The sequence below is a fragment of the Arvicola amphibius genome, chromosome X, assembly GCF_903992535.2.
Source record: "Arvicola amphibius chromosome X, mArvAmp1.2, whole genome shotgun sequence".
In the NCBI taxonomy this organism is placed as follows: Eukaryota; Metazoa; Chordata; class Mammalia; order Rodentia; family Cricetidae; genus Arvicola; species Arvicola amphibius.
The window spans coordinates 1,785,411-1,857,499 of NC_052065.1; the positions used below are offsets into that span (position 1 = coordinate 1,785,411).

The following is a 72,089-nucleotide window of genomic DNA, read 5'->3' on the forward strand; positions in this document are numbered from 1 at the left end:
CTCATACTTTCTTTGTACTTTGCCAAGAAACCTCTGTTCTCTACCAAGTAATTTTTTCTGAAGCCTTGTGGTGCTAATTTGATTCTAACCCAAAACCTTATGTGGTGACTACAGCTCTCTGGCATCTCGTTTTCTTTTCCTTGCATGGCACTCTCGTGGACATCAAAGAAGACTTCACATAGATCACCTGGGAAAATGGAGGGGACAGATGAGAAGCAGACTGGGGAGAGCAGGTTAACACTAACTGTTCAGGTGAACTGACTTTAGTTCATTCGCTTCCCTCTTTGTTTTCTCCTGAACTAACATAAAACAAAACAAGCAGTTGAAGCCACCACAGGAAGGGACTCTGCCATGTATTGGCTCTAGCAATCTTGGTTTTTTTTGCCAGTGTAGTACCAATATAATATTTCTCCTTTCATGATCCATGCTTATATAAAATAGCCTTATTTTCTAATATGTTTAGCTCAAAGCGAATCACCCCAAAGCAATGTTCAAATGTCACCAGACAAGCCAGACATAGAGAGTAAGATGTGTTACTCTCTCTATCCCCACCAATTATATCCCATTTTAAGGTTTATAGTCCAACCCCAATATCTCGGTTTGTACCTTCTTCACAGTTTCCCATCACATGGTAATCCAGCTTAGTTTTAGTGTGACCTCAAAACCTAATAATTTCTTTCTGTGGTAACCCACTACATTTTTATATAGCTCTAATCTTGGACAGAGATATGCTTTGGAGGTTTATATCCAGAGCCATAGTGCTACAGTGTGAAGTTGGCCAATCAAATATAATAATGCCTTGAGTTCTTTCTTTTTGTCCCAAGTGCTTCCCAAACACCATCCCAATTCTTACAGTCAGCTCACAAGATCACTCAAACTTAGGATATCCAAGTCAAGATCATGCTTTATCTGATTTGCTTGCTTATGTGCACCCAGTCTTTAGATCAATGTATGGGTAATATTGGGCACTCAAAATTTACTGAATTTAAATGTATTTACTGTTGTTATCCCCCATTGTACGGATGAAGAAATAAACATTCACAGAAGTCAAACACTGCTACAAGCTGCAGGGATACTTTAATAGGATCCAAAGGAATAAAGCCATTATGAAGAGGGTACCATTTGTGTTCAAGAGGCTTTGCCTCACACCATACCACACCCGAAGGTGACTCTCCATTAGACCTGTTCTTATGAGGGACACAGCCAAGGTCTGTTGCAGGGGCTGAAGGAAGGTAGTGTCATAGTCTTAGAATGCCACAGACAATTGGGCAGTGGTTATTCAAAATAAACAGTTTCTCAAGGGTCTTTTTAGAGCACTAGATTGCGTGAATAACTGTGGCCATGGAAGAGGCCTCTAATTATCTCACTTCTAACTGAAAATGGCGAAAGTGGTAGGAGAAGCAGAAGCCACATGAACAAAAACCACAAACTAAACAAAAGCAAAATGAAGATAACCCCTTCCCCAATCAAAATAAAATCCAGCCAATCCATTAATCAAACAAGCAAAAACCAACCCAGCCCAAAACAAACAAACAGAAAAGAGTTAATAGCAGAAACAACAGCCAGGAATTTTCATGAGGGTTTGTTTTCCATTTTCTCTGGAACAAACTGTACTTTTAGCGTGTGGTACTTGTTGGAACATTACTGCATGTCTGAATAATAATGTTCAATTTCAATTATCATTTTCTTTCCTGTAAAGCCCAGTTTCCTTGTAAATTCACATCTTCTGCTGAACTCCACTGAATGAGAGAATATCATTCCTCTTACTTTGGCTTTTCTTATTTTTCTTCTGAAGGCCCAAGTATCACAGTATATTAGTTGACCAGGAGAAACATTTCTGATGAATGGAACATTTTCTTTGGTAAATGGACACCAAAAACCAACTTAAAACCAACCAAATAAGTTTCTTTGGTAAGGTGGACATTAATGTCTTGGTTGGAATTAATTAAAAAAATGAAAAAAGTTGCTGAGATCATTTCTTCCCTTTTTAGCAATTTAAAAAGCAAAATTTTGCGGACTTAAATATTTTGAGCTATTTCTACAGTGTTTTCTCCATGGCAGGATTAGAACAATGTTGTCAGAGCATAATTGATAATAAATATCAACAAATACGTAATCATTGCCTAACAATAAATAAATCTTGGCATGCAGTCCTCCAATAGAAAAATTCAGTTCACAGTCAAAATTTCAGAAACCTTGATTTCAAGTGCTGAAAACAGAAGTTGACAAGTTTGAAAATGCCCTTCATTTAAAAATACAACATCTCAAGATACACAGAGACTCATGTTGGAAAACTAATATCTGTCATAAAACAAAGTTCCACAGTAAGTCATTCTGAATGACCAAGTTGATGATTAAATTCTCAACAAAATCCATGTAATTGGTGCATGTGTTGTGTCCATTTTGTGAATTCACTAAGCTGAGGTGTTTCACATGGTTGACACGAAATCAATAGCAGATTTAGAACACACTATTCAGAAAACGGTTTAGCAGCATATGATTTAAGAATAAAACCAATCCCTTCTTCAGTTGTGTTTTATAACTAAGGGCCTAGTTGCAGGCCCATAAGAGAAAATTGATTGAGAGAACATCTAAGATGTAAACCTTCCATTTTATGAAGACTATGCTTGTCTTTAGATGTAAAGCTCCTCATCTTCTTGTTCAGTGAACAACACATTAGTATGACTGATTAGTGTGTCTGCAGGGGAGACTGGGAGTGTGTGTGATGCACTAGCTACAGTCCCCAGCATATTTGTTAGAACTTTATAGACAAAAGCACATGAGAGCAAAAGCACAGATTTTCACTTAGTGTGATTACATCACAATCATTTGGGCGTTTTTGCTATTTAGGAGAGTAGCCAACCTAAATCCAGTTCCAGACATAAAAAAAAAAAAAACATGTTTGTTCCATAACCAATGAAGCCTTATGTTCCTACCTTACATATGTATTTGGAAGGGGTAGTAGCTGCCTCATGAGAAAATCTGCAGTTGCCCTCCCCTGTCTTAGCCATGCTGAAATGATGGAACTCTACTAGTAGTGCAACCCTAGTAAGTTACTTCATTCTTCAAGGCCTGCTTCCCCTTTGTGGAGGATGGGGAAGTGGTACAATATATTTGCAAAGGTCCTGAAAGGTAATATGCCTTTTGGAAATGCTCACCATTATAGATGGCAAGGAAGCTACAACTCTAAAAAGGACAGACATTGTAGCTGTTTGCCTCAAATGTAACCCAGGATTTGGCTTCAGTTTATGGATTTGAAGAAATAGAGGGGTCCAAGGCCAGCATACACACCCCTTCAGATCCAACTGTTTTTGTTTCGATCAATGAATCATTGCCCTTGTAGTTACAACTGTTGCACTGTATAAATAATCTGGGTATGTTAATGTACAGAAGGCCTTATGATGAAGTAGAAAGATAGCAAAAAGGCATTTTAGGGGACCGGGAAGGTGTTATCCAGCCAGTTTAGCAGGGGAGTTTGGCTGCCATTGTGGATAGGTTTGTACTGGTGTTTGCTGTTATCCAGGGATTTCCACCTATTTTCCTTTGAGCCCTTGATCTCCCAGCACTTTTATTAAGTGACTTGTTGCCCAGGCTTAGACTTGCCAAAGATCTTCCTCTTCTCCACTAAGTCAAGTGGAAGTCATCTCATAGCAAAGACATTCTGGCACTTTTTGGCCAATGATGATTTTAGTGTTTATTTTCCTTTCCTTAGATACATGGGCAGATGTTGTTTATGGGCACCCATGCAAAAGTGCATATAGGGACAAACCACAAACATCTGTACTAGCCAGCTCTTCTTTTCTGTTGATATAGAGATACTCTGTAGGTTCAAATAGGTACCTGCTTTTTCTCCAACATGCAAGCCATTTGGACTTGGCTCTGTGACTTTGCACCCTCAGAGGTTCCTGCCAAAAGTTGTAACTTATAACGTAGATCCATCTGATGACAAAGAACAAGATACTCTAAAATCGATTTGCCCCAATTCTGTAGTGCTGGAGCTGTCATTGCTTTCTGGGTGCATTAACTAAACCATACAGGTGGTAAAAGTGTTGTCAGTGGAGGAACATGACAAGTTCATTCATGAAAACAAAAAACTGGCCTCACCTAAGTGAATTTCAGGTGACTCCATATTCATTTGTGGATGATGTTCAGTCTATCACATCTGCTTCAGAGGTCCTGGCTTTCTTTTGCTGATGGAAATTTTTACAGACTCTCCTTGAGTGTTGAGGTGCTAGATGAGACAATGAAGACCTCAAACCACAGAATCTAAGTAGAATTACAGCTCTGCCGAAGTTTAGGAAGCCTTGTTCTTTTGAACAATGCTTAAGGATATTTTTGTCATGGCAGCTGACCTTGCAATCAGTTGCATTTTCTTACAACACCAGTAACTTGTGCAGTGGGGTAATATGGGATCCTGCTTATTAACAAGTGCTCCTCTGTTTGATCTTATTTAAAACACTCTGAGTCCTGTGTGTGTGTGTGCACACACATGTGCATATAAGTAACTTCTTTTTCATAGCAACCCCTTTACTTTAATGATTTTAAAGATGCCAGACCTGTTATCCTCATCCTTTACTTGTTTTTTTCAGTGCCTGTTTCTTATCCTTTTGGAAACAGAGCAACTTTGACTATGTTTCATCAACATCAGGTTTTTGTTCTTGGTAAGACCTAGGGTGAAAAATATATGAAGCAGATACCATCACACTGTGGTAATCTGGTCAACCACTCGGGTACTATCAATATCCACCATTTCGACACACTCAATTTCTTCCCGGTTTTCAGGATTTTTCTTCTCTTTCCTTTTTTTCTTAGAGGGCGGCAGGAAAGTCAGTAACACAGGTAAAATGGCAAAGCAGTGAAAGAAGGTGACGAATGCTATTAAAAACAAGCACCTGAACAGTGTACAGGTCAGATTTGAAGGCACAGCTGCGAGAGGAAATAGACCAACAATATAACAGAGGTAACTCTGTAAAATAGCTACCCCATGCACTTCCAGGGCATTTTTTACCCATTTAGTTCTTGTAAAATCCTTGCCCAGGACAAATGTGGATAACAGTGGAGCACAATTGTCAATTGTGTAGTTAATTCCATAGATTAAGCAGAGCACAGAAATGCAGTCCAGTTCTACTTTCCACAATGTCATGAAGCCTATCACTCCAAACTCCACAGACACAACTGTTAGAGTGATCCAGACATTGATCAGTGAATCTGCCACCAGGAATGCCGAGAAGAAGAGCAGGAACAAAGCACTGATGCAGGAGTTGTGCAGGGGGGCTCCCAGAGAGGAGGAATATCGATCCATGTACACAAAAGACGGATTAAAGACAATAAACTTCACTTTGGAGGTGACTGAAAGTCTCCTCAAGGTCTCCAAGAGATCATAGAGTTCTTCTCTGTTTGTTTCCATGGTCTTGGCCACCAAATACATTCTAGTGGCCACTATATCAACCTCATCATTGTACTTTTTTGAGAAGATGATGTCCTCTTGAAAATGTGAATACTGAGGAGATTTCAGGAAGGGATTCCTCAACATGTCTGTGAAATTTTTCTTAGGCAAGTCAGTGGATATATTGAGTTTCCGAAGATAATTTAAGTAGCTTTCAAACCAGGATAGTCGCACAAACCCCTTAGTGTACTCTAGAACATCTTCCTGGACAGTAGAGTTCCAATATTCTATGGACTCATATATGTAAAACCCAATAACAGGACTGTAGTTGCTAAAGTACTTTTGCTGGGCAGTAGTGTAGTCAATGGTTTGTGTTGCAGTTGCGACGATGTTACTAAGGTCTGACCCTTCACTGACCTGCAGGTAGCCCATTAAGGCAAAGGAAATATAAATAAGGTAAAAGAGGACTACAAAAGGCTTGACATAGGTGTTGGTTATCCAGTCACAGTAATAGCGCTTGAGGAAACATACCAATAAGTGACTCTCATAATTGTTTGCTTCCTCGCCTTCAGCTGTGTCCTCACTGAATCTAGCTGTCAGAAGAAACCTATACCATGCTGGCTTCTCCTGCAACACCTCAGGCTTTGGAACTTTTCTACAGAATATACTATGCTGGTAATTGTTTTCTATGTAGCCAGTGAACACAAGGCTGGAACCATAAAATGAGAGTACATAGAGGTAGTTGAAGAGGATTGCAATACAGGAATTGCAGCAGAAAATCCTGGCTGCCTCGATGTTCGTGAAAGGGCTGGCCCCTATGCCAAAGGTGACCAAGTACATGGCAGTGGTGAGAGAGAAGGAGAGCATGGAGTCTGCATAGACTTCTGCAGTTCGCTCTTTAACATGTTGGTCCTCTCTAGTTTTCCTCCACGAGGATAACATTTCAAAGGTCCCATATAATCCATGACCTGAAAAGGCAGAAAGAAAGATCAGAGTAAAAGTTTTAAGGAACAAATCTTTGTAAAGAGGGGTATCACCATCAGTGTCAATACCTTCTATTAAAATTGGTCAAGCAGGGGGCTTTAGTGATAAAGAAACACTGTGTTTAGTTTGAGTAGTAATGGGAAACTAAATCACAGTCTCTTTTTTCTTCACTAAATATCAGAGCAGAAAGTAATAAATCTGAGAAACAGAGGAAAGCAAAATAAGTATAAACAAGTATGAGTAGAAAACACAGAAAAAAGAAAAATAAAGAAAAAAGAACAAGATTCATGTGAACCCTCACTACTACTACTACTAAAAATGACGATCGGATTAAAGGTTTATGACCTCCATTTGTCTTTAGGATTTTTTTTCACCAATTCTAGTTGTTCACAGATAACCTATCAAATACAGTGACTCTACCAACTTCTTGATACCATTTGGCAGTTGTCTTTTGGTAATAACTTCCCTGAACTGCTTAGGGCCCTTGGCTCCCTGTTTAGAATTCCAGCAACATCAGGGTGGCATAGATACAGTGACTGCCCATGTTGTAATTGCATCCTGTTTCTTGGAAGTTTGAGTATGCCTTCTGTACCTCTCCTGGTTGGAACTGGACACTTCCTCACTGCACCTCCCTGAATTTCTGAGTCACATTAAAAAAAACCCTGCCAAAATCACCCATCATGGCTTTTGATAACCTCTGTCTTGGTACTAGGATAGAAGATCTAATTGTCTGTTTCTACACCTTGACAAATTCAGTCTCATTATTGAAGATAATACTTCACTTTGGTGTGATGGACTTATTTTGAAAAAAGAAGGAATTTCAAATCTGCAGCCGTGTGTAACTGAGTGAAGCCAGTCACCATTATCTTGTAGTCAACATAACTGAGCATGTCTCACCTTGAACCCAGGCTGGTATTTATATCCTTACTGTACTGTCGTGACCTCAAACATGAGTACCGATTACATAGTAATAATACAGGCCTGTTTCCTCCGAAGGATGTGGCATTCATCTTAATTTATTAGACATCATTTTGCAGCTGCTTTTAGAGGTCAGGCCAAGACTTTTGATTTGATTATGAGTACCATGGCCCCTATTAAATTGGAACACCTAAATTCCCCAGATAAGAAGTGAAAGTGTATTTGTTGACTGGCATTCTGCTGTTAATTAGGTTTTAGGCAGTTAACAATGTCTAGTCTCGAGAGGGAAAACTAGCTATTGAACCTTGTTTCCAGTTTTCTCGGGGTGGACTGACCAAGCTTTTATTAAAAGCAAACTAATCTTTGTGAGTAATAAGAAGACTAATACCTAAGAGACATCAGTGCCCTGGGGAAATAAGACTGACCAGTGTATCTGAGGCCATGAAGAACAAGTAGGCATTGGAAGGTAAACAATACTTCAGGAGTTGCTGAAAAGTGCAAAGAGTTTTCTAGAGTATTTACTTCCTGCAAGCAGAAATACTTCAAAATAAGACTTTAGTAGCCAGCATTTAAGTATGGCAAGAATATAAAGATCATATAGCAGAATTACAGTTAATCATATAGTTGAATTTTAGGGAAAATTAAATGCAAAACTGAATAAGAAATTAAATATAAAATAAAAATAAAATTAGTGGGATATTTTATAATGTCATTATATGACACGGACACTTGTTGGACAACACAATAGGAATCCATTTCGTAGTGTACTGTTGAATAACCATAGTAACTGAATGAGAAAAGAGCTTTGAATTAACAGAGCAAAAAGGTGATAATAAGGTTCCAGAATGAAAATAATCACTCTCAAGGAAAGAGGAAAATACACGAGTTCTTTTGCTGTCTTTTAAATGCCCATTGTATATAGTTTACTATTTTTCATTGAGTTCTGAGTCTTTTTGCATATGTTTTTGGCTCAAGGGGCACTTCCAAAGAGAAATTTCATTCTCAGGGGCTCTTAGGAGACCCCTCCCCTTTCTTAACTCCCCATCTTTCCTTCCCCTCTTTTCTTGTGTGTGAAGGTCCTCACAAAGGTCCGAGAAGGCAGTGAGAACTAATCTGTTCCACCTGATCACGCATTTGTTGCTAGCTATCAATGGCCTTTCTGTCGCTACTCCGGGTAGGCTAGAACCTTGTTTCTCAATCCACACCTGCCAATCAGATTCCTGTACCCTCAACTCCAAATTTTAATTGTATAATATCTTCAAAGAGTTCTTGAATTTCTGGGATAATTGCTGATGTCATAACACTTTTCTACACGCCAGTCAGTCAAGGGAGAGATGGGTGCCAAGAGAGTTCCAGGCCCTCTTAGGGATTTGTTAGCAGCCTGGAGTGCCTGATTGGCACTAGACTCAGGTTACGGCTTCATGTTTATGCTTAAGAGGTTGGCCTATTATCTTAAAGGAAAGATAAATTGTAGGAACCCTGTTCCCTGGCTTGGACTCAAGGAGAAACACACACTAAGAGCCCATAAAACATCCCTGAAATTCCTTTTATGTTCAGAACTACAGTTGAATTTCCTTTAGTTTTGACATTTAAAGGTATAGTTTCAATTACAAACTGTTTTGGGACAATGGTCTATGAGAACATCTTCTCTTAGTTTGGGGAAACTGGGACAGAAAATGAGGCTACCTGAAGAGTAATTAGGAACATTTTGCCACACAGTAACATCTTTTCATTCCCCTGCCAGCCAGCCCTGGCTTTCTCTTTTGCTGTTACTCTAACAGTAAAATGGGCAAGTTAGGGATAGAGAAATGTGGAGGGGTAGGGAAGGGGGAAGCGTTCACTCCACTTTCATCTCACACAGGGTGGGCTCCTTCTTTGACTTGCTTAGAACCTTGGAGGGCAAATCTTGTGCTGTCTAAGGACTGAAGACATTTTTCTGAAATTTAAGTATTATTTTCTTCATTTAAAAAAAGGGTTTTTTTTTGAAATAGAAAACATGTTGTTTGCTTTGTGTTTAATTTAAAGTATAGTTTGGAGCTGGCAATGTAGCTAGTTAGTAACGGTGTCTCCCAGCAAGCCTGATGACCCTCTTTAGGCTCCAGAACTCAGGTGGTAGAAAGAGAGAACTGAGTGACACAGGTCATCTTCAAACTTCCACATGCTTGTTCTAGCTACCTTCGGAGATTATAAACAACCCTGAAAGCTTTGGCTAGATCGTAGAAAAGATCTTGAGTGAAGGCGGGATTTAGTTTTTGAGTATGCCTGGAAGTTACCTTAAATGACTGAAAGATATGTGTGTGTGTGTGTGTGTGTGTGTGTGTGTGTGTGTGTGTGTGTGTGTGTGTGTGTGTGTGAACTTCCAGGGTTTGGAACTAATGAAGAAAAACAGCAGGACAGATGATAAATAACAGTAATGGTAGAAGAAACTCAGCTAGCTAATCCTCTAGTCACTTAGAATGACTTTCGGGCATACTCACAGATTAAATCTCACTTTCACCTAAACTCTTTTCTGGGGTACAGCCAAAGCCTTCAGGGTTGTTTATAATCTACCAAGGAAGGAATTCACTAGCAAATAGTTGAATTAACTCCACCCAGTAGATATGTTTCTAGAAACTTGTTCTTAAAGTGAATCATATTTTAAGTTTATTTAATGTTATTCTATGAGAGACCTTTGGGGAGATTTGGTTTTGCTTATTTGTTTTGCCAAAGTCTAATCATAAGGACTGATCTACTTTGTACTGCTGCATTTTGTAAGTTTATTTTTCCATAGTCCCAGATTTCCCTATTTTCTTCAATCCTCACAGACACAGCAGAAGCCTCCTCCCGTTTTAATCCCTTCCCTACAGGCAGCATTTCCTCAGCTTGAGTTCCTTGAGGAATAGCTGACAGGAGTTACACTGAGATGGCTTACTGGTATCATCCTTCAGGATAAAATGAAGTCACTTTAACGCACCTGTGTAGTGCCAAATTTCACATATGTAAACAAAACTAGTACAGTCCTCTAAAAAGTCCACAGATTACAATGGGTGGACAAACTCTACTAAAAGCATATTTTATTCTTAGATGACTCTCACTAAGTAGTTTGTGTTTATAAAATGCTTTTCTCACATGGCACCTGCAAAAATTCATGATTTTTGTTGTATCAAAAAGAAATCTCAAGCATATGTATTTCTAGACTGAGTAATACCTATTTTCAGGGAGAAGTTCATTAATGGGGTTACATTTAAACTTGGTCAGTTATAAACATTTACTTTACAATATGAATTGTTTGGCTTATTCCAGCCTGTTCTGTGTCACAGTTAAGAGTAAGAGGTAAAAGTGTACTCTACTTAAGTAAAGACAGATGCTTATATCAGGGAGGGATATATGCATCTTAGTCTTTCACTAGAGACTTGACACATACTGGTTATTCTAATCACAACTTAGGGTTTGAATCTGAGAAACAGTTTTCCTTTGCTAGATAACTGCATATGAAAGTTCAAGAAATTATTTTGCTAATAGATCTTCTTTATTTAAAGATTGATTATTATATGTAAATATACTAGGGTACTTTGATATTATGTGCACATATACTATATAAAACCAGTATATATAAGTAACGTCTATAATATATACTATGGGCATTATTTTATGTCTTTTTATGAAGACATGTAATATATAAACTCAAGTATTTATGTTATATCCTATTCAAGCATATTTTATATATTCATATATAAAATATTTGAATATATGCAGAGATATATCTGTGTTTAAATATTCAAAAATAAGCACTATTCAACAATATTAATGTTAATTAATTATAATATATAACATGAAGTAATTCTGCACTACATATGATTTCTGCTATAGCTAATGCTATTTATAATATATTATGCACACAGATTATACCTCCATATAAATATAAGGTAAAAAGTTGACTAAAAGGAATTTATTTACTGATGAAGCAGATAAATGTTAGTGCTGCTATATTGATCAATGCAGAGAACATGCTAGAAAGCTATCCACATTTTGTTCTTAGTGAATAATGTAGTAAAGTTTAAGTAGACAACAAGAGTTCTTTCACAATGAAGTTGAGTCAGTTTTCACAGTGAGCTCCTGTAGACCCATCTGGGCCATTTTGCAATTTTCTGATATTCTAGTCCAAATAGATACTAGGTGTTTTTCCTAATGGTCTGCTTTTCCAAGGCTCAGTATTGGCTGCTCTCCCATTCTTTGGATGAGACTAAGTCAGCAGACTACCCAAAGGTTACCTAGGAGACCTGTATCAAAGGCACAATTCCCTTACTCAGTGAGTTCTGCCTTCTCCAATCTGTGCCCCTAGTCATGCCATGTCTTAGTTTAAGGCAAGGTGCATATCAATAAATTGGTTTTGTTCTACTTCCACCTTAAGCTATTTTTTCACTTTCCATTTACAATAATATGACTGGCAAGAACTAATCACAAAATTAGATTCCATATGTCTTTAAAAATTATACAACTATAGACCATTATTTAAAAGATTAAAAAAGAACCTTGAAAATATTGTATGGAATTACTCTTATTTTGAAATTTTTCATTATTATTATTATTATTATTATTATTATTATTACTTGTGTGTGTGTGCATATGCATGTGTGTGTCTGAAAAGGGCAGAAAAGGTATCAATGGTTATAGTTGCCCAATTTGTGTGTTGGGAACCGAAATCCAGTACTCTGCAAGAACATTGAATGCTCTTAACTATTGAGTCATTTCTTCAGGCCTGGAATTATTATCTTATTTTAAATCAGATGGACAAAATAAATATGAGAAACAAATCTATTTTTTGAGACAAGGTTTGTCTGTAGCTTTGGAATCTATCCTGAAACTCTGTAAAACAGGCTGGCCTCAAATTCAGAGAGATCTGCCTGCCTCTGCCTCATGAGTGCTGGGATTAAAGACATGCACCATCACCACCCAAAGAGAAACAAAATCTTAATAAGCAGTTTGTTTTAGGAACTCTTAAAACTATTAACTATTGCCGGGTGGTGGTGGCACATGCCTTTAATTCCAGCACTCGGGAGGCAGAGGCAGGCGGATCTCTGTGAGTTCGAGGCCAGCCTGGTCTACAAGAGCTAGTTCCAGGACAGGCTCTAGAAACTACAGGGAAACCCTGTCTCACCTCCCCCAAAACAACCCAAAAAACAACAAAAAAAACCTATTAACTATTTTATATCTCAACTAAGTATTTCCATATTACTCTATATTTCTATTCTATCATATAGATTGTCATATTGCTGCAAATAGCATATTTCTATCATAATGTTTTATGTTAAACTATATGAAATTACCATTTTTATCATTCAGATATCATTGGGTATTGTTATCCATTGTCTAGGTAAAAGATGGTTGGATATTGGTAACTTCAGCTAAACCTTTGATACTATCTGGAAGATTTTTTTCTTTTCCCTCATGTTTCTGATGATTTATGGACCTATTACAATATAAAAATCTTTCAAGTTTGTTTAATCTGAGAGTGAGAATAATTAAGGAAGAAATCACTACAGTTATAACTAACCTTCTTGCACAATTTAGTGTAACCCTTTTTTTTGAGTCACATACACTGTTATCACACTTCAAGTGGTATCAGTGAGAAGAAACCCTTAAAGAAGTAAAGTTAATCTTTGGTTCCTGCTAAAAATTCAGATAATCTTAGAATATACTACTATAAGATGGCAACTTTTCTGATATTATTTTCCTCCTTGCACTTAATATACATTCTATTTCCCATTCACATCCCTGAAACTGTGAAGTCTGGTTCGGTAAGTCATAAAAGTGCTGTGTGCTTCACTGGTTAGATAATTCAGAAGAGAGCACCCTGGACTTGGCACTTGACCTTTTCAAAATTGAAGAGTGTTTTGCATCTCATCCAATATCCAGGGCTCTTGAATTTCAACAAAGGCAAAGTGACCCTTGGAAGTTAAAATGTCACATAAAAACTGATATCCAAACTATCTTTCACAACTTCAATTCTCTCTTTTATGTGCATGGAATGTATATGAGAAACAATCCTTTCATATGCATAAGGAATAAAACCTTCCTCTGTTCCTTCTACATTCTCCAACCCCTTTCCTGACTTGTTTATGATAAACCGAGCTGCATAAATAAATATCACACCTGTAAGGAGAATCTGCACATACAAAAATATACAAAAAATGATGCCAATTTCTTAAATCATACTCAACTGGACAACCATGATGTAAATCTTAATTCTTTAGAGGACATTTTACAATAGCTATAAATGATGCTTACAAATATTAATACTGCACTACCTGACACAAATATAAACAACTAAGTTCTTCTCTAAATTCTAGCAACAAAAATGACAATAAACATTTATGATACTGTGGACCTTTGAGGATTTCAGCTCTAGATAAACTACCCTGACTCATCTAGAGTGAGGTTACACAGAATTGGAAGTGTCTAATATACAGACACTGATGAAAAACATTCCAAATCACGAGGTATTTATGCTTGTATCATTGTCAAGTTGATTCATCTGTGTAGGATAGATTCTTTTTGCCAGAGATATCATGTATCATCTTAGCTAGAAACATACAATCACATCCCATTATGATGAACTCTCAGTGTTTATTCAAATTCCTTCCTCTTGTGGAATCTTGTCAAGTTAATACTTCTTAACACTTGTGATCTTAAAATTTTCCATTGTAAATCAACTGCCATTTTGGCATTTGGCTGGGATCTGGCCTTATATGACTGTAGTCACACTAAGAATTTTGAGTTTGTTGAATTTGAAATTTATAATACTTACCACATTATAGAGTTTTTAATAACCAAGGATACTTTTGTATTCAATATTTTATGAAAATTTTTCTTCTAAATGAAGACATATATATATATATGCTTTGATAAGTTTTACATTACAAACAAAATCAAGAAGATTTTTAAAATAACCTGATTTAGTTAAGTACAAATAAGCATTTTTATAGACAACAAATTATTAGGCAGTTAATTTATGTGTAGAACAAAGTGCTTAGCACTGCATTTCTTCTTGGTCTTCTGAAGTGTTTACTGTTAATTTAGGGCCAGTCATCAATAAACAGAACTAACACAAATCTGCTCTTGCTTATATTTCATTTTGCAATCGTACTCTAAGGATGAAGAGTTTATCTGAGAAATCCAGAAGGGCAAGCATCCTAAATCCAGGCATTGTTAGCTTTATGAGCCTATTAAACACTCAGTCTTTATTGCAAATGGGCCTTAGCCATTAAAATGTGTAGTTTCCTCTCATGTCATGACTAAGTAATTTGAAAACCCAATGGGCTGAAAATGGACAGAAAGGTTGCAGGCAGATTGTCATCAGGAAAAATGGTCATCAGATCAATGCAGGGAACCTACCCCAAATATCCCAAAGAAGGAAGGACCTGGCACCTGTCCTGCTTGTCCTCTTTTACTGCAAATACCTGTTTTGTTTACCTTTGCGGTGGTTGTTTTGTTTTCTGAAATAAATTCTGAGGTAAAGTTCAGTGACAGTCTCTGGGGAGCTGTGGAACTTCTGGACTAGCTTTCTAAGACACTCCTCTCTAAGGGCATCATCTCATCCTGCCCTCACTCACCTCCCCTACTGTGCCAACATTGTCTGATGGGTTATTTTGTGGTGGTTATATGTACATATATATTATATTTACTTATAATGAATACCCAAATTATCTTTAAAATGCAATGTAAATTTGGGGAAAATATTAAAGATTCTCATGCATTTTATTTTGTACAGCTTCAAGAAGTTTTGAACATTTTCAGTTCATTGTACTTAGTAAAATCAGGTTTGAATGTTATTACTGTAAGATTAGTTCTAAGAAGCTTTAAATACTGTAGTTTATTTTCCTTAATTTTAAGAAGCTTTAAATATTATAATGTTCTTTTTTGATCATTGGTAATAGGTTGGCGTGCCATAAAGCCAAACTCTCAGTCCTTTCCCAAGCTTTCACATGCTTTTTTGCCACCTTAAGATCCTTTGTATCTCCCTTCAGGTCCCAACTATTTTCTTATTCTTGTTTATCTTCGTCTTGCAAAAGAAACAATAGAACCACTATTTTTAAAATGAAAAGTTAAAAAAGAACCCAAGGACTCGAGCATGTGACTAATCATGAGCAACACATCTTAATTTCAACCTTGACTCAACTCTCCCAGGAAGTTACTAAGACTCAATCCTCCACACTCTTTGAGGAACTGCCTCATATTCCACAATTGACCTAAAGATTCTTGGCGTCAGTTTAAAGGGGGAGCTTGTGCTGCCTTCTTATCTGACTGGATGCAGAAGGTAGTAAGGCAGCTTCCTTCTCTGTTGTTTTCAAGAGTGACAACTAAATTGATTTAGCAGATTCTCCGACTGCTTGGCTTCTCCACAGAGCCTTGCTTTCCACAGAATCTCCTAGTATGTTTATTGACCTGGTCTCAATTTGCATAGGTCGCGAAGCATTGAGAGCAGAATGTAGCTCCATCAAGCCTGCTTATCATTTAACTGTAATTCAGTAGCGATTTGGTAGGAAAATTCTGATTTTTACTGCTGCTCTAAAACACAGCATAAGACTTACCAATGAAATAAATCGTGGTGAGTTCTCAGTCAACAACAATAGACAACCACAACTGTCTTGTATCGTTGGTATCTGATCCCAAGTGACATTTTAATTTTGCTAGAGGAATTGATGAGTAGTTCCCACAGGAAACGGGGGAGGAGTGGGGAAACTAACCTAACCTCATTCAATCTTTGTCTGACAGGAACTTTACCTCCCAGTGTACTAGACATGTCATCTTCAATAGCAGGCCGGCAGAAGCGCTAATGCTGTGAACACTGTGACTTTGTTTTGAGCATTAGCTTTATTAAGGAATTCTTGATGTTCTTCCCCAGTGACAAACTCCGGAAGAGCCCTATGGCCACCACTGTAAGATGTTCATACCAAGACTAATAAAGAAGATACCCTTGTTGCTGTTATTTCACAGGAGGCTTTCCAAGTTCTTGTTTACTTATCACATCCTTTTGTGTGATGCTCACATCTACTCTATTCATTAACAGATAAAGAAAGGAAGCAGGGCAGCAGAGCCTGCTTGCCCTTCCCTTTGCAATTCTAAAATTCCTTGAGGGCTTCTCACTTGAGTCACCTGGGGAGTTTCTACCACTGCTGGGAGAAGGTGCAGAGGGGTTAACTATGCAGGGGAACGGCCCCAGCTCAGGGCTTCTGTGTAAATAGGCCAGCTTTCTCAGCCTTCAGGGAGGATCTTTCTGAGGAGTCTTCTACCTGATCTTCTAAAGGTCTCCAGCAAGGGGCGGGGGGTGGGGGCTGATCTAACAGTACCTACAGCAGTACCCCAACCTACTCAGGCTTGTCTGTCTTTCTGGCTCACCTCTTCCATTTTCATAGTGGTGCTACTAGAGCTTTTCTCCTAAATAAACTACTTCTATCTGCATCCCCTACTTGGGTCTGATTTGAGGAAACACACCCCAACACACTAGAACACAGACAAGACTGGTATTTGCCAAATACTACAGAGTTATTTAATGTAGGAACATGGTTAGAGCCAAAGTCTTTGTTTGACTTTCTGGCATTTGTATCAGATTAGGATGTTCCTCAGTTGATGGAACTTGGTCCAGGCTTTCTCAGGAAAGTGAAAACTCTATAACTGAAAACAATTGTTAGATGGCTCTTTGAGAAAACTAGTTACCACTATAAACAGGAAACAAGCAGCAAAACCAAGGGAAATGAAAGGCAATAATTACCTAGCATGATGAAAGGGACTCCCAGGAAGGTGGAATTGTATTTTCCACCAGTAAGATTGATGATTCCAGCTGCAGTGAGAGTGGCTAGGCTTATGCTCACCAACCCAAGTAGGCCTAACCAGGGTTTGCTGCGGACACAGTCCTGCATCGAGCAGCAGAGGATGGCCATGGTGACTACCAGGATCAGGCTGGTGACCAGGTAACGTTCTGATACACGGCTGGTCTTCTGGAAATCTTCCCTCAATGATGTGGATGTGTATGGGTATATTTTGATTTTGTTGTTGGATTTCTGGAATAGTTTGACAGTGTCGCAGAAGCTGGATTCCCATCTCTCAGCTACCATGTCATTGAGACTGTTCATTGACTGCAGATAGTAAGTGAGCTGAATGGCCTCCGCAGATTTCACCCGATCCTTGCTGTGGACAGTGACACCTCCAAGTTGGTGCCCATTATAGACAGCCCTTCCATCCTTTAAGTGAGTGATAGGATATGTGATAGCAAAATTGGTCCGATTGGTGGCCCGAGCATTCTTTAACTCTTCCAGGACGTGTATTATGTCATCCACAATGCAAGTCTTATCATTATTCAGGACACATATGTGGGCGAATGTATAGTTAAAGCCAGGCCTTGGAACCTGAATCTTGGTTACAGCAGTATGCAACTATGGGGGAGAAAAACAACAGTTAGATTTTTTAATGAACAAGTAGACATTAATAAGTAACATTAGCTCCAGAGATTAAAATATTTCCTTTTTTCTTTTTGGAAAGAGAAAGTCATTAGTTTGATCTCTAAGGAAGAGAGTTAAAAAATGTTTTGCCCATAGACCACAAATAGGTAGTAGATATTCAAGACATACACTGAATCAGTAGTTTTCAGTGTGTGGCTCCCAGTATAGCAGTGTCAACCAAACAGCTTGTCAGAAATACAAATTTTTACGCCCTATTCCAGACCTGAGAAATCCGATTCTCTGGATTGCAACCTAGGTAGATCTTCTGGCAGATTCTGATGGTGCTAACATTTGCGAAATATTACCTTCAATTACCAATATTACTTTTATGGTCCTTTTATTTGTCACCAAAATAGTCAATAATTTTTGCAAATCTTGCATAGGTCTCTTGTTTATTATTTTTCTTGGAAACACGATGTAACAAGTGAAAGAAGGTACAGTTCTGAATGCAGAGGTCTTCTGAAGGCTAGTCCCTTACTACCAATTTCCAGGGCACCTTAATAAGCTTATCCAATTACTCTCTACTATAAAAGTCAGGAAGTTTACCTCCATAGATGTGCTGGCTAGTTTTATGGTAACTTGACAGAAGAGAGAGTTAACAGAGAGGAGGCTCCTGAAGTGAGAAGATGCCTCTATAAAATCAGTCTGTAGGCAAGCCTGTAGGACATTATCTTAATTAGTGATTGATGGGGAGAGCAGCCTTTTGTAGGTGATGCCATCTCTACGTTGGTGATCCTGGGTGCAATAAGAAGGCAGGCTGAGCAAACCATGGGGGTACCCCAGTAAGCAGCACACTTCCATGGCCTATGCATCAGCTCCTGCCTTCAGGTTCATGAACTGCTTGAGTTCATTCCCTAATTTCCTTTGATAACGAAGAGTGAGTGGAAGCGTAGACCAAATAAACCCTTTCTTTCCTCCCCAACTTGCTTTAGTCATGGTGTCTCATTGCAGCAGTGGTAACCCTAACTAAGACACTAACCCTTACTTCTCAGCTGTTCCTTGTCTGCACAGATGGGAAAGGCACTAAATGTTAAAAGTCTAGCTGAGACAAATTGAAATCCTACTAAAGGAGTAAAATGTGACTTCTATACACTTTAAGCCCTGGAGTGTGCTTGTACAGTATATGCCTATTATGTGCAGTATATGCCCTGGTTTGTATCTCCAGTACTCTAAGTATTCTACACACCCTGACTAGTGTCAGATTGTGGTTGTGTCAAGTGACTTTATACTTGCCATCAAATAGCATACAAGAAGCTAAATAACATCTACTACTCCATGCCAAGCACTGTTCTAGGCATGAGCACAGATTAGCTGACCTAGAATTTATACCAGAACACAAAGTAGATATGAACACTGGCCCTATCTCCCAGGTGAGGCAACTGAGACATGGAGAACTTAGATCATTTGTCCGAGATCATGTGCATCATAATAGGTCGCACCGGGTTAAGGCTAGCAGTCTGAACAGGGCCGGTGCTCTTAGGCTTTTACCATCCGTACCTCTAGGTGCCAGAACTGCAGTGAGGATTCCTGCCAGCAGCTGATTCCTGAATTCGTGCTTTTTTAACTCTGCTGCTAAAATTCGCATGGAAGTGTGTATAGAATCTAATATCTGAAGTAAGAAAACAGTATGTTTGTGAGGGGATTATGGGATGGAAATGAACTACTACCATGTGCCAGGGCATCACACTTTACCTCCTCTTGGCGATTCATTTTATAATGAGAATTAAAAAGGTGCATGGAAGCCTTGCAGTTAGGGGCTAATTAGCATCTTAAAATGGCATTATCTTCTGTTTCAACTATAGATACATAGGCCCTCGGTTAACTGCTTCAACTCCACAGTCAGTTATTGTCATGATGGCTTTGTTGTACCTGTGTAAATGTAGATGGTCTGCAAAAATGAGGCCAGTGAGAGACATGTGTTGGAGTGTTAAATAAACAAGTGTATCTATGGCTGTGCCTAACATGCAGTGGACTCTCCCACAAGAGTCCGCATGACCCTGCTATATCTTCTCTCAATCTGTTCTAAATGGATTATTGGTTAAGATGTTTTACTGTGCGTGTGTCTGAGTGCGGGGGAAAATAAGCTTTTTTCAAAATGTCTCAGAAGCACCAGCTGTTAAAGTACTTTACTTAGCCCAGAGATGGAGTGGTTCATCCTAACTCCCAGTGTCCCCTTCCCCCACATCTCTTCATGAACACCACCCTTTCAGCTCAGAGGAGATCTGTTGTATTTTCGTTGGCTGAAATATTTTCATTGCTTTCACATACACATATAGTCTTCTAAATATACCTAGCAGGCTATTTTTATCATTTGAACCATATGCTGAAGTTTTCTATTGATATTTTGGGATTAATGGCCAAAAAATACCTTTCAAAGGTTTTCAGCTCTGAAACGATCTTTCCAGCCACTTTTGTCTGAGCACAGGCCAGGAAGGCTTGGTTAGGATTACTCCTAATCACTGAAAATTTCCAAATGCAAAAGGTTATTTTGGAGGAGGAAAAAGTAAAGTAGAATGTAAAGATGAGTGAATTTTGATAAGAATCAAGGACTTTGTGTGAAAGAGTCGGAACAGAGAAGTGATATTGAAAGCATGTATATGTGTAATCTTTAGTGCATTGTTTCTTTCCATGAGCAGCGTAATAAATCTCCCTTAGAGTGATTACCAAATATGTCAAGAGGAAAAGATTGCCAAATAAGATGGTGTTAAGCCACAGGGCTGAACCCAATTATAACGGGATATTTTTCCATCCATTTCCTGCAATGACCATGCCCTGTTAGTTGGGGAGGTATAAACTATTTAGCGATCTGCCAACTTTGCAAATCTACTGCTGTGACCTCTGGGAATACACATGGAAGGAAGGAGACACCATATTAACCCCTGTGCTAGCCAACGATTGCTGAGAGTCTTGGAAAATAGGAAGGACCCTTACTGGCTTGAGACCAGAAAATGGCTTAACTCAGCAATAGAGATGCTGTGAGATGCAGTTGTCTTGAATTTCTGATGGAGTGGTGGGTAGCACTGTGTCACTCTGCTTCTGAGCCATAGGGTGACAGTGAATAAATGACAAAGCTGTTGGGTGGTGCCTAAGGCCACCCACCTGGCAAAGGAGACTGTGAGATTGTGCTGTAGAATAAGAGATGAGAAGGTAGAATAGAAATTGAAAGTTGAGATGCCTCTTTGTGACTTTTGAAACTACTCAGCTCTCATCATCGATTCTAATGACTACATGTCAAGGATAAACACATTTCACTCTTGGACTCTAACATTGTCAAGGTCAGATATCTTACATATAATACTTAGATATCTACATGTTTGCATGGTTTTAGAATGCTCCGATTTGCTTTCTGAAAGGAGCCCTAAGGAGAGAAGTAGAACCCCGGCATTCTAAGTTGTGGTACAATGTATATTTGCAAGATTTAGGGAAAAAAGAAAAAGCTAGAGAGATCGCAGATATGCTTCAGCTAGTCTATAATATAAAAAGCAGAAACCAACATGAGTGTAGTAAGAAGTTGGTTAAGAGGCTTTAAGAAAAGAAAAAGAAGAGAAATTAAGACATATTAATAGCCGTGACCCTTAACATAGCCTGAATCTGTCACATGGATCTATGGAAAATCTGCATTTGTACGGCTATATATAGATGCCGTTAAGCCAAGACACACTCAATGAGTACTCAGCAAATCTATTGTGTTGTCACTAATATGATAATTTTCCTGAATTTAGTTTGCTTGCATTCATGCATGCATGCAAAATTACATGAAATACAGTATTGAAAATGAGAGGATCTAACAAGAAACAATACCAAGTACTTTGTAATAGTAAAGCCCATGCCTATATAAATCCTGATCATGATATTTTGATTATTATATATTTGCCTCTAAAGACATTAGGCTTGAATGCTAAATTGAAATTCATTCCAAGCCTCTGAACATATCATTTAAACTGTCAGCTTCTTTGCTCTTTTCACCCTTCATGTTAAGAATAATAATAGTACTAGTGATGAGTCTGCTAAACATTTTAAACACATTTTAAAACTTTATTCAAGATCAAGACTGTGGAAATGTTTGAATTATTACCACCATTTTGCAGTTGAAGCAAGTGAGGCTTAATGAGCTTCAGTAAGTCAACTAAGACTTGCAAAGTAAAGGACAGATGCAGGACACTAAGTCAGGCCCAACTTCATAAAAGAACACAGTCTGAGACAACACAAGTTCAGCAGAAAGGACAAAGAAGAATCAGACAAAGATGGAGAACTTTCAGATAGTTAACTGCCAGTGTAATGACTAAGCATACTTGGAGGTCCAATAAGAGAGATCAGAGATGATGCAGACAGCTAAGCTACACCTCATCTTTAGACTTCAACATCACAAGACAATATGAACAAATAGTGAAGGGGGTAGGTTTTGAGCTTATTCTTTTCGATTCTTCTTACAGTGTCTAGAATTGCCAGATAAAGCTTTTCAGAGATGAGCTTATTAGTTATTCCTCCTTTGAGCCAGGAAGCACAAGAGAATCTAGTAATAAGATGTGTGGGATCCCAACATGGCTTCTCTGCTTACCTTAGATATGCTGGAGATCCTAAGGATGTCACACTGCTGCTTTTGGTCTAAGACTTCAGATCTCATATTTTCAGAATAAGAAGGGTGTTTTGGCCTAGCTGATTCTGTTGTTGTTGAAAATATACTCTTCTCTCATACAATACATTTCAACCACAGTTTCCCCTCCCTTCACTTCTGCTGGCTAGCTCCACCTCCCCTTTACCTTCAGATCTGCTCCCGCTCCTTTTCCCTTCAGAGCAAAACTTCAAGAGAAGCGAATGTCAAATAAGACAAAAGAAGATAGAATAAGACAAGGCCAATTCCCTCATACTGAGGCTGGACAAGGTAACTAAATGGGAAGAAAGTAGTTCCATAAGCAGGAAAAGACACATCCACTCCCACTATTAATAGTCTCCCAAGAACACCAAGCTAAATAGCTATAACGTATACACAGAGGACCCCTAGTGCAGACTGTCTTAAGAATCCTCCATTTGTAATGTCACATTTTCTAAAATAAATGACATATGTAAACTATACAATCAGATACTATGTGAAAGAAAGTTAGCATCATAAATAACAACTGAGATTTATTAGAGCTACTTGAGGCACACTTTCCAACACACTGAAGATCCTTTCAAGGTAATGACAGATCTAAAACTAGATGAAAAGCAGAAAGAAAACAGGACAAATAAAATGGATATACTTAAAAGATTTTCTTCTCTGAGTTATTTCTCATTCTGGGGAAGCACTGGCCTTTCTAATTCCCTTCTGGCAGAGTCTGGGACAAAGCCAGGATGGGCTGCCGGTCACCACAGGCCAGAGTCTAATTTCCTTTCTGCCTTTCCTTGGCACACTCGCACCTTCCTCAGAAGACAGCAGGGACACCTTGTAGAGGAGGGTACAGAAGGGATGTGGAAGGAAGGAAGTGTCTGCTTCTGACTGCTGATTAGCACAGGAAAATTACCTGTGGGATACGAGATCTGTTTGCAATTTTGCTATAAAGAGGGGAGGAAAGGCAGGATGTTGACTCTGACCATGTAGGGTCCTTAACATGCTTTGGGAGTTCCTTCAGGTAGTCACCCAGCAATCCCCACTGTGAGGAAACACTTGGAAAAGATCTGTATTCCTTGGTCTCTGGCAAGATGCAGTTCAAGTCACTCCAGTGGGACTTGGCACAGCATCCCTTTTTCCAGCTTATTCTCTTCCTTGTCTCATGTTCCCACCCCATTTTCTGCTGCTACTGTAGAATAATCTGCACACATTAAAACAAAACAGAAAGCCAAGAGATATTGTTGGTTTGTCTTTCTAACCTATGTGGCTTGCCCTCAGATAGTACCATCCAAATGACACTAAATCAAATTTGATTAGAAATACCTTTAAGGCAGAGGTTGTTTATTTCCCCCTACATCAAATGACTTCTGCACTGAATCCCTCCAAATTCCAGGTCTTATTTAGGTTCTATATTCTGCCACTATAGGTGACCAGGTAGTATCTAGCCAGATATCCTCACCCAGGTCACATGAAAACACCTTGAAGCAGGTAGATTTGGTCTCTGCAGTTCATAAATTATGCTAGCTCACCGTGTGTTACGTTTTGTCTTTGCATGAGTTCACTCTCACCCATTTGCTTTCCTCTTCTTTTAATAGCCATGCATTACATCAGAACACCAGAAGTCCAACGTTGAGGACTGTTACCGTGATTCATTTGTAGAGCAGCCAAAAGCAAGTTAGTCATCCCTTAATAAGTGAACAGAAATAATCATTCTGCCTTTGAAGCATTACATATTTCATAGGACACCAAATTTAAGCTGTGGATGAAGCCAAACAAGTGACTATCTGATCACACATTTCCCTTTGCACATGAATGCCTAGAATCATGTATATCAAACTGTTTGTTGCTTCTGTCAATACTGGAACAGCAGTACAGGCCTGGGAGAGCCCATCATGCAGGTTTTGATCTTTACTTCACAGGGATAAATTCTCACACTGTGGGTGTTGATACTGAAAAGCAGCCTAAACAACCCCATTTTGTTAATTTCCCAAACAAGCTCAGTTTGTCTTCCAAGGCTTTTGCTAGGAAAACAGATCCCTTTCCATTTGAAGGTACTGAACCTGAGGTTTGAGAAAGAAAACAAACATAAAGAATGTTGGTGAAGGGAGAAAGCAGATGCAGTACACAACTGCAGCTTTTGCCTTATTTCATATTCATCTTGACGAGAAGATAATGTAATGTAATCATTTCCATAATGTGGGAGAAATTTTCACTTAATTAAAAAAAGAAATCCCAATATCTGAAGATTCCTAGAAATCTGTGAAGTTAAACTTTCTAATCAGAGCTACTATTTTTTATTCCCTTATGTCCCGACTTTGCTTTCGTGGCCAAGCTTAAATGCTTTCGGAGCAAGTTCATGGGTAATGAATCTTGTTTAATAGCTGTAACTGGAGCAATGCTCATAGAAGGAGGCTGCTAAAGCTGGTTGGCCAAATGGCAAAGAAGTCAAATGCACAGAACAGGCAACAGTTGTTTTAAGATTTAGGAAGGAGACCACAGCCGGTAATGCGAAGTAAAATAAAATCAAGAAACCAAGGACATTTAGGTCTAGAGAATGCAGAGCAAGTAGGAAGAGCACTGCATCAGGCATCTGACGGTCTCTGTTCCTGATTTTGCTGGCCATTTCAGATGAATAAAAGTCAATCAGCTTGGTTGATCACCTTCCTGGACCAGGGGGGAGTTGGGAGGACCTTGGTCTTAACATAGAGTAGGGAACCCCGATGGCTCCTTGGCCTGAAAAGGGAGGGAGGGAGGGTATGGGGGGAGGGGAGAGGAGGGAAGGGGGAGGAAGAGGGGAGGAGATGGAAATTTTTTAAATAAAAAAAAAGGTAAAAAAAAGTCAATCTATGAAAAATGCCACCTTCCTGGTTCTAAATCCCCCAAGGGTTTTCCATCATGTTCAGAGGAAAACCCCAGGTTCTGACTGTGGGCAACTACACAGGGCTTTGCCCATGCTGACTTTCTAGACTCGTATTTTGCTGTGCTTCTACTACACTGCTCTTCATACTCTTGGGTCTCACTTCTTCTGGGAACTACTAAACCTGCGTGCTCACTTCCTTCACTTCCCTTTAAACATATGCCCTGATAACACCTTCAGTTGAAAAATAACCACCACCATCAATATCTTCTTTTGACTTTGTCCCAGCACCAATTATGATATGCCATCATCTCTTTGTTTCTATATTCTGCTGTCCTCATGGGAATACAAATTCTGCCATGCTAGGGTGGTATTTGTGGTTTACTGGTACATTCTCTTTACACAGAAGGGTGCCTAGAGCATGTACTGCATAGATGTGGGGAAAACCACATAGAAGAATCTGGAGACCGAATGAACTTTGTGTGTGTGTGTGTGTGTGTGTGTGTGTGTGTGTGTGTGTGTGCGCACGTGTACATACATGCACATTTTTGTGGAATACAGAGGTTAAGCTCAGGTGTTATTTCTCAGTAGTTATATACCAAGTTTTGAGACAGGGACTCACTACATACGTCTGGCTGTCCTGGAACTCACAGAAATCCACCTGCCTCTGACTCCAAAGTACTGCGAATAAAGGTCATCTTGTTTAATGAAACAAAGTCTATTGCTTGGTGTCCTGGTACACACCTTTAATTCCAGCACTCACTAAGGAGGAAGAAGCAGATGGATCTCTGTGAGTTCCAGGATACTTAGAGCAAAGTATAAAGACGTTGTCTCAAACAAACAAATAAACAAAGTTAAAACTAACAAAAATGCAAAACCAAACCAAACCAAAAAGCTATCATTAACTTAGAGCACACCAAGAAGGCTAGATTGGCCTCAAAACTGAACCTGAATCCTCTGGAAGAATAACCTACCCTCTTAACCACTGAGCCACCTCTCTGGCCTAGGAAGTACAATTTTTAATAAGTATGTGAATACTGAATTCTAGGCCAAGCACCTTTTACGTGGTATCACAATGACCCTTTGAGGGAGGGATTATCTCTTTCTTTCAGATAATGAATCTGAATTAAATTAGATGCCTAAAGTCATTGTCTTTGTTTGGGATCCCAGAGAAGCTTGTTTGGAGGTCAGGGCACCATGCATGTAAGACATTTGGAAGACAATCCCAGATGGCAGTAAGAAAAGAATTACAATGTGAGATAGGGCTTGAGCTTCAATGAGCATTTGTTCTTTCCCCCTTCTGGTCCCTTCCTCTCTATCAAGGGTCCTATCAGACTCTAAACTTAGAATAATTTGTTTGTAGGAGACAGTTTACTGGTCCTAAGTCAGGATTTTAGGAAAAAGGCAACTGCATAAAGAATGGCATTAGACATTCATTCACGAAATTATTCCTCTTCCCCCACAAATAAAAGCAAATATGCACTCATTCTGAGCATAAGCATCTACAGTCCAGTAGAATTTACACTTTTAGTAGCTTTGGCCCATGGAAAAAGATAAAAACACTAAATAACCAACATCCATAAAATATTTGAAATAATATAATAACAAATTTATACTTCATGGAAAAATGCCTCCATCAGATGAGTTTTTTTTGTCAAGTTATATTTTTCCTCAAATGGGTTTTAAAGATGAGAACAATGAAAATTAAGGCTGATGACTGAAGAAACAATGACAACAGAATGTTCTGCCTGATGACATGTCAACACCTCTCCTGGATGAAGGACAGTGAACCTTAGAACCTTATGCAAAGCATAAAAGAATCTTACCAGAAAATACATTTTCCACTGGAAATAATTTTTCTCTCAAGGTGCCCACACAAAGTTAATACTCTTTTTTTTTTTTCCCGAGACAGGGTTTCTCTGTAGCTTTGAAGCCTGTCCTGGAACTAGCTCTTGTAGACCAGGGTGGTCTCGAACTCACAGAGATCTGCCTGCCTCTGCCTCCCAAGTGCTGGGATTAAAAACATGTACCACCGCCACCCAGCTCAAAATTAATACTCTTAAAACTCAAAAGAGTGTCTCAGTTGTTGCTCTCATTTTCTTGGTCTGGCAGCATATGGCCAAAGCTATGATTATTTCTGTGATTGGGCTTGCTAAGACCTTGGTCTTCTGAGAGGTGTTGTGATATTGATGGCATACTGTATCTTGGTGAAGACATGCTGCCTGACTTCACATCTCAGTGTTGGTATGGGTACACATATACCTCAGCTCTTAATCTGTAGAGTGGGGATGATGATCATACCTAATCTCATTGAAACTGTTAGATAATAAATTAAGTCAAATGTGAGATCATCAACAGTTTCTGACACACTAGTGCCATACACAAACTGTCTGAGAACAAAAACAAGATGAACAAGCAGAGTACTCCATCTGTATTTTCTGCTTTGTCTTGGTGCTCTCATGTATTTTCCTTTAAATGAGGATCTTCCTCAGTTGTTTTTGAAAACTATATTCGATGAAATGAAAAGGTGACAAATTTATATCAGTAGATTATGGGGCAAGTGGAGTGGTTGGTATGTATCAGTGTTAATAAAGAGACTAGCTGGATAGCATGGGTTTAAAAGTTGAAACCTCTGATTGAAGAGAAGTTAAAAACACTGACTACTCTTCTGGAGAACCCAGGCTCTAGTCCTAGTACCCACATAGCAGCTCAAAGCTATCTGTGAGACCAGTCCCAGGGAATCTGATGCCCTCTGTGGGCACTAGGAATGCATATAGAGCACAGATGTGTATGCAGACAAAACACTCTTACTCATAAAACATTAAAGAGAAAAGAAAGTTGGCACTTGTTAATTGCGACACAGGCTCCCAGTCTAAAAATGATCCCAGGTGCTTTACATTAGCCCTCTAGTGAGATGATTGCGTGCATCAACTAAGGAAATTAGATTGGTCAGGGAAAGGCAGTAGATGTAAAGGAAGCAATGTAAAGGGCATCAAATTACTACTGTCATAATGTGAAGAATGCTATACATATGGCCTCATTTAATATTCACACCAAAGGAGGGGGAGACTATAATCTCCATTTACAAGAGAGGAAACTGTGTCTTGGGGAATTTAGACAGCTTGCTCAAGATCACAAATTTAGCATGCAGACCAGCCCAGGTTTAAATATCGCACCCAGAACATTGTTTCCTAAGGGGAGTTTCTTCAGCAAAGTAAAGACTTTATCTCTGATTTCGAATTTGGATATTGATTAATTTATTTTCTGCATTAGACTTCATCATAGTTGACCACAGCAGCGAGGATACTGTCAAAGGGTCAAACATGAGAAAACAGCCCATGAGGAGCAACTACATTCTGTCCCACATTGAATGCTGAAGTCCTGTAAATAATATACACCCAAACAGAAACAACAACGAGAAGACAAAACTCTATTACAGTGACAAGTATGTTTACTCAACCAGAGAGTAAAAAATATGTGGAAAGAGAAAATACTGTCCATAAATTAAAATGTTTCCTTTGCGTCATGCTTATTTCCTATTGATAAACCATCCTGCCTCCATCTTTGACTTGAAAGCTATCTTACAGTAAAGACAAACTAGGTTCAATCCCATTCATGATTAAACCTCTGTTTCTAAAGGATTGAGCCATGTCCACCAATAATCTACAAATAGTTCTATACTGCCTATTCCAGAAAACCACAATCATGCCTATGTTTCAGAAGGTTGTTAGGACCAACTTGTTATGCTCATGTTCTCCTTCTTTAACTCTGCTTATTTATTTACCAAATTTTCCTTTCTGGAAACCAGAGCCATAAAATCCCTTATCTTCCCCATGTCCAGCATTGATCTCTTAAACCCTGCTTTAGGAGGAGACAGCTTCTCAAATATAATACTTACATTACAAATAAAGCTTACTTTAATTAATTTGGCCAGGATTTTGGTCAGTGGTCTTTCTCCTAACATCTGTGAGATTAACACTATGTTGCCAGGCAGAAGGAGGGTGTGGGGGGGCAGGCAGATAAACAAAGAAGAAAACCTTTATTGGTAACAAGGATAGTAGCTTCAGATTTACTGCAAAACATCAGATGTAAATAATAGGTTTTAGGGTACTTGAGTATCATCCTTTCTTAAAGGCAGTTTACCAGTAGGATATATGTGCTTTCTGAGGCAGGGATTTTGGTTCATTTTCCTCTATATCCTAGGCACATAGAATAGTGCCAAGCACACCAGAGCCCAAAGATGTGTTGATTGAACCTTCAGAGTTTGTTCTTTCTTGCTGATTTAAAATTCCTCCAGTGACCGGGAATGGTAGCTCATTTGTACCCATAGGCTCTTACTGTGCTACGTGCACATCATTTACATCTTAAATAAACAGATGACATTGAACTTGATCCTATTCAAATTCCTGCTGGAGACAAGTGGTTGTTCTCATTAGAACAACAGCTGGCCTTAGACCTTACCCCCCGACACACACACACACACACACACACACACCCCAAATTTGACATAATACTATGCTTAATTTTACAGGGCAGTTTAATTTTTTATGCATAGTGGATTGTTTTAGAAGAAAAATAAAATATAAAAACCTGAACACATAGAAAACGGTGTCCTATCATCTAAAAATGTCATGTCTACTTGATTGTGTGTACGTTATTAACATTTTTATGTATATTGTAATTATGAAATTTATCATACAAGCAGGAACATTGTTTTCATATTTTGTGCTAATTCTGATGATAAAAAGAGCACAGGAGTAAAAACTTGACAATTCACTTATGCTGTATAACAAGCTGACTGGACATGGATGATAAATTTTAGAACAAACTATTTTACTAACTTTTCTGTGACTTTTTCTGTGTTTCAAATATGTGTGAGATGTAGTGCACAAGCAAAAATATTGGCAGTACAAAAATTCACTGTTCATCTCATAGGAGCAACAACTCTAAAGAGAGCACATCAGAGGTAACTTAGGCTGCCTTTCAATGTCCTAAAGGATACAACCACCAATATGACTTCATCTGTTTGTTTCACCATGAAACTTCAATTGTAGTCTTTTGGCTTATAGCCCTAGTATTGTTGGGAACCTAAAATATTGCATGTGATGCTATGCTACCACAGCATAGGCATCAAGGAAGGAAATTTGGGAAAAAAAAAAAACCTTCCATCTCTAACCATACTCACTATTTCTCTATTGCAACTTCCTTCCAGCTAAATGCTGTGATGTGTGAGATTCAGCAGGTTGGTTTATCTTGCTACTTAAGAGATGTTGGCCATCCACAGAACCCTCAGGATATCTAAGCTCCCTTTCCTGAACACTGCCGCTCTCTGGTAATTGACAAATGACTTTCATTGAGCCATCTCACTGACAGGGGTCCTTTAGAGGTAGTTTACCTAGCCAGGAGAGAAAAGTTTCTTTAATACCCAAAGATATCACTCTATGTGAGTCTATCTTTAATGCTGACAATGCTTGCTGATTTTCAGGCTTACTGATGGGTTTCTGATACTGGACTGGTAGTCTGGCAGAGTCTTTTTGCTTTGTTGAGAAGAAGTAGAGGTCATACAGAGAATTTATCTTGTATCTCATCATCAGTTATAGCAAAGACTCATTTCTTCAACAGGTTCTAACTGAGTATACTATGTTGGGCATTGTGTAAACTCTGGGGAGATGAAGGACATTAAAGCATGACTGTATTCTCTGAATTGGTTAGCACAGGCAAACCAGAAAGTGAAGTGCCATGTTGCTATGACAAGAGGAGGTAAAACGGTGCAGTGGGCTACAGGGAACAGGTCTACTGTGTTGGTGTGTAGTGGAGGGTTAAGGACATATAAGTGAGCATGTGCACACGCACATGTATGGTAGTGGGGTACAATGCAACACAGAATTGGAGAGGAAACAGGTTAGATAAAGAATGATCTTTTCATTTATGAAGTAAAAGAAAAAAATTCTTAGCAACTTTGAATAAATCTTAATGTGGGTCATGTGAACATAATAAATACAGTTCTGACCGCTCAGAGCATTCAGAAAAAAAAGACAAATGACATTATTTCAAAATATGTTCAGATTTCTAAGAAGACAGAAGTTTGAGGTATTAAGGGAAGACTTCTTGGAGGAATTAACCTCTAAATGAGAGGTTCAGAATGTTAAAGAGTTCATCCTGGGAAGAGGCTTGGCCAGGGGTTTGGAACTGGTTAGAAGAGCTTAGCAGGTGGGAATTGTGATCATGAAATTTGCATACAAATTGTTTCTTTTTTCCCATTTTCTTCCTCCTACTTTGTGTTAAGGAATGTGGGGGAAAGAAAGAGACTCACCATAGTGGAGAATTAAAGAGCCAAGAAAAGACCACAGTGTCTTATCTACTAAAGTTGGAAAATAAACTTTTTCCTGAAGGCAACTGGAAACCAAGGAAGGTCTCAAACTGGACTAGCTAATCACAATAGTTTCTTGAGCAGATCACTCTGCCTGAAGGGTGGTAGCTGGATTTGGAAATAATGTGGCCTTGAGACAAACAGAGATCATCACACAGCGGTACAATATCTACTACATTTCTGAAAGGTCGAAACCCTGGTGCTCATACTAACTTGAAAAGGGTGGAGTTATGTCTCTACCTCTATTTTTACTGACCTGGACAACATATGCCAAGAAGTGAACTAGGTAGTAAAACCAGAAATCAACTTTCAGGTCTTGGGTCCTGTTAAACTCTTTGTACTGCATTTCTCTGGTTTCTGTTTCAATGGGTCATCTAATAATTAAAGATTTACAAATGTGTGGATTTAGTTGTTGTAGCCTTTAAGTTTTCTGTATGTACACTTCTAAAAGGCAGGCACAGGTCACACAAGCACAGAAATCCCTGGCCATGGTGTGACGTTATTTGGTAGCAGAAGTGTTTGGTACCCTGTTGAAATCCTCTCTAGCATGGATCTCTTGAGAGCACACCTGCCCAACTGCAGATGCCAGCATACACACTTCTTTGTCAAAGAGCCCACTTTGCCATCTGCTTGGCAAGCCAGAAGTGCTGGGAAATTAACATTCTTTGGGAGTAGTCCTCAACCAATGACAGATGGGAGTTGATGTTTTAAAATCTAGCTCCCTTTCCATGGGTGGGCTCACTCTGTAGTGTGTTTTAAACTGGATTGCCTGAGCTTCCTTAGTGATATTATGGTCCAGATGCTATAGCAATTGCCTGCTGAATTGCACCCTTTTAGGCTTTTCCCCATTTATGGCTTACTTCTCTGTTCCTCCTCTAATCAGTCTTCAAATAAACTGCCTTTATTTGACTTCTTGTTTTAGGGTTGGCTTGTAGGGGAACATAAACAATGTTCAGTAATGCCTAATGCCCCTGGAATGTGGTTCTTAGTGTCCTCAAAACACTGTTATTCCAAAACCACCACCCCAAGTCATCGATATTCAAATATGAATATGCAGTTTAAAAAAAAACTCGCACTGAGAGTAAAGTTAGAAATCACATGAGCATCTCCTCTCCAATCTTTCAACGGGGACACATTTTTTTCCTCTGATGAGACACATAGTAGGTACGCAATTAATATTTCTCCAGGCTACATTAAGAAGTTCATGTATGTATAGGACAGGATGTTCCCAACTGCACATCTTCTTTCTTTGGGGAATAACTCTATTATCTTTCTTTAAGGATCAAAAGAACTAACATGGTAGGGTCTGGGGTATGTTGATGCCATGGCTGTACCACAGCTCCTCAAGAAAGGCTTGGGTTTGCATTTTCCCAGGAGTGGAAAACAGTAGAATGACAATGATATCTCATTTTCTGATTGCTTATGATAAAAAGTAGCCATCTTTTTACTTCTGCTTATTTGGAAGAAAGGACCCTTAAGTTTAGCAACTTAGTTAGAAGCTTCTTCGTATAGTTCCTGAATATCTCAGTATGTAAGGTCTCAGGCTTCAGTGTTCTCTGTTGACAGCGAATGCTGGCAATGTTACCCCAGCTGGATAAGAGTCCCTATCTTTACATTTCTGTATTTCTGCTGTTATGGCAGTAGGTGTGTGGGAGAGACAGCTGATGTGTTCACTGGATCCTTTCCCAGGCAATGATGTGCTTGGGGAGTCTGTGCTGGTGGAGGCAAATTCTCCATGCATCAGTTGTGCTGCCAGTACAGGTGTTGAAAATTTCCATGGTGGCAGTGTGTTGGACTTCGGTTAAAACTGAGTGGATCTGTCGGCCAAGATTTGGGCTGCCTTTCTTCTTGCTGGTATTCACCATTGTCAGATGCTTTGTACTCTTTCACTTTAATGACAGGGTCACTGACTGTGCATATGCATGAGCATACACTCTTCATCACTGAGGTGTAACTTGCACATGGTAAAGTATACATATCTTGAATGTACAGTGTACCTACTATCTGTTCACATACCCTTAACAGTATCATCTTGGTCGGTCAAGAGAGAATATCTATAGCACCAAAATGACCCTTCATGTCTGTTCCTAGCTAATACTGCCACCAAACTTAGAGAAAAAATTGTTCTAATATCAATTAATATTTACTTGTTTTGTCTTGAGCTTCTTGTAAATATAATCGCGTGGTATGTACATGCATGTGTAATGCATTTGTTACTCATGAAATAGACTTCACAATCCATCTGTCTTGTGCTTTTAAGCAGTTTTTTGTTTGTATTCAATGTGCAAGTAATCTGTTGTGAGGAGGTACTGCATTTTATTGTCCCATTCTATGTTGGAAGACCTTTTAGGTGATTTCCATTTTGGTGTTTTTATAAATAAAAATTCCATGGACAGAGGCTTTGGAAGATATCTGTAATTATTGATTTCAGGTATATAGTGATGTGTTGGTAATTCTCTAACAAAAATAGCTCCATCTGAGATTTGTAAACACCTCTACAATTGCCAATTTCAAGTTATTTAGGGCATTCAAAGTAGGAAAAGATGTGGTCAATGAGAATTCAGGAGCCAATTCCTGCATACCACTGGATATACAAACTTCAGAGTAAACAGATAATTTTACATGCCTATGAAAAATATGTTAGAGTTGGGGTTGCTCCATATTCTCAGAAATATTTGGCATTATTTATGACATTTACCATTCTGGTTGGTGTCCACCGGTATCCCATGTTTGGCTTTAATTTACATTACTGTGTGACTGAAGCTAACCAGGCACCTTTCCATGTGCTCATTATCTTTGTAGTTATTTTCTTGTCCAAAGTGCCTATTCAAGTCTTTTGCCCTTTGGATTATTGGGTTGCTGTGTCTTTTCCTTATTGATTTGGAGGGAAAAAAATCAAAGTTCAAGACTAGTGAGAATTGTGAGATATGTCCAAAGAAAGGAGAGCTTCCGAGGCAGCATGATATTCTGGAAACAATAATCTGGCAGAGGATTCACACAGACCCTGTGTTCATAGCCAACTAAATAACTTCTTGATGACCTTGAGCAAATTATCCTTCTGGGTCTTCGGCTTCCTCATTGTCAAAACAGGATTGCTATCATATAGTGTTGCTGGTTTCTGAATGAGACAATATAAAGCATCCATCAGAAACATCCACTTGATCTGCCCAGTTATTCGTTTTTTTTTTAAAAAGATTTATTTATTTATTATGTATACAGCATTCTGCCTCCATGTATGCTTGCATGCCAGAAGAGGGTGACAGATCTCATTACAGATGGTTGTGAGCCACCATATGGTTGCTGGGAATTGAACTCAGGACATTTAGAAGAACATCCAGTGTTCTTAACCACTGAGCCAGCTCTCTAGCCCCTGCCCAGTTATTCTTTTGTGTACTGAGAAACTTTCCCTAATCTCAAGCAGAAAATGGGAGCTGGCATCTTTTCCCAGCAGTGCTATTCATGAGGCAGATGATGGACTAATTGAGTGGCCAGAAATCTTATATTCTTGGCCGTCTACTGATGTTTTTGTCATAGAGCAAATGCCTTTCTCATGGTGTAAGGGTTATATTATTTATCAGAAAAAATGTTATTTTGTGGCCATGTTTAGTAATATGATATTCTTCAGATACTTATTTGATATGGCCCAGAAAGGGTCTATATAGTATTTTGCTAAACGTCCTGTATCTTCTGTTTAGGGGGAGAGGTTTCCAGGAATCAGCATTATTAAGAATCTGGGACTGTTTCTAGAAGGATGGCATAGTGAATAGACAAGTAATAGACTTCCCCTTGTCTTTCTAGTATGGGTTTGTCAGCTTAGATAACATCTCCTCCAGAAAGACTGCAATGCAAATGCTGGTTAGGTCCTTCTTGATACCCTTTGTGTAGACACATCTATTTCATCGCTTGCCAAATTTTAATGGCCATGTTCTCTTAGCTGTCTAAGAAAGAGCTGAGTTTCAGTTTTTATTATATTCATGCTCCCAGCACACGGTATCCAAGAGAAGGTATAAGACAAACAAACATTCCAGGCAAGTGGGCATACTCTTATATGGTCTCCTTGGCATCACCAGCATCCATTAAGCAGTCTCGATACTGAGAGGTGATTAAGTAAAAAGTACTGCCTAGTTCTCAAAGGCCAAATGAGTCGAAATGCAAGCAACAAGCCAACAAGAACAAGAGCATAAATTAAATTGAGTGCATGTTCTCATGTACTTGTACAAGATACTGTGGCAGTTTAAAAAGAAATAAACAAGCAGAGTACTACTTTTCTAGCCCGGTGCTCAAGAGAATATATGTAAGATATTAATATGTGCATTTCTAGAAATAATAGCACACAGGAATGAAGAATACAGAAGCTTAAACATTGTCATTTTTCTTTCCAGGTAGAAGTAATTTCCCTGGAATCAATATAAAGTGGCCTACAGACCTCAAATAAGGTTTCAGTTCATTTAAGAAGTGGGAGAGCTTAGGTGTTACTCTTGTTAGTGCTGAGACATCGTGTAACAGAAGAACTGAGAAGGCAGCACAGTATTCTTATAAATTATTTTCCATGTCAAGTTAGCCAGCTCAAACAATTGCTAAACTCTGTAATGTGTTTAGTGCGTATTACAGAGTGCCTCTGTATTGTTATAGTAAGTCGTAGCAGGCTTTGTAACTTTTCTTTTCAAGGAACAAGATAGGAAACCTGAAATGCTAAAGATCAGATCACTCTGAAACAGAAATATTTTCACATGTTTTGCAAACAACTTTAGAAAGGGAGATTCCCAGTGTGAAGCAAGTAACTCAATGGGTAAAGCTCTTGCTGGAGATGGGTAACTTTGACAGATGACTCTGCAAAATGGCCCACTGGCCACCTACTCTGTTTCTCCTCTTTTTTTTTTCTATGCATTTTAGATAAATGAAGAGAAGATATATTAGGTTAAAAGGATTTTGGCTATATATTTAAGTTAGGGTTTTTTGGTGTTTATATGTGTGGCATGGTACTGGTATCTGTGTGTATGTGTGTGGGTGCACATGTGAGGCTAGAGGAGAATGTAAGGAGTCATGCTCCACCATTCTCTGCCTTATTCCTTTCAGATAGGGTTTCTCACTGAACCTGGAAGTAGACTGGGACTTAGAAAGCCCCAGTGACCCTCTTGTTGCCATTCACAGTTCTGACTTGATAGGTATGTATGTGGTCATATTCAGCTTTTTTATAAGGGTGTTGGGGATTCAAGCTCAGGCATTCATGCTTGCACAGCAAGTGCTGTTACCCACTGAGCCATCTTCCCAGTCTTGCTCACATTTTTATTTTTTTTTCTGGGACTGATGGTGCAGAATTGCAATAACTACTAGGGAAGCTAAGGCAGGAGGATCAGAAATTCAAGGGCAACATGGACTACAGAGCAATTTCAATGCCAGTTTGGAACAACTTAATGGGACCAAATAAAAAAATTGGAGATAAGACTGGGGATATAGTCCAGTGGTAGAAAACTTGCCAAGCTGCTCCCCCCAAAAATGTTTTACTTATTTGATAAAAAAAGTGCAAGAGCAAGAGCAGCCTTCTAAACTTTTCTTGGTTTTACCTTTGCTTCTGCATCCTCCTTTACTGGTGGGTGTTTGGAAACCCTATGAGCTGGAAGGCCTCCAGTGATTAATCCTGCTCACTTCTTAGATAATGATAGATAATGCTTTGAAGTCACAAACAAGAGTTCCGAGTTCCCAGATATAACCCACCCTGTTGGGCCAAAATTATCTCAGGGCCTGTACCTCGAGGCCTGTGGGACAGAGAAAAGCCTGGCTCTAGTTTGAGGGAACCGAGAGAGGATGAGACAGCAAAATCTTGGTAGATGCCCCTCCAGCCAGAGGGAGGGCTTGGCTGTCTCTCATTGGCTGGAGGTACCCCCACATCACAGGATGTCACTTAACCTATACTGACTCACAGTAATAAGCTGGGTTTCTGCTTTGATTTGATTCTCTATTGTGTCTGATTGTCCTGTGTTGTGGGGCTGCAGATCTGATTGTACTGTGTCATGGGGCTGCAGAAGGGGCAGATAGTGCACTCATCTTTCCCTGGGGAAAAAAGGAGGCTAAGGAGGCCTAGAATCACCGAGATTCCTGTAATCTTGTATCTTGTATAACTATAGTACACTATCAGAACCATGATGTTCTCTTTGTTATGATGATATTAACTCTAGGCATGATTTAGGTGCTACCAGTTTTTGCATATATTTTTTTGGTATATATGTAGAATGATACAAACTTTTATCACAAAAATTCAAGGAAATTTTGAAATGATCTTTTCTTCCTATCAGGGATGATCTCAACTCTGATTCCACATTAGAATGTTATAGATTAGCTTCAGAAAAGGGGACATGTGTGGGCCCCACTCTAGATGATACTTCAGTCCAACACTTTAGATTTTAGTGTATGCACAAATCAGTGTGTATTGGGAGCTTGTTAAAATGGGTACTCTGATTTAATAGTGTAAGTAGGGCCTGAAAGTTTTCATTACAAACAAGATCTCCAAAGATGGAGATGCTGCCAGAACTGTGGATCACATTTGGAGTAGTTCACCCTAGTTTTTGGACACTGGAATGAAAATAAATGAGTATGTGGTCTTATGTAACATATTTGAATCACTCTGATGATTCTTACATGCAATCATAGTTAACAGGTAGTTAGACATGAATTATAATTAGAAGGTCACTCTTCCATCTTCTATTTAAATAATTCTTAGTCATTGCAGTCTCTTCTGATGAGCTATTCAACTACAAAAAATCTTGAATAAATCCTTTTTATCTATAAATCATATTATCCCCAAACCAAAACATTTCCAGTGTGAACTCTCTTAGATTGCTTCTCTACTGCTTCAAATGCTAAAGCCCATTTGAGAGCAAATAAGAAGGAGACACTGTACTATTGTTTTATTGCTCAAACTCTCTTCTCATTTCATTGTCATTTGGTGTCAAAGACCACAAATACTAGAATGTTCTTTCTTTGGCACTTGACAAGATTCACTTCTGCTCCCATTCTGGTAGTCTGATGATTTGAGTTTTTCAACATGCCGCTACTAAATCCTTAAGGATAACTACATCTGTGTCCATCATTCTCATTTGTGAAAATCAAGACCACAACTTTTCCTCTCTCTAAACACAATTTCTTTCATTGGTTAGCATTTTTCTCTTTTTCTTTCTTAGAGTAGTTCATTCTCCTGTTATGTTCTCAAACTCTAGAAATTCCATCTCATGAACTTTGAAATAGGCTGATGTGTAACAAAGGCTTTACTCACCTGATATGTTTTCTAACTTCAGGCACATCTTCCATCTATAAACAGTTTCTAGTTCTTGTCCCCAGGTAACAGATAGGAGAGTGACTCATGCTGGACGTGGTAGCACATGTGTATAATACTGGTACTGGGGAGGCTGGTTGCAGGTAGAAGGCCAGTCTGGACTATATAGCAAGTGAGATAGACCATGTTTACCACAAAGAGTAATTGATTCCTGCTCCCTTTGCCCCAGTTCTTCCCACTCCCTTATAAGGTCACTCCAGGGTCACTCTATCCATGTACTTACTGATCCACAGCTCATTCATAATTTCTAAGGACACAAATTTATAGCTAATTTTTAGTCTCCATATTTTTAAACTCTTAACAGACATTCATAGGTGAATATTATTAATGTAAAGTTGAAAAAGGATTTTGAGCATCTGAAATAGTTCAACATATAGAAAATTCCTTGGAGTTTCGATAGGTTCTGCCAAGGTTTGGGCATGGTTTATTCTCTGCCATGTCCCTGGCCAACAAATGCATTCAGCAGGCTTCTCTGAGATGTCACTCAAAGTCTTCCTCACTTCTATAATGAATTCCCTGGCTCAATACTATGCCCTCCTCTTACCTGTTCACCTAGCTTTTTGTTTCCCTCTACGTCAATCTACATTTGGTGATTTACACATTTGGTTTTCCTGAACACACTGACTACTCTCTGATCTTGTTATTGTCCACTAAATTCTTCATGACAATAAATTTGATTTCCACAGTTTGACCCCTCACCTGTAGGTTACCCAACCTCCAGTTCACATCAGCACCCGTCTTCCAATCTGGATCGAAATCTGGATCAATCTCCTCAAGATTGCAAGTGGAGGCATATGACCTGTCACTGAGCTTCTGTCTGCTCCGAGGTGACCAGGATGTTACCATCCTGTTCTTGCCCTCAAGATGATGAGTGACAGGCAAGAAGCAGAGCTTTAAAGGATGACACTGTTGGTACTTTGATGAAGACAAGTTCATGAAGGTTCCTAGGAGGAACACATGACTACTAGAACATACCCAACAACTGCATATGTGTTAGACTAGTTTGGTTCTGATATTTCTTTAGCTCCTCAGAGTCAAACTTTTTTTCACTGCTGGATATTATTAATTAATAGGATCTGAGCTAATAGGCCCTCATAGTGAGAATTTACATTAACCTAGTTTCTAGGTGCCATTTTAATGTTCATTATTGTTTGGGCCCCCAAAGTTTCAAATTTCCTGTCTTTGTTTTTGTCTCTTTTTTGGCTTTTGTCTTTCTTACACAAATGTCCTAATACAGTTTGTGTCTTGTTGATATTATAACTACAATATATTGTTATTATACTGTAGCATTGTCATATACTGGTAAAACATGAGAAGGGGAAATCTTTATAATCTTTTAAGGAAATATAAGTCTTTTAGTGGACTTGTTGTGCCTGTGACCATAACAAGTACTTCTTCAGTTGTATAGACTACTTTATGAATCCCTGACTCATGTTGATTTTCATCACTCTGTTAAGTAGTCTAAGAGAAGCACAAAGCCTTCTGTTTTGAAGGGGCTGTAGTAGAGGAGAATCTGGAATAAAGTTTCAGGGATGTGCTTTCTCATTTTTTTTGCCCTGGAGAGGAAGCCTTTACTAAGGCCAAGAGTAAATGTAAGTCTTAATGATACAATTTTCAGGGAACAAAATGGAACTCCTAGAGAGTTTAAGCAACTTGATCGAGGACCCTTCAACAGTTCACAACTTGACAACACAGGCCTGTAGGGTTTTGAAGCACTACTTCTACTTGGCCTAAATTGGAGCTTACTGAGCTCCATCTATCTCTTAATAGCCCTAAAGTCCAACAGTAGTTAAGACAGAACATCCATTGTCAAAGTCCTCCATGTGGACAACTTACTCCTGGAAACTGGTAAGGACTCTCTCCTTTGCCAAACTAGCGAATTTCCTGAGATTTCTTCCCAAGTAGATCATGGCTTTTAGACTTCCTTGTCTGTCTGTGAGTAAAATAATTTGAGCAAAAGTCTGCCTAACCAGAACTCCCTTTCCTCCTCTGTATTACACTGGTCACCTGACCAAATTCTTCATTTTCTGGATGCCTCAGGTAATATCTAATCACTCTGGCCTTCTTTCATCAAGAATCATGCCAGGTTGCTGTAGCCAGAATTTCCTCTTCATTCCTGATGTTTCTTAATAAGTTTTCATTCACCATTCCCCACCCTGTTTTTTGACTATAAATGACCACTTTCCCTTATATTAATAATCAATCCTGAGCTCTTCTCCTGCCACAGAATACTATACTAATCCTATATCTATTTCAATGGTTCTGACTGAGTAAGGTCTTTATCTGCTTTAATAATCTTTAACAAGTGCTATGAGTAATATTTCTTCAGCACAACTAACTACATAGCTAGGGTCCTGTCTCGGAAACAACATGCAGTTATTATTATCTGCTGTGGGATGATTTGCTTTGATAGAACCTTCTATAAAGGCAAATTGGATCCAGCATAGAAAGTCTCTGGGAGAAAAGAAGCTTTGGTAACTGTAAATATGATGCTGGTAGCAGTAACATTCTCTGTCTCTCTCTGTGTGTCTCTGTCTGTTTGTCTGTCTGTCTATCTCTGGGTGGAACTTCTTGCTCTGTCTCAGTGTTTTCTTTATACTGCTCAGTCCCTTGAGTCAACTTATACCACCTGGAGACAGGAAGCTGAGGAAATATGTCTTGGTTTATGCTGAAAACCTCAAATATTTAGATTCATGTAGAACTCTGTATACAAAAGTTACATAATATCATTCAGAATTCACCAATGAAAAATAACTCTTACCCCTGCTTATATTTATTGCCCAGTTTCTACAAGTCAAGAATACCATTTTAGAATTAATTATGGTAACTAACTGCCGGGATGTTTTACCTCAGAGGTCTCAAAATATGGTCCCTGGACTAGGAGACATAGCACCACTTTGGAAAACTGGTAAAAATACAGTCTTAGGTTCTACTGCAGTCATATTGACACAGAAAATCATGGTGGAATCCAGTCTACATTTCGACAAATCTAGGCTCAAGTTGGAGAGCTACTACTTTGGCATATAGAAACAGTTAAAAAGCACACACAAAGACACAGCAAGGAGTTGTCAGCAGAATGGCATCAGCAGCCCTGGGAGTTTATGCAGCTACAGATTCCCAAGGACTTCCAAAGCACATTCAAACCTGAGAAGCACCATTAACCCTCTCTTGGCAATGAAGATTTTTTTTTTTTTGATAGTGTTAGGCAGGGAAAACCAGGTAAGTATATGATTCTTGACTGGTGGAATTATTTTAAACCTAATTATTGATTTCTTTTATGACCTATAGAAATAAATCTTGCAAATAGATGGGTGAGAAAGTACACTGACCTATAATGATAAAAATCTCCAGTCAGTAAAATTTTCCAATAGTTCAGTTTCAAAAGAATTTTCAATTATCATTTGCCTGATTGTCCTGATCTAGGGCAATTCTGACAACACCCTTTCTTTTGAAGTGCTTGCAGACCTACTTATGTGGGCAAGATTTCCCAGGGAAATGCTGTCGTCATGTAAATTAAGCAAGAGAGCAAAGTTAGGGACTCTCTCACCTAAATTACTGGAGAATTTCTTTTTAGGGGCAGGCTGCTCAGAACTGGAAAGAAAGGCTTGAAAATAGATCCCACCACCTCCCTGAGAATGTTATGTCAATGGCAGCTCCCTGGGTAGGAACTGAAGATTTCCTCTGGTGTGCAAAGCACCTATTAAGGCTGAAGATGAGGAGTTCTGAGCCCAGAGAAACTACCATGAGTTGGAATTCCAAGCACCCAACCTCATCAACAGCTCTGCCTGCTTAAGAACTTTATGTAGAAGTTGCTGCTTGCTCAGCAATAGGATGAATTCAGTCATCTATAATGACCCGGGTGGAGTCATTAAAGACCAGTACATTGCCAATCTGAGTATTGAGGAAGTGGATCTAGCACCAATTATTGCCTTTTGGATCAAAGAAAAACCACATTGTCTATTTACTCAACAGGCAGTAATCATGTTCGAAGAGCTGGCACATATAAGGAAATAAAAGCCATTTAAAAAGCAAATAGTAATAAAATCACATACCCTACAGGGGGATATGGTTATACAATGTTTCCACATATATATCTCATTGTTGCCTTACCTTAAATGGGTAAAAATGATGTCATTGCACCCAATACAAATGAAAGGAAGTTCAGTGACTTGTCCTAAATACACACACGCGCACATACACACACACGCGTGCGCGCACACACACACACGTGCACACACACAAAGTTGTTAGAAGAATGTTAGAATGGAAGTGTGAACTTGGCTTTCTTGATTCAAAATCATTCTATTTACAAAAGCTAAATCTAAGCCCTGTTACTCAAAATGTGATCTGCTGACCAACAACATCAGCATTGCCTGAGAACTTGATGGAGATGCAGACTAAGCTGGACATGGTATCTCAGGCTTGTAGTCACAGCACTTTTGAGGCTAAGGTAGAATCATTGCCTAGTGTCTAAAGTAACCTGGATTAAAGTGAGAGACCTTATCTAAACAATAAAATACCCCCAAAGAAAAAAAAATGAAAAATGAAATGCAGATTGGCAAGTCCCATTCCAGAAACCACTGAATCAGAATCTATAGTTTAAACCTATAGTTTAACAATAGTCCTAGGTGATGTGTGTATGCTGGTTAAAAAGTCTGAGTGCAATCAACTAAACTTTACTTGATGTATCACATATCCATATGCAATACAACCACTGATGGAGGATTCTCATTGGCTAATAAACAAACTGCGTTGGCTTTTTGATAGGGCAAGATTTAGATAGGTGGAGTAGACAGAACAGGAAAAAGGAAGTGAGGTAGATGGCTCAGACAATTGCCCTGCCTCTCCTCTCTGGGACAGACAGCCATGCCTCTCCTCAGGGAGAGAGAGATGCAATGAAGCCAGCCACCAAGTCAGACATGCTGAATATTTCCCGGTAAGACACCGTTCATGGTGTTACATAGATTGTTAGATATGGGTTAGTCAAGATGTGAGTAAGAGGCTGAAACTAGTGAGCCAGGCAGTGTTTAAAAGAATACAGTTTCCGTGTAATTATTTCGGGGCATAAGCTAGCCAGTGCCCGGGAGCCTTTTATGAAAAGCAGGCCTGCACGCAGCTCCTCACTATAAACCACAAGAGCAAAACCAAAAGCCAACAACTCAAACCTTGCAAAATCAAGGGATTAAATGTCAGTTTGTTTGAGCATTGAAGTTGGTAGCTGATAACAGAGTAGGTTTTTTTTCTTGTGTGATTCAGAATTGACAAAGCTTTGGCAGTAGTGATGATAAGAGAGCATCAAGGAATACACAAAACGTATTTACTTCCAAAGCTAAAAAATTGGAAGTCCTACAGATTTTACTCCATTGTCAGAATACATCTTGATTTTTGTAATGGTATCATAAAATTTCAAGTTCATCCCTGTGATCAATATTTCCTATTGTCTTGATTCACTCTTAAGAGGAGTAAGAAGTAACATAGAAATGCAGATCTCTGTAAAATCAATGCTATAACTAGGAAAATCGCTTGTCCCAGATTTTGAAAAAAATATTTCATGTTTGTGTTTGAGTATGAGAGAGGCCAGTATGTTGAGACTTACTCCAGCCCCCCCCCACACACACAAAGGACATCTATAGAGTGAACAATTGACTTCCAAGATACTGGTGAAAACTGCAGAGTGTACTGCCTCCTCCATGGGAATAATTTTTCAGTGTGGAAGTTTATACCTTCCCAAACTGAACACAAATCAGAGGAGGTTGGTAAGGAGTTTAATTTTCTAAGGATTCCTCCTCAGCAATCTGGAAGTGGAATGGATGCCTATCATCAAGTTTTGTCAGAGATGAAAAATGAAGTTACCTAAAGAAATCATATAAAAAAATCTCTTTGACCTAAATAAATCAAGAGGGAAGAAGAAAACATTGTCTATCCTCTAAGCCAACAATTGCCAATAATTTAATTATTAAATACTTGATTCACATGACACATATTGCTAGCATCTAGGAGATATTTATCAGCATCCTAGAGGAAGTATCGTGAAAATACAGAAAATTATGTAATGCTTTCTACTTAGCATTAATGAACTATGGATGCCAGTGCAAGTCAAGCGAATTTAAGAACAAGAAGGATCCATGAATCTGAGAAAGCCTCAAAAGTCGAAGGTATGAGAAATGGACTTTAAAGGGAGAAGGGCAATTCTAGAGAGAACCATAATAAATGTATGAACATGTTGGATATCAGCTGGAGCCCTACAGACATTTGAGTTCATAATGAGTGTGGCTGGACATGAGCCATTTAGATGTGGCAGTTCAGCAACTAAAGCCACATTATCTGGTGGTTCTAAGCCCTGTTTGGAATCATCTATTCAGAATCTGATAGTTCTTGGAAAACTGGAGAATTAACAGATATTCTGTCTCAAGACTTTAAGCTTCATGAAGATGAGGTCACAGTCATTTAGTTGAGTGAAAGGATAGATATCATCTAGGAACAGGGCCCTAAGTCCCTAAATGCATAACTCTGGCTAGATATAAGACCTTAGGACAGATGCTCTTATGGCCCTAGCCGTGTTCTCTCAGCTTACACTTGTCTCTACATGTCAAAGTCAATTAGTGCAACCACCTGTGGTGGTTTATTTAGGTTTTAAAATAATTAGAAGTGGAGGGAAATTTTACATGTAGAAATGCCTATAATTTATTATTCCTGTATGTAGGCATATCAGTTGGAACTGGAGGATAAAGAGCCAGCTTCTCACACACTATTTTCCAATGTCTCTCTGAGTTGGCTAATGAGAATTTGATTGGGGTGCCCACAGTGGACACTTGCTTGATAACGTCCTTCTGGCTGGCTTCCTCTTACTCCTTATATTTTCTTCTTACTCCCCTATTGACATTTTCTAATTGCAGTTCCCATGATAAGTAGCTTTAAACTAAAATAAATTCTCATCTTGACTATACTTAGATCCCACAATTTAAATCTAAATTGGAAGACTGAATAATTAAATTTTGTTTTGTTTTATTTTGAGACAGGTTCTCTATATGGTCCTGGATATCCTGGAACTCACTATGTAGATCAGGCTGCCCTTGAACTCACAGAGATGCACCTGCCTCTGCCTTTGAGAGGGTAAACAATTGGATTTTTAAAGATACCAAAAACAACCTTTGCTAGAGAGCTTCTGAGAGAACACTAATATACAAATTAGCTTCTCTAGTCCCTCGTTGCCCCCTTTTGTTCAAAATATGAATTGTGAACTCAAAGACACAACATTTATGATATATCATTCAGGGCATCTCACATGAAATAACAACTGGGGTTGATTTTCATTTTGTTTTGTTTTGTTTTGTTTTAAAGGTTAGAGATTACTCACCTCCCCTGCTGGTCATTAAATCAGTCTGGCAGGATACCTCCGTAGTTCTGTGGCCTTCCGGTATGTAGCAGAGACACAGGCAGTGCTGCAGACAGGCCTGCTGGCTAAGATATACTACCAAGCCGGTGACATTAAAGGTCTACTTTAAGCCTATCTCACTTCTCAGTCAGGGCTCATACTGAGCCCCCAAATCAGGTACCAGATGGCACATCCCACCAAGTCAAAGTTTATCGCCTCACATTTCCCTAGCTTCTGTTCCAAGGAATGCTGCAACCTCACGAGGAAAATAAACTGTTTCACTTAACTCCCTTCTTATTTATCATAAGGTCTTGGCAGTTAAGTGCTTAAAAGTTCTGTGAAGTCTGTCTTGTGAATTCTTAAAGGTTCAGTTTGGAAAGTTAATGAAGAAATATCTATCCTTCCTTGTGGAATCTACTAACATCCTAGGAGTGATTTAAAACTTAGGTTTTCTCTTAGGGATTTATATTGAAATGTCAATTTAGGTTCATATAATAACCAAAATTGGTTCAAAATGCTTACCTGCATGAGGAGAACAAATGATTGTTCTTAAAAATCTCTGTTGGTTTCTTGAGACAGGGTCTTATATACACTGGACTGGCCTCCAACTAACTCACCACAATGTTGAGAAGGACCTTGAATTCCTTAACCTCCAGCCTTAACCTCCCGAGTATTAGAATTACAGGCATGCACCACCTCGTCTTGTAATGTTCCTCAAATTGAAATGAGAAAAGTAGGGTGGGCACTTGAGATACTAACTATTCAAATGCAGTTTACTTAAAAGTCAGATAACACAGACTGAGATTATACTCAGGCTACTTGAGTATACTTCCCATGAAATGAGAATCAAATGTCTTCAGTCTCTTAATTTTCCCTAGTGCAAAAATAGCATGTAGAAGGCAATTCACTGACTGGACAAATGCAAAAAATGCTGCTCTTTCAGGCTTGGACTCAATGATTTTTCATAGAATGTCTTCTACCTGGATAACTCATAGAAAGAACTGTACTACCCAGGGTGTCACAGGACCTATCAACAAACAAGACACCTAGAGATGCTAAGAGCAGATCTCTGAATCTGTCTGTTGAGATGACCTTTACAGTGCTTTCCAAACTCTAGGTTCTTTGATTGGATGTTCCTTGGATGAAGCTCTGCGTTTGTAGTTTTTGCAGAACATCTGGAACAAGCAGCAAAGTGCTGCCTGCTTGTCTTCTCAACAGATTTGCACTCACAGTGGGGTCTTACACACAGTCAGAAAATTCCTGTTCTAAGTGGGCAAGTGCTATAGATTGAAGCTTCAGGCACACTGATAATGGACACTTTACTATTTGCCAAGTCTCAAAGGCTGGTATCAAGTCTGCAGATTTGCCTTTCAAGAAGTTAGATTATATTCAGTTTCTTGGTTCCTCTTCAGCTGGTATAATTTATAAGGGATGCAGTTATGGGATAGGGCAGGATAACCACATCTTACGAAGACTACACTGGAAAATCGTGTGTCTGCCCAATTGTCCAAGAGCACCAATTCACACGTCAGAGCATTGATCCCCAATCTTCAGCAAGACATTTGTGTATGAACCTCTGTTTGATATTTTTCCCATTAATCAGTATAGTTGAGAAAAAGGTCCCAATATATACAAACATATGAAGAGAAGGATTTTTCTAACCTTACACAATTGTCATTTGGAGCCAGATAATATTTTGTTTGGAGGGTTATTCCACGGTGCATTATAGAATTCTCAGCACTGTCTCTGGCCTCTACCCACTCACTATCAATGGCACAATGTCTTCACCATCATTATGACAATAATAACAATAACAAATAATAATAATAATAACAAATAATATCACTATATTTTGCTGTCCCCTGGTGGGGGCACAGTTATCTCCAGTTGAGAAATACTGTTTCATGAGTTATTTCAATAGTACTGACAGCATAAAATGACTCCAATGCTGAACTTTTAGAATACTATGTAGAAACTTTACATATAAATAATCAGATGGTAAGTATTTTAAGCACAACGGACCCCACACAGTTCCTGGCAATATTTTGTTTTGTCTTGTTGAAAACATTTTTAAGTGTAAAAACTATTTAGCTAAAATATAGATTATAATTTCTTCTGGTAATTTCCATAAGCTGGAATCCTTAGCTACTGAAAGATTTATTACCTTAAGATAGCAAATGTGTTGCCCTTTTCAGAATGCTGGAATCAAATACCTCTAAGTTAAATTCTATTAATCTTGTTTGTAATTTAATTCTATCAAATGTACTTAAACACAAAGAGCTTAAATGAAATGGAAACTCAATATTTGAACCAAATGAGATTCCCTAGTAAATGAAAAACCACATCCTTAGTGAGAATATGTCTGTTCTCTGGTATAGAATTAAATATCCCGTGGGGTTTCTTTGAGGATGTGGGCATAATATATAATAGAAAGGTAATTCTCCTAATCAGTTTGAAAGCCAAAATATGTTTTGATATGGCTGCAGAGGTTATTAATGAAGGAAACTTACTGTTTGAGAACTGCCTATAAAGTTATAAAAAAATGAAACGTCATTTTGAAGTTACATTTCAAAGTAACCTCTATGGATTTTTCTTTACCTATTGCATAAATGCTTTACTAAACAAGGAAGGGTCTATTCACTAAGTTTTTTTGGGGGGTATCAAGTATCTGCTAGGGACTGTAGGTGACCAAAGATAGAATGTGCCTGGACCCTGCCAGAGAACAAGCACTTTATAAGGAAAACAGCCATGTTTATCTTTCATGTTTTAATACATTGATAATTAAAATAATGTTTTATTTTAAGTATTTGGAATATATCTATCTATCTACCAGAGAAAATTAGCCAAGAAAATAACCTTATTATCCAATTAGAGCAACAATAGAAGAGGGGATATAAATAAGACTTTGGTGAAATATATTTCATTTGGATAATTCTAAAATGTTCATTTAAAAAATCATTAAAGTTGTTTATCATTTGAAAGACAGTTTAATGGAAGGCAATCTCAGGAAAAGAACACTAGGATATAAGTTTAAATCTGTGTTCCAGTTCTGTCTTTGTATTTTTTTCATGGATAAGTCAGTTAACTTTTAAAGAGTCCCCTGTCTGCCTGTAATGTGGTAGAGGCCCTATCTTAATATCCCTACACACAGGATATACTTACAACTTGTAAGCAGGGCAAGGATGGCAAGAACATCTTGAGGACTCAGCTATACTAATTCTTCTCTCTACATGAATGATTCCAGGATAAATCCACTATTTTTTGGCTATAACATGGATTAGTTTACAATGGGGTGTTCTAAAATTTCTTCTTATATAATCATGAAAATATTTATCCATAAAGTCCATGAAGTCTTACTTTTAAACCAGCTGATAAGAACATTGTTGTTTTTCTGTTAAAAGGATAAGGAGCCAAATGTAATTGTGTAGTAAAATACTTTTAAAAATTAATGTTTATTTGAGGGGGTTCAAAAATGAACTGCTGAGGCATCCTTAATATTGCTGGACTCTATCCACTTCTGCCTAAACTCACAACCTTGCCTTGCAGCCTTCAGAGGAGACTATTGCTCTGGAAAGGCACCTCCTACACAATATGGAATCAAATTCTTTACTATAGTGTCAGAGTAACATAATCATATCATTTACACGAATTTGAGAAAGCACCTTTGAACCAAGATTAATGTGATTTTCAAACAGACTTTTCCCTGTTATTCTCTTAACTACATTTTTAAAAGTCAACCTTTTTTGTCAGAACAACCTCCACTATGTTTTTTTTTTCATTTTACATTTTCTCTCTCTTTTTGTTCAGCAAGTAGGTGTCCTAATACATGAAGAACAATATCCTTCGTTGAATAGTATTATGCAGAGAAAAACATTATGCTTGAATTGCCTTATGCATCCCCTACAAGTTACTTCCTGTAGTTTGGCAGTACCGAGAAAAGTCAAACCCTGCTCAAGCTCTGCCCACTCATTTAACTTCAAATGAGATGCTATAAAATGCACAGGGGCTATTAGGTGTAGTGTACAATGTTAAATGTCTGTGGGGCTGTCCTGATGCTAATAACAAAGTATGGGAATTACACTAGCAGCGACAGTGACAGTAACACTTTCACTCCCAATACCTCTTGGGAAGGAGAAGTCATCATGTCTCTAAGTGGAAAAAAGGGTGGGGGGAGTGCTTACTCCCACACTTTACATTGCCATGACTACTGAAGAGCCATTTTCCTATCCCCCCTGCTCTAGACCTACCAAAAATAGGGTTTGAGTTGAGTGTAGAAAGAATAAAATGTATGTCCAATTTAAAATCAAAGGCAATTGCCTATGTTTCATGAGCATGCATTGTTATAAGCTGTACGAACTGATTTGACTAGAGAGCCATCATCTGGAAATGAGTTTATGACCACTGTTTGGCTTTGTTTGTTTTTACCCATATACCTAAACCATGAAAAAGCATCCCATTTTTTTTAGAAACTGTGCAGATTTCAAGACTGTTCTGTGATAAGCAGGCAAAGCCAGCCTGTTTCTCTCCAATCCAGTCTTCTTATTATATGTTTTTGTCTGTTTGTTTTGAACCAATCAAAAGCAAACAGAAAGAATATAATTGCAAAATATTTGTTATGCCTGTTGATGAAGTCTCATTAACCTTGACAGTGAATGTAACTGGTGACTGTCACAGTGGCATGGTGGTTTGTCAGAGAGGGAGAAAAAGCCAATGGAAACATTTTAGTGGGGGAATTCAAGGAGAAACATAACTTAGTAGTTCTTCTAGAAAAAAAATGAAGCATTTCCAACTGGCCAGATTTGCTACATTCTAGTTTCCCTAAGCTTGAGATAGCTCTACTCACACATTCTTGAGAAGATATTCCTAACAGTATTTATCTATATCACAATATATGCTCTGAAGTATTGAGAAAAAGAAATCCCACTTTGATGTTGAAAAACAACCTCAGAGAAAAAGCAAACATCTCAGCAATAACTGAATATGTGCGGTGATTTGTGTGCCATTAGAAATACCACAGGCCACTCGATGTGAGAATGTTCTAATTCCAGTCTGTCCCCAGCCAGATTGCCTGCTTTACTAATTGCTGCTGGATAGCATGTCAACAAATAGAGAGGGAAATTATAGAGGAAAATGAGGTTGTCTCTAGGGACACATGGTTACCTGGAGAGGAAGAGACAGAGTAAAGATTTCTCCAGGCTCACTAGCAGACTCCCATTGGCAGAAGGAGGAATCTAACCTTCCACTATTTCCAGAGACCCCACAGGAAACCAGCACTTTCCACCATCCTTCTGGCAACTCAGCTGGGACTGGTTCCTGTCTGCCCTCCCCAGAGCAGAAGCTGAAGTAAACAAACCTCATGGTCTCCACCTAGATTCAGATAGAACATCCTCACTTTTATTTTATTTGAATTGGTTTTCACTCATGGTCGCTCCACTTTTCCCATTTCTAGTCATCACTCCTCAGCTTTCCTTAGGAACTTCTTGAAAGTTATTACCATTAACCTCACTTTTCACATACAATTCCCACCTCAGACGGATGGCACAAGCAGTTTCTGTTCTGTGTTTCTGTGATGTTCTCAGGGCCACGTCCTGGCTCCTGCTCTCCGGCCTCTGGATCTGGCCCTCACCCACGCGTTCAAATAAACCCCAATAAAAGTGTATCAACCTGTTCTCTCTTTTCCCAAAGAAGTTGCATTTAAGTGGATTGAAAATACTATGAAAGATGAAATAACTGAATTGCGAGCACCATTTCATATTCTCAAATCCAGACATGGCTACCTTGCTCCTGGAGGAGTGGGCTGTTGGCTGCCAGGTCTTCATCAGGGACTGCACTTTTGCTTGGGTGTGGGTGGGTGTTATTTTCCTTACCATGCCAACTCACATTCCTCTGTCCCTTACTTTCAAGCTACAGTAACCTTTCCCAAAACACTTTGGTTGGGGGACTAGAGGAAGGGAGGTGAAAAATGAGAATAGGGGAATGGTGTCTCTGAACCTCACCTCCCTCCTCCTGCATAGTATTTTCTTCTCAAGTAGCGGGACTTTCTTGAATGTATTCTCTTGTTCCGCTTCTTCTTGGCCCAGTTATCCCAAAGCCTCCCTGCCCCCAAGCCCACTGCGACCAAAACAAGCGCACTGACTAAAGCACTGTGGCCGCCGCCGCCCCAACTGTTGCAGCAGCTGCGGGGTGACAGCAGAGGCAGTAAGGGCAGGGCCCGATTGGGACCCGGACCGGGCGCTCCATGCCTTGGAGTCTGAGAGACTCCGGGCTGCTGTCTAGGGACGCACAGTCTAGGAGAGCCCCTGCGGCAACCACCGCTTGGGATAGCAGAAGCGGTTTTCTCAGCCGGGACTCCGCGCGGAGCCAGCCCGGCAGCCGCAGTCGCCCCGTCAGGGGCTGCCCGCACCCGCCCTGCTCTCACCTTTAAGATCAGGTCCGTGTGATGCTGGTCCAGCATGTTAGCTTTCTGGAAGGAGGTGACGATGACCCGGCCGTAGCGCCCAGGGGTCTGCAGGTCCGAGTAGAGCCGGTGCTTGGAGCGGTTGACCGGGAAGAGGCTGTTGACTAGGTTGCGCTCGATCTTGGCTAGGCTGTGCTGGGGCGCCAGCAGGTGCTCCACGCTCTCTTCGACCTGGTAGCGGCTGAAGCTGGCGCCGAGCAGGATGGAGATGAGCACCGGCGCCGAAGCGAAGAAGACCGGGTGACTGGCAATGAAGTGGCCAAGCCGGGAGAAACACGTCCTCAAGCCCCTGTGCAGAACCTGCCGCAGCATCCTAGAGCAGAGAGGGCGCGGGAGGAGGGCGAGGCGCACGCTCGGCGCGGGCTCGGGCGACGGCGGCGGCGACGGCGGCGGTGGTGGTGGTGGCGCCCGCGGCGGCGGCGGCGACGGCGGCGGCAAGACCCTGAGCTCTCCTGGAGCGGCGGCACCACCATCGGGGAGTCCCGCGCCGCGCCTCGGGAGGGTCCCCTCGGGCTGGAGACACGCCCTCCTGCCCGCAGCCGCGCCTGCCCGGAGAGCCCCCCAGCTTGGCGGTCTCTGCGCTGCTCCCACTCCGCCCTACCCTGGGCCCCCTCCCCACTCCCTGCCGCCTCCCTGCCCGGGGGGCGAAGCGCGACACTGCCGCGTCCCTGATCAGCGCGGGCGGGGCTTGGAGCGGCCCCCGCGGCACGTCATGACCCCACTCACCCGATCCCCAAAGCCAACGACGGGATGGCGCGGGGAGCGGCGGCAGTGGTGGCGCTAGCGCCTGGAGACTCTGTGCGCCAGCCTGGAACACGAGGACGGAGAATTCCAGGCTACACCCAGTCCCCTCCTCTCAGCGCGCTCCCCCTCCCCCGGCTCGGCGGGCCAGTCGCACCCCCCACCCCCCACCCTGGCCTCCTCTCGGGAGACTCAGAGATAAATAAAGAGACGGCCCGAATTTTTCAAACAAAAAAAAGTAAAAGAGTTCTCCCGTTAGGGGGTAGAATAGGGGTGTCGCGCACACCCGCTTCGAGCCAAGTCTCTCCAGAGGAGGAAAGAAGCAGGCTGAGGACTGAGTGCGCCCCAGCTCTTGCCAGGCTCAGGTGGTGGCTCGCACTGGCTGTTGCCGAGAGGGGGTGGGGAACCGAGACGCTCGAGCTTGGAAATCACGCCTCCTCCCAAGTAAGAGCCTTTTAAGATCGCCCCAACACTGCAGCTCCAGGGGCACCACAGGGGACCAGTGCGCATCTGGAGCCTATCCATCCCCAAATGTGTCCTAGGACAATCTTTCTCCCGAGCCCCAAATTGGGTCGTTTCAGAGTGGATTGAACAGGACAGTTCTGCTAAACATCCATCCACCACCCTTACCACCCCGTTCCCCAATAAAAAAGTGCTGATAATGACACTCTGTCAGTCCATAGAGTCTGTCGCCAGGCTTCCCTATCTCCATCCTGCCCCCTTTTTTCTTCCTTCTCCTTCTCTCTCTGTCGTCACTGGCAGGTCTGGGGGATCTGGTGCGGCAGAGCTGGTGCGGGCGCCCCCGGAGGGTGTAGATTGTTTAGGAAAGGCTGGTCAGGAGTCAGGACTTAACCCTCTTCTCTCCCTCACTCCACCTGCTCCTCCTCCACAAGCCATAATGTGAGAGTAGGGGGACCCTTATCTCTGATCAGGAGATGTACTGGTCTCTGAGTATGTCGAGCCACAGGGGGCGCGGGGGAGCCCGAGGGGCTCTGAAGGCTTGGCAAAGTTGTGTTTGTGCGTGTGCGCGCCAGCCATGAGCTAGCTGGCAGCCACTGTGGTTCCCCTTGCACTTCCCCTCGGGAGATTTCCCCGAGAAGGCGGGCGCCGGTTTCGGCCTGGGATAGACCTGCAGCGGCGGCGGGAACGGCCACGCACAGGTACAATTTAGCGCGTTTTTTTTTTTAATTTTTATTTTTGCGCGCTCTGAGCCCCTGGGTCCGTCCATGCAGACCAAATGAGAATCCGCGGAGTCTGGGTTACTGAGGCGCCCTGTCCCGCCAGGATTGGGTTGGTAACCAGAGCACAAAGAGGGGTCCTCAGGTTCACAGCTCCAACAGCTTGGTCTGCCCACTCCACACCTCTGGTCGGTCTGCGCGACCTCTAAGTGCCAAGGGTCGAATAGGAAGCGTCGCTGGCGGGAGGCGCGGTCCCTTGAGTGTGGCACATACTACAGAGCATGGGCATGCATATTAATCAAAGCTGCGGGAAGAGAGAATAGTGGGGGAGGAGGAAGAGGAGGAGGGAGATTGGGTGGGAGAGAGAATGAGAAAGGAAGGGATGAGGGAAGGAGGGAGGGAGGGAGGGAGGGAGAGAGAAGGAGGGAGGGAGGGAGGGAGGGAGGGAGGGAGGGAGGGAGGGAGGGAGGAAGGGAGGTTGGTTCAGATAGACACAGGAGTGAGCTCGGCAGGAGTGGGAGAACAGGACTGAAAGAGGCATTTTCCTAATATTACCATCCTAGACTCCCCAACACCAAAAGGCTCTCTACTTCTCAAACTGAACTTGAGAACTTGCACTTTGGAGACAGGAAGTCCTGGACCAGAATCCTCTTTTTTTTTTTTTTTTTTTTTTTTTTTTTTTTTTTTTTTATTTCCCGTTCCTTTCCCTATACCACATCTATGTTCCTTCAACAATGCCTGCAAAGGCAGATCTGTCCACCTTGCGGGACACACTTGTCCAGTTCAGCCTGAGCTTGCTTCCTAGGTCCTTCCACCTGTCTCTTGCTGTTTTTTCTTTGCCAGTCCCCGCTTTTGACATCCAGCTCTTTTCAAAGGTTCCTCGGGAGTCCGGCAGCTTCCAGCCCACATCCCCTGCACTCTATATTGCCCTTCTTAGGAAGGACGTATGGAGCAGGACTAGAAATTCCCCTGCTATATTCCGTTTGTGCCCTTCCCCCAGCATCTTAATTTCTTCTCCCTGAGATGCTGCTGTTCTGCAGCGCTTTGCTGATTCACGATGATCACGGAGGGAAAAGCCTCATTGACTTATGCCCCTGCAAGCGCTGAGGTAGCACGAGTTGCAGCAAGGGCATAGCCTTTGGGGACCCCCCCATACCCGCTGAGCAGTCCAGGTGCTAAAAGGCAGGGTAGCTGCCCTGAGTACTCAGTCCAGCAAAGAAAAAGAGAGAAGGGCGCAGGTGGGGGTGGCGGCGGGAAATGCAGCGAGCCCAACTCATTTCCACTAAACTAGTCCCAGGTGGTAGGTGGGCACCTGTCAGGAGTCCTAACATCTGTTTCTGTTTCACAAATCCTGGTACCAGCATTGGGACAAAAGTAAGACAACAGAAATCAACACACAGATCTACTTGGGAACCTTTAACATTTGGGCAAAGCTCTTTTCATTCTGAAATCTTTGTCCAAATAGTTCCCTCACAAGCTTGCTTTTCCCTAGAATTCCTTGCTATTTTATGTCAGCCTTTATGCAGACTAAAGATCCGCCTCTCTCTGCAGTTCCATGACAGAACCTTAGAGCAGGAGACACTGCATTGCCCAGCTGTCCTGGGTAGGAGTGTTACCCTCCTACACTGATCAGTTTCTTTGAGACCAAGGCATTATCTTCCCATTCTTCCAACTTGTGTATCTCGAGTGGGACTTCTTCCTTGCCCACTTTGACGCAGTTAAAACCTCCTGATAGCGAATCTTCAGTAATCTTTCATTATTTGCAACACAGTTACTATTACCAAAATCAAGATAAAAAGATGTAAAGGGAAAACAGGAAAGGAGAGAGACAGGAGAGAGAAAAGTGTGTGTGTGTGTGTGTGTGTGTGTGTGTGTGTATTGTACCTCTTTTTCTCCTTTTAGACTTCTTGGAAAGCACTGCCACTTCCGAAGACTTTGGTTTGTATTTGAGGCAGTAACACTGAGAACAGAGCTTCTGTCAGTCCATTCATAGAAGATTTATTTATCTGATTAAATTTTAATGCATATTAATAGTGTAAAATTCAGAAAATAAAGAAAGAAGGGAAGACACCTGTATCCCTTTATACCCATCACCTTTTAAAGGTAACCTCTGTTAATATTTACTTACACGTGTTAAACACAGTAGTAAATTAAGGCTGTAACATTTATAACTACAGAGGTGAACCCCGCTCCACTACTTTCTACCTACCATTTATCAAGTGAATAAATTTACCTTTATATTTCAGTTCTTTTTTTTCTGGGAAATGGGAATAATAATAATATGTACTCTTTGGAGTTCCTGTGATGATTTAAGGATATAAAACACTTAAAATAGTACTTAGAATCCCACAAACACCCAAGAAATGCTAATAATTATAATTATAGTCTTTTGTGTGAGAGTGAATAGAAAATCAGTCTCTGACATCCAGGAGCTGTCCAGGTGTTGTCAGCTGACCTTGGCGTTGCTAGGAGCTGGCCTGGTGCTACCATTTAAGCTTTAGTGTTCTCTTTGTGAACATAAACCATTTTCCAAAACATTGATGATAAATAAGAACATTGTGCAACTGTAATGGATTAAAACTAAATGAGGAATCATGTCTGAACACAAGACAAAACATGACTCTCGTCCAACTCAGAATAAGTGACCAAAGAGGTCATTAGTATAACTAATCAAATTGACTATTGTGATCTTTCCAAAAAACAAACAACCACAACTAAAAAAATTTTTTTTTCTAAACCTTGCTCTCTTCAGATAAAAACTTGTTTTGTTTTTTTCTTTTTGAGTCAGGGTTTCTCTCTAACAATCCTGGCAGTCCTGAAATTCACTTTGTAGACCAGGCTGGCCTGGCCTGAAACTCACTGAGATCCACCTGCCTTTGCCTCTCCCAACTGCTGGGATTAAAGGTGTGCACCACCACCTGCCCAAATAAAGACTTAAAAGACACCTATTCATAAAACTATCCCTGCTTGCTGACTGATTTAAACTGTCAAACATGAGAATACAAATCCATTTTATATGTAAAAAGTCTTTTATTAAAATGTCCCTTAGATCTCCATGATGATATGTAACTTGTACTAGTGTTGTTATTTGGCGCTGAAATATATGCGTATTGTTTATATGTTCCTTTTCAAAAATAAAGGATAGCAAGTATGAGTCCCAGTTTTCATTAAAGTCATGACTATTTTCTCATGTCAATTAATATTACTAAAGAAAATCTCAATAGATCTATAAAATGTCTTCATGTGACTAAACCTTTGTCAAATTATTTTAAAACAGTTCTGGTATTATAAATAACACTGAATTTGATCTTAAGATTATGTATATAATCTACACTCTCTGACTGCAACTTATTTGGTTTTAGGATCAAATCTTCCTTTTTTCTTATTTATTTATTCATTTATTTATTTATTATTTATTATTTTTTAGGTAGGATCTCACTGTGTAGTTCTCACTCTCCTGGAGCTCACTCTGTAGACCAGGCTGGCATTGAACTTACAGAGATCCTCCTGACTCTGCCTCCTACATGCTGGTATAAAGGCTGGCACCACCACATCTGGCCAAACAGATACCTTTTTAATTAATGTTAAGTTAGAAAAGGCAATTACATGTCTTCATGTATATAACGATTTTCCTTAGTACAATACTGAATTAATCAAATGTTACAGAGAACTCTATCATCTGTTGAAATCAGTCTCTTGGCTCAGGCTTTTTCAGAGATGCCCAGAGTCATTGATTGTAGTATAGAGTTGGATTTCAAGAGGAAACGTAATTTGGCTTTGTAAAGTTAGAAAGAATGGTGTACTCTTGTAAACTATTAGTATCTGTCTTCAGATGTAATGCCATTTTCTGACTGAAAAGCAACAAAAGTATTTCCATGCATGTATCTTCAATTTAAATAGTTCTATATCAACAACAAAGTCACTTTGCATAACACTATCATAAAAATGATTTTTGGGAGGCTGTAATTAAGGATAACATGCAGTTGGGCATGTTAATCACTACTTTGAATCACCCTAGTCTGAATAACAATATATTGATAATGACATTCTTATATCTGCCATCCTTATAGATCTCTATAATTTTTTTGTAGAAAATGTGAACATATTCAGGAAAGGCTGAATCATTACATGGATTATCTACTCTAAGTGGGAGAGAACCCCTGGCAAATGTAAATATTACCTTGAGTGTATTTGTCTCTCTGAGAAATTTACTGGTCTGTTTGCTTTAACCAAGAGCAACACTGTACTCCCAAAATGTTACCATAAGAATAACTTCTTTCTTAGTTATGATTTCAATTTCTGTAAGAAAACACCATGACTGTATTAGTCAAGGTTCTTTTTTAAGGGAACAGACCAGTGTGTGTGTGTGTGTACGCACGTGCATGCGTGTGTGTGTTTGTATGCTCTCACGTGCATATGTGTGACTTGTTAGAGTGGCTTACAGGCTGTGGTGTGAGTTGTTCAATGTCATCTTTCTGACAGGAAGGTCAGGATACAGTAGTTGTTTAGTCCACAAGACTGCATGTGTCAGAAGTCCAAATCTGGTGCTGGAGTCCCAGGGACTTTCTATTTTTCATCTACATTGGAATCCCTAAGATGTAGTTTCTAATGTTAGTTAGGGAATGCCTCAGGAACAGGATGGGTGAATGTGACTGAAAGTGAGGCAAAATAGAAAAGTTCCCTTCTTCCATGTCCTTCGTGTTGGCTGCCACCAGATGGTGGAGCTAGTATTTATGGTGGGTCTTCCCCACACAGAATAAAGCAATCATAAAACAAGTCTCACAGATATGCCCAGATACTTGGGTGTTAGTTAATTACAGATGTAGTCAACTTGACAACCAAGATTATCAATCACAATGACCAAAAGTAAATTGAGGAGAAAAGGGTTTATTTCATCTGTGGTTCCACATTACAGTCCATCATCCAAGGAAGTCAGAGGAGCAACTCAAGCAGGGCAGGATCCTGGAGGCAGGAGTTGATACAGAAGGCATGGAGGAATGCTGCTTATTGGCTTACTCCTGATGGCTTTTACTGCCTGCTTTCTTATAGCACTCCCATGAGCCCACAGGTGGCACCACTCACAGTAAGCTAGGCCCTTCCACATTAGTCATCAGTCAAGGAAATGCACCACAGGACTGCACAGGCTTGCCCACAAGCTAATCTATTTGGATGGCATTTTCTTAATAGAGTTTCCCTCTTCTAAAAAGTCTTGTGTCAAGTTGAAAAACTAAGTAGCATGACTTCTAAAGATGGTTTCAACCTGTGGTTAAGGAGAAAACATGTGTGGCAAACCCTAATATCTATTTAAGATGAAAAGAACCATTATTTTAAAACCAGATTTGCATAATATTTTAATTATAGCCTGTGTGGGAATTGTTCTAATTAACATTCATTATTTTTTACTTTCTTATTGATCTTAATCTAAATTGTGCTGTGGTTATCTATGCATAGGAAAAAGACAGTAGAGTTTTGTAGCACTTATAGTTCAGGTTTCCTCAGAAATTCTTTGATCACATCCTTCATCAGTGAGACAAAACTTCAGAACTTCCTTTTTAATATATACTTTTATTTTTGATATGTATTCTTTAAATTGAAAATACTTTTGTATGTAATATTTTATGATCTTGATTTTCCCTCCCCCAACTCCTCCTAGATTCATCTCTCTTCTCCACCTACCCAACTTGATGCCATTTCTCTCTATTTTTAGAAAATAGGCAAACAACAATAAAACAATAACACAGAACAAAGAAAAAGCACAACAAACAGACATGCATATCAAAACAACCCTCCAAAAACCCCCACTAAATCAGAGACCATAAGGTACAAGCAGAAGACCAATAAGACAAAAATGCCCAAAGCAATGAATCAAAGGATGAGACAAAGAAACTCCAAAAAGACTATTGAGTTCATTTTGTTGGCTCTCTCACATTCTTTTGTATAGATGGTCCTTGTGAAAATGTTTGCTGACTACACATCCAGGATTTTAAACATGTTCTAACAACTTAGCAGGATTTTCAGTATCATCATGAGTCTGAGAGTGATGAACACAGGATTCAGGGTTTAGAGGGGTCTCTTTTCTGTATTAGTTCATTGATAAGAATATTTTGATACACACCATTTGTGCATCTGTGCTTAAAATGCAGTCAATCGTTTCAGGTGACTAGGCTAAAATATTTATCTCCTAGTAAAGAGTGTAGCCTTATAGCTTACATGTTTCCCACCTTTCAAACTCCCCAATTTCTCCAAGGTTATCCTAAAATCTAAGCTCATATATCTGATAAGCTTTCTCAGAGCACCATACCAAGATCAATTAATTTAACTCTTCAATAATTTTATGCAAATTATGCCAGCAAGAAAAGTGATGCTATGATTGGCAATTAGGAGAACAGAGAAGAGAGACCTTTCTTTCTTTTGACAAGTTTTCAGTCTTATTGGATTGAGTACATACAAAGTATTAAAAATATAAACTTTCTTAAAGAAGTGAATTCCGGAGAAGTTCCACTCCACTAATGTGTATGGGCTCCCAAAATGCATAGGTGGGACTGAAGAATCTAGCTCAGCACAATTGCACACACAGAGGCATATATGATACTTGATTTGTTTCTGACATTAGAATACCTTTAGCCAAGTATTTTGAGTTTTTTGTATATTTAATGTGACACAAATGTTTTTATATAACACTCCTGTTCTCTTAACATACTTTTAATTTCCTAATGTCCCAGAATCTTACCTTGAACTTTTATATTCTACTTTCATATCCTCAGTGGTAGGACTTGGCACAGAGAAGGCTTAAGTAAATACATGTTGGTATCCTATTACAGAGAAATACATGAATTGGCCGTGTAATTTGAGCATATTGCCACATTTAGACAAATGCTTTCTGAACTTTCTTTAGTTGATCCAGTGATAGATGAATTTTTAAAAAGTGAACTTAACAATTCTGACTTTACATGTTCAGGATATACATTAATGAGAAATTTGGGCTTTAAATAAGATGTATTGGATGCTGTTTTAAATGAAACCCCTTAATGAACACACTTTAATATGAAAATGAATGTTACCAATAATAATGAGCATCTTTTTCCTAATTATAGATGAATGTAGGGTGAACATTCTAGGGTGAATGGGTGAATGGAGCGATGATTTAAACATGTTTACAAAGTTCAATCTGAAACACTGAACACACCAAAAACATAAAAGTATACATGCATTTTAAAACTAATCTTGAACTCAAGTTAGTGAGCAGGAAATTGGACTTTAATACACATCTGCTTTTGATAGCCTTTTGGTTATTGGCTTGAACTCTTTGACCTCTCCTCTCTCAATTTTAGAATAGTTCTAAAATTGTTCATGGGGTGCCTGAATAATATCATTTTCTTAATAGCAGAAAAAGTGCAATTCAGGATTTTTATGAAGACAATCTTGTTTCGTTTCATTGACTCTTAAGTGATGAGCATTTAGGTGCATTGCACACTTTCTGAACCAGGGACAGGTCTGGATACCTTCTACCCTTTCCAGCTCCTAAGTTGCTTTTATAGAAAGTTTTGACCTGAAGATTTTCTGTTAACTACTGGAACCCAGGAGTTGATCCTCTTTTTTTAAGTTAGGTCAATTAAATTGGAAATGAATTTAAATTAATGCACCATAAATCATATATCTTATTTCAAATTATGCCTTTATGCTTTGCGGTTGCATTTGTCTCAGAAAGAAAACATTTAAAGAGGAACTTTTGAAATGACTAAAGTATAATCTTTTGTATTTTAGGAATAATTGTGCTGAAAATTTATGAGAGCCTATATAATTTGCAAAATTGTTCTATGTATTATTAATTGTCAAAATTGGGGATGAATGAGATTAGCTATTTTGTCAAGGGTTACACAGTAATAGAAGTATAAATGGAAGCCAGGACTATCTTAATATTAAAATTCACATCTTTTCTTCTGTTTTGTAATCTGCTTCTAAACAGAAAATTCTTGATTCCTTTTATAAATTGCTTTGACGGACTATCATAATGTGTCAAAAACATCTTAGTCAGATAACAGACTGTGCTATGAATATCATAAAGAATTTAATATGATTTCTGTATTTACTAATCGGTTAATAGCATTGCAAAGTGGCAGTATTGTGGCCTTTCCATTAATTTGTCAGTGTTTGGATTCATTTCCGATGTTGCTATTCCTTAGAGGAGAGATCTGGGAACCAACAAAAATATTGTTATGGAACCTAAAGTGTTTGCAGATGGTGAAACTTCTGCAGCTCTTGTCTGTAGTCTACCAAGAAAAATCCCTTAAAAGAGTAAAATGGAAAACTGTCAAACAGTTCTAAAATACATAACAGAAGAAACAGCCAAATAGACTATGACCTTAAGCATGTTGAAATGCTCCCTTTCCTTGGTGGTTCACTGGTAGCCATTCTATTACTAGAAAATGCTTCTTATTTCTCTTCCTTTGCTTTGTTTCACAAAGTAAACAGAGAGCATTCCAATCACTAGATCCATTGTCTTACATTTGAACATAAGGGACATAACAAAGCAGAGGATTTTTTGATACAACTCTTAGCTTCAGGGCAGTCTTCCTTTGATGTTTATATATTTAATCCTTTCAAAAATCGTACTCTAGAGCATAACCTAAGAACAAAGCACTTCATCCCTTCTGTTATCGGAACTGTGCTGCTACTTGCTTTAACTTTAAAATGACAAAGTTACAAAGCATTCTGCTCCCAGTGGCTTATCACTTCTTTATAGTGAGTGGTATTGTGTCATTGAATTAATTAATAGTAAAATCTGATTTGAATATTACAAATATTAGAACTGTAGAAAAATTATACCAGGAGGCAGCTACTAGGAGAAGTGAAGTTTGAGAAGAAAAAAATAGATCAAAGTTTCCTAGTTAAGACAATGACTTGGCATTCCAGATCTAATCAGCTTCTGTCTTCAGGCATCCTCTGAAAATTATGAAGGGGGCTATACTAGATGTGGAAAATGTTGTCCTCCTATACATTGAAAGGTTTATTCTCAGTTAAACACCATTACACTCTATAGTGTACCAATCTGCAGGAAATAAAGTAGCCCAGATGCTGGCCTATCCACCACCCATGTGGTTCTTCTAGCTGCTACATCACAATATTTCAGAGTTTTGATATTAAGTTGATAATTGTACTCCTGGATCTGATGGATCCAAGTCACTTTATTAAATATAAAGAATGAAAGAGATGCAAAAACTTTACCTCAAGGTGTCCATTCACTACTAGAGTGAGACCAAATGAAACAAAAAAAATGGGGCATAGAAAGCTTTAACTTCAGTGTTTTATGGGATTTGTAAGAGTGTTCTTTTAGTCCTACCTGAACAACCAGAAATAGGGGCTGAGAAAGCTTTAACGAGGGTGTGAAGAGATGCTTTGTGGTTTCCACTATCATTCTCGTGGACTACCATGAGATGTTCACTTTTGATAACTCTCATATATGTTGGTGGATTCCTACCTCCTTCTGTCTGAAATATTTTTTAGTTGTGTGACAGGCTAGAAATGCCAGAAAACTATCATCCTTAGGATCAATTCTCAATGAAAGATAGAAAAATCAGATAAAGACCCAGGATTCACTACTTGTTGTGTAAACTCTTTTTGACTCTGCCTACTTTCTCTCTAATCTCTGTTCAGATTTCCCACCTGGCTATATTCTGCCCTGCTACAGGCCAAAGTGGCTTCTTCATTAACCAATGATAGTAAAACATATTCGCAGCATACAGAGGGGAATCTGACATCATTCCTCAATGAGACAGACATAGAGAGTGAGAGTAGGGGGTGGAGAGATATTTACCCAGCAATCAAATTGAAGAAAAAAAAGCAATATTTTAATAGTATAAGACAGTGTTGTTGACACCTGTGTGGGGCACTGCAAATAGAAGAACATATTAATGAAGTATTTTTTTTCTGTTACAAAGTGCTGTTATTAGTATTTGTGTACTAGTTTTTGAGCAGATACATGTTTTCATTTTAGTTTTTGGTTCATATAGTAACTCCATGCTTAACTTTAAGGCTGTTTTTAAAGAGCTTAATCATTTTACATTACCCAAGAAATGCTCATGGATAGGTTTTTATGGAAGTTTTAAATGATTATGTTTTGAGAAACAATCATGTTATGTAGTCTAGGATGTCCTTTAACCAACAGAGTAGCCTAGGAGGTCCTGGAACTCATGGTCATCCTGTATTAATTTCCTAGGTGCTGGGATTACAGGCATATGACACCAGGCTTGGCTGTTGTTTGTTCCTTTTATGTTGTTTTTGTAGATGGGGGTCACCCTATGACTCTGGCTAGCCTGGAAATCATAGAAGAATTTTTCATACCTCAGCCTTTCAAGTACGGGAGTTTCAGGTATTAGCCATCACAGCTAGCTTACAGTCTGATTCTTGATTTGTATTCCCTTAAATTCTCTTTAATGATGAAAAGGTGCTTATTAATTTAAAATACTACTTGAAAATATCATAAAATAAGGGAGATTATCTTGAAACTATATTAAATGTTACCAATCTATTACTTATGTAGATGTATGAAGATCATTGTCCGAGAATCCCAAATTTCAAATACCTTGTTGTAGTTGCCCAAACCTTCTATGGAACCTCCAATTTGGAAGCATTTTTTAGGCCATGGGAGCATCAATGATGGAACATAGAGACTGTGATGATAATCTCAGTTTCCATTAAGAAGGGGGAGATAGTCAGAAGAAAATGAAAGAATCAGAGAGGTCTGTGAGAAGGGGACAGCCCTGACTTACAAGTTTTAATGTGGCCAGAAACCCAGTGCTTGAGTAACATCAGTAGGTGTCATTGGATTCAATCTGAAGCCTGACCAATGCTGCAGTTTGGATGATGAATGCCCTCAAAAGCTGTGTATATTAAAGATTTGGCCATGAGGCTGGAGGGATGGCTTAGTAGTTAAGAGCACTAGCTGATCTTTTACAGGATCTAGGTTTGGAGTCACCTACATGGTGACTCCAGTCCCAGGGAGATCGGATTCTCTCTGTCTTTGTCAGTGTTCTATAGCTGTGAAGAGAGACCATGACCAAGACAACTCTTATAACAAAAATCATTTAATGTAGGGTTTGCATACACTTTCAGAGTCTTGGTCCTTTATCATCATGTCAAGGAGCATAAAAAACATGCATGGTGCTGTAGCAGTAACTGAGAGCTACATCCTAATCCGGATGGCAAGAAGAGAGAACACTTGGTCTCATATGGGCTTTTGAAAGTTCAAAGCCTGGTAACACATTTTCTCCAAAAAGGCCACACCTTTTAATCCTTCTGGAATAATATCACTCCCTGATTGCATTCAGATACATGAGCCTATGGGAGCCATTATTATTGAAACAACAACAGCCTCGTCTGGTTATCTTGGGGAGCCAGGCATGCAAGTGGTACTAAGATATACATGCATGAAAAACACACTCACATTAAATAAAATTAATTAAAAACAAAAAGATTTGGTCCTCCAAGTAGGACATTAGAAGATGGTAGATGTTTAAGAATCCAGGTCTAAGCCAGGCAGTGGTAGCACACACCTTTAATCCCAGCACTTGAGAGTTAGAGGATGATAGATCTTTGTGAGTTTGAGTTCAGCTTGGTCTACAGAGCAAGTTCCAGGGCAGACAGGAATACACACAGAGAAACCCTGTCTCAAAAAAAAAAAAAAACAAATAAAACTAAACCAAAACAGAACAGAAAACCAAAGAGGTCAGGTCTAGTGGTAAGTCCATAGGGTACCACAGGAACATATTCTTGAGGTGGATTGTGGCACCCTATCCTCTTCCCTATTATCTTTTGCTTTCTTGCCAAAAGATGGGCAGTATGGTTTGCTCTGTATTCCATGCTGTTGCCATCTAGCACACATACCAGAGACCCAAAGCGTAGCTCTACCCAACCTTGGAATAGAACTTCCAAAGTGGTGAGCTAAGATAAGCTTTGCCTCTTGAAACTTAATTACTTCAGATATTTCATTATAGTGACAGCTAATTAACATAGAAAATTCACAGTTTCCTTTTTCTCCAGTTAAAGCTATCCTTTCATCTTATTCCATCTCATTCTACCCTACATTTCTTCTTTCAGTTGCCATCACATGGACTGGTGGGAGGTAAAAAAAATAAGGAATGGGGCAAAAGTGGAAAATGAGATTATACACATGTATTCATTCCCCTTCCCCTATTTCTTGCCTACTCTCCCCTACCTATTTTCAGCTCCATGGGCCTATTGGTTAGCTTGCTTCACCTAAAATAGTAAATCTCTGATCCTTTTACAACGGCATCACTTAAGTCGCAATAATGAAGTTCCCAAAAGAACAATAAAGGTGAAATAAGGTTGGGACAAAATCCCACAAGAATAATATTATTATTAATTATTAACTAATATTATTAAGCGATACTTCCTAAATGGAACATTTTCTGCACTACAATATTTTATTATTAATAAGCCATGGGAGCTTAAAGAAAGGAAAGACCTTTTTATTTCTCTGGCTTTCTCTCCTGATAATCATAAAGGAATCCAAGCTATGCTTTATGATACCAACACCCAGTGGTCAATGCAGTCAGTCAGCTAAAAGAACAGCAATGAAGCACACCGCTCATAATCACACTAACAAAGCAGAGTGGAAATACTCACAGCCAAAGCAGCTTGAAATATTCACATCCAAATCAGTTATTTTGACATTGTATGGACATCATCCAAGTTGACATTTAAATAGTAATTTAAAGTCATTAATTGGAACCATGTTTGCTGATTATCTCATATATACAGGAATATTTTCCATTGAACAGATGGCTTTACAGCAATACCATCTTAGAAATTAGTAAACACAGATTTTTCTAACTGTGGAAAGGAAGTAAATACATAAGAAGGGGCCAAAGGCAAAAGGCAACCTATGTAAGAAACTCTGAAAACTGAGGAAGTAGTAACTCATTACTAGTGTTGAGAAAATCTGTAAAAGAGATAGAACTTGAAAATATATGTATAAGGGGGCTTTTGGTTTTTTAAAAGCTCTTATTTATCTATTCTCTCATAGACTACATCCTGACTGCAGTTTTCTTTCCTTCCTCTTTCTACAGTCCCTCCCCCCAGTTTCCCACTTCCTCAGACCCACTGCTCCTCCATTTCCCCTCAGAAAAGAGCAGCCCTCCCAAGGATATTGACTGAACATTGCATAACATGTTACAATAAGACTAGGCACAAACCCTCATATCAAGACTGAATGAGGCAACCTAGTAGGAGGAAAAGGGTTCAAAGGACAGGTGAAAGAGTCAGAGACAGCACTTGCCCCAGGTTTTGCTTATCCATCTAGTGTGCTGTAAAACTAGGGCTTACATAACAAGACCTAAAAATAGGCAGTTTGAATAGCACCCATCCACAGTTTTATAGGTGAGAAGTCTGGAGATGTGAGGGAGAGCATAGGTAGGGTAAGTTACTTCTTCTAAGTGCTCCGAGAGAGTATATCTTTTTGGACTTTGGAATGGCCTCAATATTTGACTTTCTTTGGCCTATAGTTATGTCATGATGACCTTGGCTTTGATGTTTACATTGTGCTTTCTTTCCACATGTGCATACACACATGTGTCTGTGTATCCATATCCAAATTTTAAGGACGCAAGTCATACTGGATTAGGACATGCAGAACTACAGAATGACCTCATCTTAGCTAACTTTGTCTGGAATGTCCCTATTTCCAAATGTCACAATCTGAACCATAGAAAGTTAAGTATTTAACATATGACTGTTATGGGGATACAATTAAACCTATGAAATCTAGAAAGAGACCTATATGACCTAGATAGAGGCTCAGCAGTCTGGAGGTGTGGTAAAAGCACTATGGATTGGATATTTGTGGGTGGAAATATATCAAAGTAGAAAGAGTAATCTAGCTTTCATGAATTTGCTGTCAATTGGAGCTAGGAACATATAATCCTGTTTTTAAAATTTCAATGCCTTTTTGATACATGCTTCTTTTAACATTTTAGAGGACAGACATTAAAAATTGCTTTATAATTTTGGTTCAAAGAGGAACTTGAGTTGTAAAAATTCTCTCTTGTCTTTGAAGAGGAGGAGGTACAGGGTCTCATTATGAAGCCCAAGCTGGCCTCTAACTCTCAGTCACCCCTGTCATCCTTGCAGCCTCCAGAGTGCTTGAATTACAAGTGTGCACCACCATTCCTGGATGAAAGCATATGCATGATGCTTTAGGTCTCTTCTAGGTTTGATGACTTCAATTTGGAAATTGTGCTTTTTGGAATGTGTATTCTTTCCCATCCATCCATGAAACAACTTTTTCCTCTTCTTCTTTCTCCTTCTTCCTCCTTCTCCTCTTCATTCTACAATTCTTTCACACAAGCAGTAGGTCAATCACTTCTGATAATTTTCAGATGCCCTTTCAGAATCATCCTTTCCAATTTGCTTGAAATACATGCTTTAGTTGTCTGGATTATTTGCTGTATCTCCGACTGTGTGTTACAGTCATCTCCACTATATCTTTTCCATTATGTGACTTCCATTTTGAGTTTGAGAATCTTATATAGCTGCCATATTTTATCTGGAAGAAAGAGGAGTGATGTCCTCCTCTTAGTTATATCTTAAATACCTGAGTTATAACGATCCTCTTATAGTAAATATTGAATTGTGCCTAGCAAGTCTATTCCACTTTTTAAAAAATGCATTTACTTAATTTGTATGAGTATTTTGCCTGCACGTTTGTATGTAAACCATGTGCATACAGTGCCCACAAAGGTCGGAAGAGGACAGCAGATTTCCAAGAATTGGACTTACAAACAGTTGTGAGCCACCATATGGGTGCCGAGAAATGGAACCAGGTCCTCTGTAGGAGCAGACAATGCTCTTAATCACCGGATTATTTCTCTAGAACCCTTATCCATGTCTTGAGCACCAATATCTTTAAAAAATATTTATGTATCCTCCACTCTCTCTTTCTCCCACCCCCGTGTGCAAGCATGTGTGTGTGTGTGTGTGTGTGTGTGTGTGTGTGTGTGTGTGTGTGTGTGTGTTGTGTGTGTTTGCATGCCTGCACCATGGCACTTGTATGGAGGTCACGGAACAACTTTATGAGTTGGTTACCTGGTTATCTCCTTTTGCTTTTATAGGGGTTCAAGGTTCAGGAATTGAACTCAGGTTGCCTATCTTGCAGGTTAAATACATTTACCTGCTGAGCCATCTTGCTAGCCTGACTTCTTTTCTTTATTTTTTAAATTGCTTTTTTATATTATGTGTATGAGTATTCTATCTGCATGCATGTCTGTGCACCATGTCTATGCAGTGTCTGTGGAGGCCAGAAGAGGGAGTCACATACCCTGGACCTGGACATAAGACCACTGTGACCCACCATGTGGGTGCTGGAATAGAACCCAGATCTTCTAGAAGAACAGAAAGTGCTTTTAAGTGCTGAACTAAATCTTTTAACCCTCTTTTAACTGTCAATGATGTCTTTCTAGAAAATTTTCATAGGAAAATAATTGATGTATGTCTGCATGATTCAGGCACAATCAGAGGGTTGAATTACTACCTGATAATTTGATGAGGAAAATTTGTCAGGCCAATCTTTTATTTGACATCAATTGATTTAATGTTGTATGTATTTATACATAGGCATCTCATTTTATGCTTAGATATTTAGATACATAGTAAACAAAAATCATGTTCCTTAATTACTGGGTAGAATTTCTTGAAGTAAAACATATTTTATTCTTGATACAAATAAGTAAATATTATAAATTCACTATGGATATCAGTTGGTAACTGCAAGGTAATTAAAAAAAAAGTCCTGGAGCTTGATATCTTGGGGGTGGGACATAAGAGCTTTTATTCATTCAGCAGGTGCTTATTAAGCAAGTAATATGCGTTTGGCTCATTTGGTAACTGATCAGTGTGGTAAGCCACCTTTACTATCCCAAGCAGGCTCACTGGAAAGCATAGCAGTTGACAGCATGCGATTAACACAGAAAGTCTTCACTGCTATTGTAACAGCTGATGTTAAGTGTATGAAGCTCAGACTGTCAGGGGGGCTTCCTGGAGGTAGAAGAGAAGCACTAAAAGCAATGCAAGCCAATACCATAAGTGCTCAGCAGTAGTGCAGTGGTATTCACAGAGGGAGAGTGTATCCACATAGTGCTGGATCACAGAAGATTGTGGTGTTTAAAGCATGAAAAGTTGATGTACAAAACAGTACAGATAAGACTACGTTGAGCCTGTGTATTGTGGAGACTTTCTGTAAGGAGTCAGGGTGATGAAAGAAGCCTGGGGTGCAGTATGATCAGAAGAGAATGCTTGCCAGTAAATCTGAGCCCATCTAGAATGGTTACACAGAGGATGTTACCTGGGTTGTTGGTACATGTGTGAGGTAAAGAGTTGCTCTCTGAGGGGTGTGCCTCACAAAATATGCATATAAGAACAGAGATGTATGGCTATTTTGAGTTAATAAAGAGATATAGGGTTGAAGGGGCTATCCTTATAAAAATTAAGAATGTTTTTGTCTGCAAATAATGAAACTTAACTGTGGTGGACTAGGCAAATAGCTATCCCCTTTTCTCTTCTACAACACAAAAAGTAGCCCCTGATATTGCTTTAATGGCTCAATGTTGTCAGGGCTAGGATTTTCACTACTTTCTTGTCTTTTCCATTATTTTTTTATTTTTAGTCAAATTAAGGACACTATTCTACATAATAGGTTCACATTTAATACTGGAAGAAGGAGGGATTATATTTATTTTTTAATAAAGAAAGTAATTATTTCTTCACAATCACCCACGATTTCCTTTCATACAATTTCCTTTTATTTCCTCTTTATTTTGTGTGTGTATGTGGTATGTGTGTACACATGTGTGTGCATGTGTATGTGAAGGCCAGTGGTTAATAGCAACTGCCTTCCTCAACTGAGTTCCACCTTGCTTTTTGATACAGAATCTCACTAAATCCGTAGCTCATCAATTCAGCTTGAGTGGGTGGCCCTGGAGCTCCAGACATCTGCACAGGCTGGGATTACAGGAGCATAGCACCAAATATGGCTTTTTTTTAAAATGTGGGTGCTGGGGATCAGAACTCAGGTCCTGGAGCTTGCCCCGTGAGCACTTTACCAACTTAGCCTTCTCCCAAACTCTCATTTCTTAATGGTACCTGGCCACTCATAAATTTAGAAGATGTTGGGAAAGATAATACCGTCTTTTTGATTCCACGGAAAGCAGAAAGGAGGTTCAAAATGAGTGTTGGGAGCATCAGGAAGGCGCTAGGTTGTCTATCTCTGTGTGTTTCTGCTCCTGTAGGAATGCTGGGATTACTTGTGGTCGTTTTTTTAGGGATAGATGCAGTACCAGAAATAGCCTCAAGGCGGAACCAAAGAGAAGGGCACTGGGCTGGGAGATACACAAATACTCCTTTACAGACTATTGG

At 39.4% G+C, this 72,089-nt stretch overlaps 1 protein-coding gene across 1 annotated transcript; it reads right to left on the minus strand.

Moving 5' to 3' along the window:
* Positions 1-4,699: 4,699 nt before the first annotated feature.
* Ptchd1 (patched domain containing 1) lies at positions 4,700-53,055 on the minus strand. The gene is made up of 3 exons (XM_038317476.1): positions 52,705-53,055; positions 17,040-17,700; positions 4,700-6,354 (listed from the first exon to the last, which is right to left on the minus strand). Exons 1-3 carry the CDS (start codon positions 53,053-53,055, stop codon positions 4,700-4,702), a joined length of 2,667 nt encoding a protein of 888 aa, XP_038173404.1.
* Positions 53,056-72,089: the final 19,034 nt, after the last annotated feature.

Bases quoted from the DNA above. Each gene is read 5' to 3' on its own strand.
- Ptchd1 (XM_038317476.1), bottom strand. From the start codon at position 53,055: ATGCTGCGGCAGGTTCTGCACAGGGGCTTGAGGACGTGTTTCTCCCGG. The intron at 17,701-52,704 runs GTGAGAGCAGGG...TCTCCCCCATAG, and splicing joins ACACGGACCTGATCTTAAAG to TTGCATACTGCTGTAACCAA. The intron at 6,355-17,039 runs GTAATTATTGCC...CTGCCTTTTCAG, and splicing joins AGTCCCTTTCATCATGCTAG to GTCATGGATTATATGGGACC.